This window comes from Camelina sativa, chromosome 17 (assembly GCF_030686135.1).
Source record: "Camelina sativa cultivar CO46 ecotype springtype chromosome 17, ASM3068613v1".
In the NCBI taxonomy this organism is placed as follows: domain Eukaryota; kingdom Viridiplantae; phylum Streptophyta; class Magnoliopsida; order Brassicales; family Brassicaceae; genus Camelina; species Camelina sativa.
Genome location: NC_141896.1, coordinates 16,810,377 through 16,879,456, shown reverse-complemented (window position 1 = coordinate 16,879,456; position 69,080 = coordinate 16,810,377). Strand labels below are relative to the sequence as shown.

Genomic DNA, 69,080 nt, shown 5'->3' with positions numbered 1-69,080 from the left:
AGAAGATCTTGAGAGGGTTCTTCACTTTCGGAAACCATATCTATCTCTTGTTGACTCTAGATTCTTATAAATTGCTGTAATATATGTTAGTTAGATTGAGCAAATCAGAATCTTCTTCTTCTTCTTTTGTTGATAATGTGTTGACTTACTCAATTTTGGGAAACATTGATGAACACTTACAGGTCTATGATGTATCCTCGTATATGGATGATCATCCTGGAGGAGATGATGTGCTTCTTGCTGTCACCGGTAAGCTTCTTCTTCTTCTTCTTCTTCTTTTTTTCACCATCTTTGCTTATGACTGATCTGTTTGTTGTCTCTAATGTAATAAGTAAAATGTGATGTTGTTGTTGTTGTTGAAGGGAAAGATGCAACGGATGAATTTGAAGATGCAGGGCACAGCAAAGATGCTAGGGAACTCATGGAGAAGTATTTTATTGGCGAGTTAGACGAGTCTTCTGTACCTGAAATGCCAGAGCTTAAGATCTACAAGAAAGAACAGCCAACAGACTCTGTTCAGAAGCTTGTTGATTTCACAATGCAGTATTGGCTTGTTCCTGTCTCCATTATCACCATCTCTGTTGCGGTTCGCGTCTTGCTCTCTCGCAAGAGATAAGTAGTCTCTCTTTCTTGTTTTGAGTTACTGGGGATTCAACTTTACACGAGAACTCCCCCATTATAGATTTTTGTATCACAGATATGATGATAGATCATTATTATTATTTTTTCACTCTCATCAGACTTTTTAGTTTGGATCATGTTTCGATACACATTTAATGATATGATTAATGGATGATGGTTTGGTTTGCTGGTATCAATCTCCTTATAACAAGTCTGCCTCACAAAGTCGACATTATATACTTCTATAGCATTGTGAACCTCTGATATTATGTAGGATCTGTCGATTTGATTTTAGAAAGGTCATAACCATCTACCAAAATATCTTCCTTGTCAATTCAGTATATGTGACTGAGACACTGGTGGATCTATGATATAGCCATGAGAATATCTTAGCTATGATCCGTTTCATTGGAACCCCAATTCCTGAAAGTTGGGTAGCACTATCCCTAAGTTACAGTTGAGAAAGCCACATCATTGGAGAATTTCTTTGCTTTGCATTGTACATGGATCTCCTCTCAAGTTCATGCAAGTATAGGAACTGATGTATCGCTTATTGCTTCTGAACTGAAATCGTCCACGTTCTATAAGACCAACCAGTAAAAAAAAGGGAATCCCATAGGTTAAATCTTGTTCTGACTTCTGTTGATGATAATGCTCTGGTGGTGGTATTATGGTCTGCGTTCACTTTGTCTTCATATTTGACAAATACGATCAAATATGCTGTTGTGAGAAAGTTCTACGAAAATTTCCACTAATCTAAAAACCAGATCGAGAAAATGAACAATGTGGTTGAAAAAGATGAGACCTTTCTTAGCCAGCAGTATCCCAAATCTGATTTGAAAACAAAAATACCATCCAACATAGTAAGTGGCTAAGCACATGTATATTAGGAGACCCAAGTTTCCCATGTCCTTTCTTTTACAAAGTTAAGAAAGAAGATGAGAGACATATTTTCCGACGGGACAAAGACAAGTTGTTAATTGCTTCCACCACCACCGAAGAGGTAATTCAGAGATGAGCCGCCTCCAGGGGCCGCATGTACCTTGGTCGATGGCCGGTCCTGCATTAAGCCAAAATTGTTTTAGTTAAACTGTGCGGTTCACCAATGCATAGATGTTTAGATAATTAAATGTTAACTCATTCAAAAACTTGAGTGAAGTTGTGGTTTGTTCATATCATGCAAACAAAACTCAAGGATGCTTTTTTTTCTGCAAAAATATTTGCTACTTGTGGGTGAGAAGGTTTTGCTTTTGGTAAATGACATAGCCAAGTGATTACACAACACAACAATGTCAATCACTTTATCTATAGGAAATCAAAATTTTACAGCGATAAAAAGAGATAATACCGTAAGGAAGTTGCCTGTGTTCTGTCCATCTGTTCGAGTGTAGTTGTTTGTAGAGGAGTTACTGATACCAGCAGGTATTTGCTTGGTAACATTAGCCGGCTGAGCAACAACGGGTTTAGGTGAAGGATCAGCATTCACAGGCAGAGTATCAGACTGAGGAGCTGGATCATTGCTAACGGCTGGCTTTGGAGCCTCTTCTCCAGTACCAAAAAGATATCCCAAAGAACTTTGCCCACCACCAGCACTAACTCCACGACCCATTTGATCTCCTTTTCCTGGTAAGTACACTTATTAAGGCCTTGGATTCAGAACATTGATGTATATACAAGATTCTGGTCTGCTAATAACAATCATTGCACATCACACACCACTTAGGCAACAAAACAAAAGATCTTCATCTAACATTTACACTCATTGTTTCAATTATTTTATCAAAGAACAAACGCAAGCATGCTTCTCTGGTTCAAGAAGCCAAACCAACCACTAAATTTTGCAAACCAAACCTAAAAGAGTCTCACACTGTTAAACGCTATAACATAAGACTGATTCTTTCAGAGCCAACATACAACGATTAAGCAACGCCCACAACAACAACAACTGAATACACATCACAGAGATCTCAACATAAAGCCACAAAACATCAATTTCTCGATGAGAAACAACACTAAGAGATACCGAGATTCGAAACACCACGACAAACAATTTTGCAATTCCAGAGAACAACAACAACAAGAAGAAGAACACGCACGAAATAAATATCGGTGCAGAAGAGAAAAATGCTAAGGAGTATAGAATTCACCTGAAAGCTTAACACTGACGGCAGATCTGGTGATCGGAAATGGAGCAACGACGAGCTGGCCTAGTGAGGACGATGATATGAAAGCAAAATCCAATTTTAAGAGACGAGAGAGAGGAGGATGTGATATTTTGGAGGGTGTAAATCGTAATTTTCGCACCTATCCGAATTAAAAGGCCAAAACGGATTTTTCAAAACAGAAACGTTACTAATCGCTATTTGTCATAACGTTCCATTGAATTTTTTTTGGGCAAATTACTGCTGGTTAATCCAATGTTTGAACAGTTAAAAAAATGTGAATAAATGACAAAATAATAAGAAATTTAAGAACAAGGTCCCAAATTTGGGTTTTGTTTCGTTCTCACTTGTTCAGAGCAATTTCAAAAAAATAAAAACAATCTCTATAAAGGTAGGTAGGTAAAGGGAATCCTATAACCGGTTTTGGTTTTACTTGTATCCGGTTTTTGAAAAAAATTATGATGATTTCTTGAACGGTATTTGAGATATCTCGACGAGGATTCGGTTCAATGACTGAGGCCGAGAGAAGAAGGGTGCGTGATCAGAGCCTTTGAGCTGAAAAACTTGTTCCGGTGGGTTCAATTTGATCATTGCTTCCTGGAGAGTAACCGGTACAGCGTAATCCTCCATGGTTTTGATGTAGAACCGTCGGATTGAACCATAATTTTTATCCGACACGTGAAGCTTTTCACTGACCGGTGCGAATGGGATCGGTCTAATGGCTACCGAGGCCAATGCCAGGTCCTATATTTAAATTGGTTACAAAAAAAGTTCGGTTCAGTAATTAAATCGATCTGTACCGGTTTAAGATTGATTGGTTCGGTTTTCATTTTACCTTTGGTGGGCTCTGGTTTAAGAGAAAGTCTCTAAGCAAAGATCTGTCGAAATCAACGGCAGTTGGTGGGTTCTTTTTGCCGTTGGCGTACAGAAAGATCTGTGCTTGTTGCATCAGATCATTTGACCCCAGCTGAATAAAAATTAAATAATTCAAATTAATACAGTTAAAAAGGAATTATAAGCATAATATATACAGTATTGTTTTTAATATTTTAATTTGATACTTATTTTGCAAAATATATGAAATTTGATCGAGTATCATTTTTGCAAATAGCATAATATTTAAAAATAATTTAACAAATACAAGATTATTTTATCCGATGACAATGTTACTTGATTAAAAAAAACGTTAAATCTCAAATTTATATCTTTCAATTTTATAAAAAAATTTCAGGGTGTCATTTTCACAAATATATACCAAAATTAAGCTATTTTCCTGATTAAAAAGTACCTGTTGATTAAAGAGATCAAGAGTGCTCTGGCCATTAGCCAACATAGCAGCAGAGATAAAGACAGCTTTGGAGATCTTAGTAGGAAACATCTCCATCGCGTAGGACATACAAGCTCCTCCAAAGTCGTGTCCCACCAGTATCACCTGTTATTAACGTTAATGTCTTAAAACATGACCCAACAGTTGTAATTTTCATCATTTGCACTAATAATGACTAGTTTATTTATAAGGTTAATTATGAACCTTCTCGGTGGGTTTGAGGGATTCAAAGAAGTGGAGGAGAGGCTTGGAGTAGTGAGCGAGGCTTGTGATGTTGTTAGTATCAATAGAGCTCACGCCTGAACCGGTCAAGTCAATAGCATCGACTTGGAAACCATGATTCTCTAAGAGAGTTATGGTTTTGTACCAACACCAAGCCCCGAATCCACCACCATGAACCAACACGAACCGCTTCGTCTCTGAGTCTGCTTCCACCTTATTTAGCTCCTGTTAGACATACACATACGTCATATGTCACAATATAGATAAGCTGTGATTTCTCAATGGCCAGTTTTTGCTTTGAGTTTACATAAAGGCTAACGATTAACTAACTAATTTGTTTAAGTTGTAGTTAGTTTTGGAAAATAAATATCATATTTTATCGTATAAATGCAAAGAAACAATCTTTAACGTATGGTTAGGCTAATTCATTAGTTTTCTATTGAGCCAAGTGCTTGCCTTGTCAACGAGCTGGTTAGGCTTGATCATGGGATCGGTACTGGACCTTTGTCTAGAGCTAGAGCTTCTTACGAATCCCGAGGTTGACTTCTTGGGAGTCTGGACGGCGGAAACAGGTCCTGAGCTGGTGCCAGAGGGCTGAGACGAGGGATAGACAACGGAGGTGGAGCGTCTGAAACTAGGAGGAACAACAGAGTTGCTGTTACGAGGGGTTTGGTTGAAGAGGAGATTAGTCGCTGCTAAGGTTTGCTCCTGAATTACATGAGAGTCTTTGTCATGGCCGTGGTGGTCTTGATGATGTCTCTCTCTTATCTTCTTTGTCTTCGCTTTGATACCACCTTTCTTAGAAGACGAAGTGGATGATGATCCAGAGCAGGAGAGCGAAGGAAGTAGTGTCCGTCTTCTAAATGAAGGCATCAACGACAGACGACGCACGTATTTGTATTTCCCGGAGTTACCTCCTCCTCCGCCGGAGGATTTCTTGGGACGTTGTTCCTGTTCGTGAGATATACATGTGAACGAGTTCCCCATTTTCTAGAATTTGCTGTGTTAGTTCCTCCACAAAACAAAAAGAGATGTTTATAGATACTACATGTTCCCATGTTCGTGCTCGCCTCTGTTAGTTGTTGATAACAGTTGAGACCTTCACGTCGGGACAAAAGATATCTGCATTGGACTTTGAGGTTACAAGTACTCCAAAGCATTGATTGCTTTGACTAAATCTGACTGGTATTGAGGAATATATATGAGAATAACTGTGTTCAGAGTTGGAATGTTTGTACATTATAAGATGATACTTTATTATAAATGATTAAAAAATGTAAACAAAATTTGGTTGCCAAGATGGAGAGACAGATGTATAGTGGAGGAACATGGAGGGCACATTGTTTTGACTTTTCAAGATGAGTCGAGTGCAGGCGAAAGCCAAAAAGGTATAAATCTATTACAAGATACAATAATAAACACACCTTACTTCCCTGAAACGTTAGGTGTCTCCAGCTCTATAAATGAACATAGATTAAGCTTCTTGTTTCCTAATAATTAATGCTAAGCTCAGCCACAGTCATCTTCTTTCAACCGAACGCATCTCCTTTAAATGTTCAGCATCAGTCTCCAGTGGTATCAGTGTTCGACCTCCCATCAGAATATAAATAGTTTTATCTGCATCAAACAGAGAAATGATGATTACAAAAAGAACCAGGGATTTTGCTTTCTTGTTCATCAGATGCTTTGGTCTGCAACTTGTAAACTCTAGGAACGGAGGAATAAAGATGTAAATCTTCTCTCTATGCCATGTTAAAATTTCAAAAACTGATGAGAGATATTGTTGTGTTTTACCTTGAAATAAGCAAAGGGGACAAGTTAAATTCACTCTGCTGTTTTGTAATGATGAGGAGCTAACTCAGCCAACCATAAGGGATCAATTCTTGTGAGGTTCTTGATGTACTTCTTGCTGGTTTGCATGAGCTCGTCGAATATAACACATTCAGGTTTCGCACGGAATAAAACAGAAGTTGGGTGGATGTGGACAATCTCACCACTTTCCAAAGCCCTATCAAGTCATTAGATGACAATGGAAGTTTTGTTAAGATGAAAAGAGCAGAGCATAATAGGAGTATTTACACATGTTACAAAAATTAAACGAACCACCATAGGTAACCTACCTGTATGTACCGTCCAATTGTCTCTGTGCTGCTTTAAGGAAAAACGATGCAGCAAGACATCTACGAAACTCAAGCATGTCATTACCGCATGAAGACACATTAAACCCCATCTGTTCAACATGTTCACGAATTTGCCTGCAACAATCCTTTTGTGTCATTATCATAATTCATCATAAGGCATAACTATCAACTGTAATTATCTACAAAGAAGGCATAACCTACCTATATATGTCACGAGCATGCTTCAAGGAACGGCTATTCACAAAGTTCTCCTTACACCATTTTTTCATAATTTTATCAAGATTGTTTCCACTGCCGGCTACTTTTTTCTTTTCCAAGAACTCATCTGACTCCCGGTAAACACTAAGATAAGTTAGGTGATCCCCTTCAACGCTAGCGAAGTGGTTTCTTGCTGTTCTTGCCTGCGAAACAAAGAATAGAAGTGGCTGCTTTAATCAACTATTAATATAAAGGAAAATAAAACTATCTCCTGGTCTTTTGGTATGCTCACCTCTTCTCTCTTCTCACGCGGATCATAAAATATGGACTCCACAGTGAGCACGGCAACAGTGATCAGCATTTCCTCAAGACAGTTGAATTGATTGGCCAAAATTAGAGCTTTGGAGTAAATAGGTTCCAGTGGGAGCCGTGACATTTGGTAGCCAGCGGGATCTTCTAGTTTACCATCATCCGTCAAGGCACCAAGCGAGTGCAACTCTGCCAATGCTTTTACAATCGCACCACTGTTTAAAATCAGATGAAAATCTAGATCAACAAAGTGTTTATGAAAAACCATTAGAGAATAAATGCTTCAGCTATGAGAGTCACACTTCCCTAAACTACTTTAGTTATAGCAACCATTAAACCAAACCACCGATATTCTCAGTATAAGAGAATATACACGACAAAAGGAAATACCTTGAAGGTTTATCTATAAAATCAAATCCAATTATATCCTCAATTCCCAGAGCCTTCAGCTGCAAAATGATATTTGAGAGGTTGCATCTCTTGATCTCTGGTTTAGTTGAGTCTTCCAGTTTCTCAAATTCCCTCTCCGGATAAAGACGAAAGCACTTCCCAGGAACCTCACGTCCTGCGCGTCCACTAAAGTAAAAGCCAAAAATAAACAAGAAAGCATATATATAATTGTAGATAAAACTCAACTTTTGCCATCTATAACCATCTTGAATGGAAAGAAAAAACGAATATAGAATAAGGTACCTTCTTTGAAGCGTCTGTGCTTTTGATGCTGGAACAACATCAAGTGATTCCATGCCTTTCCTTGGATCATAGGTTCGTGCCTTAACAAACCCAGGGTCTATAACGTATCTTATTCCAGGAATTGTAATTGATGTCTCTGCTATATTCGTGGCCAAAATCACCTAAAATGTACAAATAAAAATAACTCAGACTGGTTTTATTATCACCACAACACAACTGACAACCAAATCTCCAAAATAAGCAGATGATAGCTAAACTTCTCTAACCTTGCGAAAACCAGGCGGAGCTACAGCAAAAGCTTTCATTTGCTGCTCTGATGGAAGAGCAGAAAAGATAGGAATTGGCAGTAGCTTTCGTTTGTCTTCAGGTAAATGCTGAAGTCTTTCTTGGACAAGTCTCTCAACAGATTCGATTTCATCTTGCCCAGTGAGGAAAACAAGTATGTCACCTGGCTTCTCCTCCATATGAATCTAAGATAATTAGACGCAGAATTAGTATTACTATGACTACAAATTTCCATTCCTCAAATGCTGGTAGAGGCAGGAGAGAGATATTAAGGTCACAAAATCAATAACCTGAAATATGGTGACCAAGGCAGCATCTATATAATCAGATTCAGGATGAACAGTGTAAAGAATGTCAACAGGAAATTGTCGCCCTTGCACATGAACAGCTTTGGCACCACCGTAATACTCAGAGAAAACACGCGCATCCAAACTAGCAGACATAATGATCAGCTTCAACGGAGATAATTTCCTACCTTGACAACCTCTTAATACACCATTCTGCTGAGGACCATTCTCATCCCTTGTTTTTGTCTGCCCTTGTAATGCCATATTACCAATCTCAGTTTTCTCACCAACAGGCTTCAACCGAGCCCGCTGTATTTTTTTCAGCAAGGCCAGCAGAACATCAGTATGAACACTCCTGTCATGAGCTTCATCGACAATAATAACTGAATATCTAGAAAGATGAGGATCCAACAGCGCTTCCCTGCAGAGATTTTGACAAAAGGTTTTTAATGTTTGTTAGAACAGAGAGAGATCACCAATAATAAAACTAGTCTACAATAAAGTTCTGGTTTTGTTTACCTCAGCAACAATCCATCTGTCATGTATTTCAACCTAGTAACATTAGAAGTAGTATCATCAAACCTAATGGAATAGCCAACCTTTTGGCCTAACTGAACATCACATTCTTCAGCTACCCTTTTAGCAACAGTCACAGCAGCGATACGTCTCGGTTGTGTTATCCCTATCATCTTTCCCTCTCGACAGAATCCAGCATTGTATAGGAACTGAGGCAATTCTTCATAACGAGAAATATAAACAAAGATCAATTAAAATACTTGGTGTTTCACTTTATATATATTCCAAGCAAAAACACACTAGAGATTGAACTTACGAGTAGTTTTCCCACTACCGGTTTCACCAACAATAATCAAAATATCATTCTTTCGAACCTCCTCAATCAAACGTTTCTCCACTGGATTAAGACATACAAAACACACCAACAGAGTTAGCCATGAAACAAAAAAAAAGCACAAAAATTTGGCAAAAGAAAGACAGAACCAAGTTTGTAATAACACGCACCTGAAGCAATAGGAAGAGACTTTCTATGTTCTGCTATTTTTTGCCTCATGCTGTGATAAGTTTCAATCGCAAAATCATTATGCAAAAAAATTCAATTTTCTTTTCTGGGTAATCATATCAGAACACTATGGTTGATAGTATAGAGTAAGAGAGACTAACCTGAAGTTCGGTTTGCTGTTTTGTACAGAGCTCCGAGGTTCTCCTTGCGCCATTGATGGCATCCCCCAAAATAAAATTCACCGAGGTTTCTTCACAGTAATACGAAGAGATTTCAGAGTCGGACAAGAAATTCAACAACAGGAGTGATTAAAATCGAGCTCGATTGATTAGAACAGCAAGTTGAAAGAGACGATGTGTATGGCCTTTACTCTCGCTCGTGCGTCTTGTTTGATTCTCTATGTCAGGGAGAAACAAAAATTAGGTTATTTGGTTGGTTCGATTCAGATACCGGACGGTTGAACCGGTTTAAGATGGTTTTGATTTTTTTTTTTTTTTGTAGTGTGTGGATTATTACAATGTTTGGGATCGAATCTAGCTAGTGCATGTTTTCTAAAAATATTTATGATTTGTTATTTAGGGTTTAGGTTTGGGATTTTGTGTATATATTATGTTTTGAATTTGCTATATTTATTTATTTTGGGTTAGGGTTAATTAATCAATCCTCATACATAAATGGTTTCACAATCACAAAGCACCATGGTCAATGGTCATGGTTCAAAAGCCAAAAGTCATATTGCTTACAACGTATAAGATTTATCTATCATTAAGTGTTTTGTTAAAATATGATTTCATAAAAAAAATTATTGAGTAATGATGAATACAACAAAGAGATCCTAAGAGCATGTGCAATGCACATAGACTCTCGTAGTTTCTTATATTATACTAGATTAGACCCGCGTATTAACGCGGATATAAAAAAAATATTTGAAATTTTAAGTTGTATTTAAAATATTACTTTTATTTCATTTGATTTTTTTAAAACTTGATTTAAAGTTTACACGTTCCATCTTGCAATACAATTTTTTTGTATATTATTACATGATAATATAATTAGATTTTAATTATATGCACTCAATCAATCAACATTTATGATTTTCATATCAAAAAAATGTGCTTTGTACCAAATTTATACCTTACTTAATATTTTATAAAAACTAAAAATTAATAAAATATAATTATCAAAAAAAAACTGAAAGCTAATTTTATCTCAAATTTGAAAAAGTAACAATATTTTAAGGGGCATTCTCAAAAATGCCCCTTTTTCCATATCTCTTTTTAAAAATACCTCTTCATGTTGACCATTTTTAAAACTACCCCTCTTTATATACAAAATGACCAAATTACCCTTTTTGAGTGACAGCAAGAATGTACAGTCATCAAAATCTAAAATATTTTCCCGCCAAAAAAATTTCCCGCCAAAATTTTTTTTCCCGCCAAAATCGAAAAATTTTCCCGAAAACATTATTTTTTCCCGCCAAAAAAAAAAAAATTTCCCGCCAAAATCGAAAAATTTTCCCGCCAAAAATATTAAAATTTATACCTTTTAAAAACCTTGTAAATGCTTTTAAAAAACTTTTAAAAGCGTTTACAAGGTTTTTAAAAGGTTTTTAAACACATTGTAAACGCTTTTAAAAACCTTGTAAATGCTTTTAAAAAGCTTGTAAAAGCGTTTACAAGTTGTTTAAAAAACATTTTAAAACTCTTTAAAAAATCTTGTAAAAGCCTTTACAAGGTGTTTATAAGGCTTTTATAAGGTAGAAACCTTATAAAACCTTTTAAAAACCTTGTAAATTTTTTTTGGCGGGAAAAATTTTGGCGGGAAAATTTTTTTTTTTGAAATTTTTTATCAATAGTTTTTTGACAAAAAAATTTTTGGCGGGAAATTTTTTTTGAAAAAAATTTGGCGGGAAAATATGTCAGAAATTTTTTGGCGGGAAAATTTTGTTTTTCTTTTTATTGAATAAAATAATTTTCATCTAAGGGTAAAATGGTCATTTTTGAAAAGGGGTATATCAAAAGGGGCATTTTTAACAAATTCTCATATTTTAAATATATTTGTTTCATATTTTGTAATCTCATAAGTAATAGTTTTACTACTTGTCCAACAATATCATAAATTAATCAAAAATTCAAAGATGTTATTATGAGAAAATTATTTGTTTATGTAAAGGTGAGTATCTACAATCATTTTTCTTTTAGGATTAATAATTAACAGTACAATTTATTTAATTATGGTATTATAGTAATTAATTGTATAATTTTCTCAATTCTTTTTCTTATAGAATTAGTAAATTTAAAATTAAAATTAGTATTATTTTTATATACATATATGAACTATCTTTTCATATTTATTAAATTGTTTAAATTTTTAATTTCTTATAATTTACAAATATGTTGAAACAAAGTTTTTGTCTAATACATGATAAAATCTTTAATTGTTAAATTGATATGTCGTGACATGAGTTACTAACTTTGAAAACCAAGGTTTATATAATAACATATTAATATTGAATACGTTATTTAATCATTCACTGATTGAAAAACTTAAGAAAATTACATTGATTTCTTATTTTGATTATCTTATTTTTCTTACATTATGTTAATCACTAATTTTCACACATTAAATCTTTTCATACTTTAATCACTTTTCTGTATAACATTATTTTTACTATATGATTATAATAAATAATAATTGCAATTAAATTGGAAATATTTTCCTTATTAATTGCACATATTTTCCTGTTGAAATTAGTAATTTAATAGATAACTTTCCTATTAGAATTAGTGATATAATAGATTACTTTTGGTTCTATATACTTTCAAAAATATTAATTGTAATCTTTTTATTTTTATTATTTTTAATTTTCTTATAATTATTAGATATTTTTTTTTCACACATATCGAAATATTATCGATATAATTGACATATGTCGCGATTATATAAATTACTAACTTTGAAAACTAAGGTTTATATAATAATATTTTAATAGTTATAATTTAATTAGTTAATTATTTAAATTTTAAATAAAAAAATTCTTCAATTTGGGAGAATAATGATTACATAAGGTTATAATCTGACTTATAGACCTTCTTAGAGAAAGAAGAGAGGGGATTATTTGTTTTTATACTCACCAGTATCTCTCCTCTTAATTATACTTTTTTTTCCTCCCAATTCTACTTTTAATGAAAGAGTTAACATTACTACATTACTCGTACAGGAGGAATACTCTGCTCATTCTTGAAGAAATTAACAGGATCATACTTAGCTTTAACTTGCATCAATCTCTTCAAATTCCCCAAGAAGTACTTGTAACCATAGATCTTAGCCTCATCCACGTCTGTCTCGCCACTTGGATTGCTTCCAATATCGATGTCTCTGTAATTAAAGAAGGCCTCTCTCGGGTTACTTGACACGTACGGTTCCGCAACCTCGTAAAGCTCCTTCATCGTACTCAGGCTAGCCTCTGTGGCGTTTGCGTCCTCCCATGTCGTATAGTATTGAACCTTGAACAAGTTTCCTTCCCGGTGAGGAAACGCTGTGGCGTTCGCCGGAATCCGGTCCATCATTCCACCGTAAGGGTTGAAGTGCAGCCACACAATATCGCTGAATTTCAACATTGTCTTCCAAATCTTCTCTATTCCTTCTTTGGGGATTGGCTTTTTCACGTAATCAGATTTACTCTTAAAGAATACTGGATCCGTTGGCCTATCTAGAAGGACTGTCTTCGGTGTACCGGCTGGATGCATGGCCCAAAACAATATCGTGTTAAGCCAACTCATTTCTTGACAATCTTCACGTGTCAGCCCTAATTCAGGAAAGCTCTGGTTCATTATCTCCATCAGCTCATCGGTCCGCCCCAAGAACTGAGCATAGAATACAACCGCGATGGTTCTCTCGCCGTGTTTTGTTCCATTTACGACCTGAGGCATTGCTCTCAAGAAAAGACTATCAGGGAATTTGTTAGCGACAAGCTGCCATTTATAGAGAACATCAGTGCCTCCTTGTTCCAATGTTTTGTTAACCTTAAACACTGTCAAGATCTTTGGAACTTTAACGAGCTTGATTTTCCAAGAGAGGATAACTCCAAAACTTGCACCACCACCACCGCGAATGGCCCAAAATAGATCTTCTCCCATAGTAGTTCGATTCAAGAGCTTACCGTTGGCATCAATTAATTGAGCATCAATAACATGATCCACTGTGAGTCCGAATTTTCTTATCATATTTCCGTACCCTCCACCGCTTATGTGTCCTCCAGCTCCTACCGTAGCGCAAATGCCACCCGGGAACGCTAGCGTTTGGCTTGCCTCATTGATCTTTACGTAGAGCTCTCCCAAAGTCGCACCAGCTTCAACCCATGCTTTCTTGCTTGACACGTCAACAGTAATAGACCTCAGATTGTTCATATCGAGAATGACAAATGGCACAGACGACGTGTAAGAAAGGCCCTCGTTGTCATGACCACCGCTTCGGATACGGATCTGGACACCATTGGACTTTGCGCAGACCACCGTGACTTGAACATGAGAGACATGTTTCGCCACTACGATGGCTAGTAGTTTTTTGTGGATAGGGCTCGGGAATCTCTTGTTTTTGGTGTATGACACGTAAGAAGACAAGAAGGTGGTGGTGTTATCGGCGGTGAAGATGGCGTCGGTGATTGGATTCTCCGGACCGGTCCGAGAGCGAAGGCATTCAATGAAGCCTTCAGAATTTGGTTTCGCTGCTGCTGCTTCTAGAGCCGAAACCAAAAGAACGAGACACAAAACAGAAAGTGCTTCTTTCATTTTGTTGTTGTTTATGTTATTCTCATACGTCGCTCTACCAGGATTTTAATTGATAGAAATGCCAACACAGAGACAAAATCATATTTAAATTGTCTATCTCGTCCAAATAGGCGTACTTTGAAATATAATTTTTTGACTTTTCGTAACTTGTAGGTGTTTGTTTTGAACAATTTAACTGGTGGAAATTTACAACAATGTATATTACTGGGGGCACTTCTTTACTGTCACTATCTTAGGTATGTAGATTACAACGATTTTGTAAATGGAAATTACAACAACCTAAGGTGAGACTTTATTTTTTTATTGTCGACAGGTTTTGAAACTTTATTTGTATAGTAATATAAAAAAGAAAACCTATCTATAACTTAAAAAATAAATCGCGATTAGTTTTTGTTGATTATATTATGCTGAATCTTCCTCTTCTTTTCTCATTCAATTCCTGTTGACTTTATTTTTTATTTTTTTTGGGGTCAAGAAGTGTGGGAGAAATCTTGATATAATAGACTTCTTAAGTTATTTTAAAAGTGCAACTGACTTTTCTTATAGCAGAGCCAGAAAAGTCGATGCTTTTTCCAAAACGTTAAAATGATTTTTTTTTCTTTGAAACGTTATCTGCTGAAGTGGTACTGGCGTAATATTAATGTTAAGAGTTTGAATCCGTATGCATTTAACTGTATTTGTTGTTTGGATGTTTTTCATATTAGTTTTTTTTTTTTTTTGTGACGCTTCACTACTTTAACTTTTTTTTTTTTTTTTATTCACTTATTTGCGAAAGATTCGTATACTGAAAATTTATATGATTTGCAATGTTTCTAATCTAGTATGATACTATTGACTTCCCAATTTAAAGATGTGATAAATTGGGAAGTCAATAGTATCATACTAGAAATGACTTCATGCTGATGCCGCCTTCTATACGATTTTAATTTACTTCTGATATTTGATAATTAATCTGTTGGTAATTCCTTTTACACCTAATTGTACTGCTTCTTTATTGCTTACGTTGTTTGTTCAGTAACGTCAAGTATGTACTGTAATAAATATCTAAATAATATTTTCAGCTCATTTTTGCTATACTGTACATACAAAAACACTTGGGTTCGCCTTGCATTGAAGTAAAATAGCCTTGATGGTTTTTTAATTTGCAACCTCAAATCCATATAAAAAAAACAAGGAAACATTTAATACTAAATGAAAGTAATTAATGAGCATGCTTAAGAACGTACCCACGTATTCTGAATATAATCTCATGGCGAAAGCCATTGTTCAAATAACTAATCTAATAATCTATCCATTTCGATCGTATTCATGAAAAGCTTTATTGACAATAGTAAAAAAACTACATAAGCTATAAACAACATCATGCCCACATAACGTAACTAGCTCATTAAGCCATCTTTATAGGGAGAATATGAGGGGTGTTCTTAGTCCATTAAAATTATAAATATAAGGAATAGTGGCAGAAGAACACCAATATCAGTTCTTGATGTAGAACTGATCTTGGCTCAGTTCTAAACTGACGTGGCAATCTGTGAATGGATACAATCTTTTGCAAACAATTTTTCACAAATTAAAATTTAGACTTTAAACTATGTATTAATTAAATAAAATGTTTGTGTGCTTTAATTACGTAATATGTTTGTTTGTTTTTTTTTTATCTTTAATGTTTTTTTTGTTTCATAAAATTTAGTATTGTATTTTGAATTTTAGTAAAAGTTTTATAAGTTTGCAATTTAAATGTTATTTTATATTTTTTTATAACTGTAATATGTTTAAGAATATTATATTATTAAATCTTATGATCTTAAACTTGTTCTTCCAATAACTAACTTTTTAACAAAAGATCTTAACTACCGATCTTATATTATTTTCATAATATATTTACTCTAAGAATACCCAAAATAATTTCCTCTATAAAGATGCCCTTACACTGATAGAACATCTACCCAAAAGAGAGACGTTATACTACAACAAAAAACAACAACAACAACAACAACAAAAGACGTACGTTACTACAATATACTAAAGGAGGTATACTTTGCTCTTTCTTGAAGAAATTCTCAGGATTATACTTAGTGTTAACTTGCATCAATCTCTTCAAATTCTCCAAAAAATACTTGTTTCTGTAAATCTCAGCTTTATCTACGTTTGTCGCGATTGCTTCCAGTATCGATGTCTTTAAAATTAACGAACGCCTCTCTAGGGTTACTTGACACTTACGGTAGACTACAAAATATGTGTAGTATGTCTTCAATCTGTTTCGAGTTCAGTGTTCATATGTCTATGGTTCTCTTGATACTTGACATTGCTATGTGTTTTTGATTACACAAATCGACATTTTAGAAGATTCAATGTATGTGTCAGTAGGGGTAGGCGTAGGAGGGCACATAACATCTAGGCAAAGCTGTCTCTTTGTTGGAAGTTGATTTCTTATTGATCATAAGAGAGACCCTTATATATAGGGAAAGTATATAAACTTAAACCGAAAAGTAGAGGAAAAAACAACAAAACCTTAATGCGGAAAAGAAAACACCAAATCTTAATTAGAAACTTCATTAGACAGGGCTGGGGTTTGGCGCGTCGGAGGTTTTACCTAAACCCTTATCTCCTGTCACACCCCTTTCTCGACTAAGAGCTCGAACTACGGGTACGACGGTCCTTTAGTGTTGCCATCACACTTTTTCAAACACTCCATTTTTGATGTTGAAACCACCGTGCACGTGTCTGAGCAGCTGCCTCCAACATTTGCATGTTCTGTGTCATCTCCTCCTTCAGGAATCGAGGTCTTGCCTCCTGTCATAACATCCATGAATGCAGTATCACGGTCATCCTTGGCAACCTCGGCAGCCTCGAGAGCTAAACTTTCTTTAATCTCTAGCTCGTTTTGATCCTTAAAACAAGAATGAAAGAAACATGTAACATATTGTTCGGGTTTTTTAATTTGTTGTTTGTCTGAAATACGATCATATTCAAAATGAAACAGCAGATATATATATATATATATATATATATATATATATATATAAGCGCCGCATCAAAAAAAAAGTTTATTATTGATTAATGATGACTTTTAACAATCGTAAAAGAAGGACAAAAATTGAAACTTAAAAGAAAAAAAACTCTAGGGTAATATGATCGAACATACCTTGCATGAAGGCTCAGTAGCCTTCAACGGTCGTCTTCTTCTGAATTTCGGACGGTATCTCGGGATCTGTATCCAGAAGTAGTAAACCACAAACGAAACGACTCTATTTAGAGAGAACCAAAGAAAACAAAAACTAAGCTAAAAGAGATAAAATCCTGGAAGTAAACAATTGTCATCGAATTGTGAATACAAGAGGCAAAATCGAGACGACGTACCTTGGGGTCGTTGAGCCACCAGAAAGGCTCCTTATCAGCCATGATCACGGCCGTTTCGGATTTGGACACCGTTGACTACGCGTTTCCTAAACACCAATCCCGAAAACACTTCAGATTTCGACTCTATAACATGACCATTAGTGCGGCGCGCATCAGCCTGAAGGCCCTGAACAGAAGGGTTATTCAGGGGCCCTCGTTTAGTTAAAATACAATATGGAATTAGGTCAATCGGACCCAGACCCGGCCCTGAGCTAAAGCCCAATAAGCAACGGCTTTCACTATCAAATATATATATTTATTTTGACCGAACATTTATTAGGAAAACTTGTGGTAGTGCAGTGGTTAATTCTCCTCCATATGCCCAAATTTTGGTGTCGGTTCGAACTGTGGTGTGCGTCTTTTTAGTTTTATTTGTGTCACAGCGAATACGTTTTTCCTTTCTTTCCCTAAATGCTTTTTTTTTTGTTTTCTTTCTTTTACCAGAGTTTTGGGTTAATAGACAGTACTTATTAGTTATTACACCTAAAGAACGCCTCTCTAGGGTTACTTGACACGTAGGGTTCCGCAACATCGTAAAGCTCCTTGATCATACTCAGCTTGATAGTTGATTGCATCTCCACTTAGTCACGTATCTTAACTGTAGATTTAGTGGTTAGTTTATGTTGTAGAATTAGATATCGAATCAACTTAACTTTATTAATTCTCAAACAAAAGTATTTATACAAGAAACTCTATACAAACGATAGACTCTAGACCCTAAAATACAGGACGATAAGTCCTTATCAACTAGAAGAAGATAAACACAACACATGCCTACCAAAAAAAATAAACACAACACATGATACGAGTCTATCCGCAATATATGTCTTCTATTTTGTGTATTTAAACATCATTTGCTTAGCAAATGAAGGATAGACTTGCTTTGCCAAAAGAAACGTTTATTTGTTATGTGTGTTACACATTCTCTTCGTGTGTAGGAGGGACCTCTCTTATCAGTGGTATCAGAGCATTTCTATCTTTATGTTTCTTTCTGTTTTTGATCCAGACCACATTGTGGTATCAAAAACATCTCTGTTTTGATCTATCAAAACATTTATCCAAAAAAAACCAAGAATCCATGGATCTCTACGACGAGATCTATGGAGCCCCTATCTTTGATGTCTACGATGATGATGACGAGCAAATATTCCATTTCTACGGTGAGCCGGAACCAGTCTCCAATGGTATGAGAAGCAACATGGGACACATTGAAGATGTGGAGGCCAGCCTTTGTAAAATCCAAGATGAGTTTCAAAAGTTGAAGTTCTCTGTGGTCGATAAATTTAAAGTTATTGAAGAGACAATGAATCATTTGATGGAGGCAGCAACTCGTAACATTTACAGTGGAAGAAGAACTGGTGGTGGTAACGCTCAACGAACCGCACGATTTTTTTTCATATTCTCCCTTTGGTTTAAATCTTTTTTTTTTTTTTGTGCACTGGTTTACATCGACAATAAGAGAAAAATACAATAAGAGATTTGTATCTATCTAGAACAAGGAATAATACCCAAAAATATACACCAAAAGATATTTGAGAATATCCTAACTGTAAACAAAAACCAAAAGCATCACACCAAAGCCGAAGCCAAAACCGTGATGCTATATGGATGGGCCGTCTGTGATCTTCGAGCCAATCATGCTGGAAAGTGGAAGCGGCGGACAATTGTTTCTTGCTTAAATTTGTGGTTGCCACTTGCCAGAGTTATGCTTTAGGGTTCAAAACGTGTCTTTGTTTTGATACATGTTATACCTTTTTGAATGGTTTTCTAATTAGTTTTAGGGCTTTCATATTGGATTATTAGCGGCCGCGTTGTGAGGGGGGTTTGGGTTTGCGTGGTGCACGGGACATGAACAGGGCTCTCCTCGCGAAAGTCGGGTGGCGTCTCTTGCATGATCAGACGAGTTTTTGGGCTCGTGTTTTGCGGAGTAAATATAAAGTTGGGGATGTGCAGGATGGATCGTGGGTTGTGCCGAAGGGAACTTGGTCTTCGACTTGGAGGAGTGTGGGGGTGGGTCTTAGAGAGGTTGTATCGTTGGGACTCGGTTGGGTGCCAGGCGATGGTCGTTCGATTCGGTTCTGGTTGGACAGGTGGATGGGGTCGGACGCGTTGGTACGATGGGCGGTAGTAAGGGTTCCGGAGGATGAATTGTATAAGAGGGTTGAGGAGTATTGGATAGAGGGTGTGGGTTGGGATATGTCGCGCCTGGAGCAGTACCTGCCGGTGGATATACGGCTGCAACTGTTTGCGGTGGTGATTAAGGGAGTCCCAGGGCGAAAGGATACTTTGTCTTGGAGAGGTACCGCGAGTGGTGGTTTTACGGTGAGTTCAGCCTATGCTGTGTTGCGCCGAGATATAGAGCCGAGACCATGCATGGCAAAGTTCTATGATCGGATTTGGAAGGTGGTGGTGCCAGAACGAGTTCGAGTGTTCTTATGGTTGGTTAGTCAACAAGTTTTGATGACGAATGTGGAGCAAGTGCGTCGGCATATGGGTGAAAATGCGGTGTGTCTTGTTTGTCAGGGAGCTATGGAGTCGATATTACATGTGTTGAGGGACTGCCCGGCAATGTACGGGGTTTGGGTGAGGCTGGTTCCGCGGGGTAAGCAACAAGAATTCTTCTCAAAGTCTTTGTTTGAGTGGTTATTTGGCAATTTGCAAGAGGGGCAGGTTGTAGGTGGATCTGCCTGGTCGACTTTGTTTAGTGTGGCAGCTTGGTGGGGTTGGAAATGGAGGTGTGAGAATGTGTTTGGTGAATATCGTGTGTGCCGGGATAGGGTGAGATTTTTGAGGGAACTTGCTGTTGAAGTTACAAGGGCTCATGATCTCGTTGCCGGCGGACATGCTCGGGCGGAATCGGTGGAGCGACTGATCGGTTGGAAACCTCCAACGGTTGGTTGGTTTAAGGTTTCGACGGATGGGGCGTCACGGGGAAACCCGGGTCTTGCTACGGCTGGTGGAGCCCTTCGAGATGAGAGGGGTGCGTGGGTGTGTGGTTTTGCACTCAATATAGGCAGGTGTACGGCTCCGATGGCGGAGTTGTGGGGCGTGTATTATGGGCTGGCCATAGCTTGGGAGCGTGGGATTCGACGTGTGGAATTGGAGGTGGATTCGGAGTTGGTAGTAGGTTTCATTCAGGCAGGGATAAGCGAGGCTCATCCGCTCTCTTTCCTGGTACAATTGTGCCATGCCTTTATCGCAAGGGACTGGTTAGTTCGGGTTACTCATGTGTATAGGGAGGCTAATCGTCTGGCAGATGGGTTAGCGAACTATGCGTTTGCTTTAGTTTTGGGTTTTCATTTTTTGGTGTCTTGTCCTGACTCTATCCGAGCAGTTTTGTTGGATGATGAGAATGGGGCTGTTTTGCCACGTAATGTTTGGTTGTAAGCTTAGTTTATATTGAATAAATCAGGGGAGGTTTTCTCCCTCTCTTCTACCAAAAAAAAATTATATCTCTAACTATATCTTGTAATCCTAGAATTGCGTTGTAGCAGTTATGCTTTGGGAATCTAGGTTTGGCTTACTGTCTTGTACAGATCCTCTCGAGTTCTCCTTGCGCCATTGATGGCATCCTCAAAAATTCACCGAGATTTCTTCAAAGCTGCAAGAAATTCAACAGCAGAAGTACATAGCTAAAAGGGAAAAAAAAGAAAGATGGAGCTCGATTTTGGAATAGATAGCAACTTGAAGAAATGATGTGCTCCTCATAATTGATATCAGTAGCAAAAAAACTCAAAAGAATTTCTTACAAACGAATCATATCAGAATATTACGGCTTACCCCTATAGCTATATATGGCTATAATAATTAATAACGCGTTGGAGAAAGCAACCCTCATGGTCATGGTTTCTACTTTCTTGTATAGCGTAAACAGAAAAAGGATATATCAAAATATGTTCAAAGATAATGTCTTTCGTAAAAGTCTTTATTGAGTAATGATAGAAATATATGACACAATGATCGTAAGGTTAAATGGGACAATAATGAAAGCTACATTATAGGCTATAAGCCAATAATAACACATGCCCACATAACTTATTCACTTGATAAAAGAGTAATATCAATGCAATACACGAACAGGAGGAATGCTCTGCTCGTTCTTGAAGAAATTATCAGGATCATACTTAGCTTTAACTTGCATCAATCTCTTCAAATTACCCAAGAAATACTTGGATCCATAGATCTTAGCTTCATCCACGTTTGTGTTGCCACTCGGATTGCTTCCAACATCGATGTCTCTGTAATTAAAGAAGGCCTCTCTCGGGTTACTTGACACGTACGGTTCCGCAACCTCATAAAACCCCTTCATTTCTTTCAGGCTACTCTCCGTGGCATTTGCATTCAACCATGTCGTAAAGTACTGAATCTTGAACAAGTTTCCTTTCCGGTGAGGAAACGCTGTGGCGGTTGCCGGAATCCGGTCCATCACTCCACCGTAAGGGTTAAATTGCATCCACACAAAATTGTTGAATTTCAACATTGTCTTCCAAAGCTTCTCTAATCCTTCCTTAGGGATTGGTTTTTTGACGTAATCCGATTTGCTCTTAAAGAAATCTCCTGGACTCGTAGGTCTATCTAGAAGAATGCTTGTTGGAGTACCGGCCGGGTAATCGGCCCAAAACAACGTCGTGTTAAGCCAGCTCATTTCTTGGCAATCTTTACGTTTTAGCCCTAATTCAGGGAAACTCTGGTTCATTATAGCCATCAGCTTATCGGTTGGACCCAAGAACTGAGCATAGAATACAACTGCGATAGTTTTCCCGCCGCGTTTTGTTCTGTTTGCGACCTGAGGCATTGCTCTAATGAAAAGATCTTCAGGGAATTTAGTAGCGACAAGCTGCCACTTGTAGAGAACATCAGTGCCTCCTTGTTCCAATGTTTTGTTAACCTTAAACACTGTCAGGATCTTTGGAACCTCGACAAGGTTGATTTTCCAAGAGAGGATAACTCCGAAACTCCCACCACCACCACCTCGAATGGCCCAAAAGAGATCTTCTCCCATGGTAGCTCGATTCAAGAGCTTGCCGTTGACATCAATTAACTGAGCATCAATGACGTGATCCACAGTGATTCCGTATTTTCTCATTAGATTTCCGTAACCTCCACCACTTATGTGCCCACCAGCTCCTACGGTAGCGCAAACGCCAGCTGGAAACGCTAACGTTTGGGTCGCGTCACTGATCTTTGTGTAGAGTTCTCCCAAAGTTGCACCAGCTTGAATCCATGATTTCTTGTTTGACACGTCAATAGTAATTGATCTGAGATTGTACATATCAAGAATGACGAATGGTACAGACGACATGTAAGAAAGGCCCTCATAGTCATGACCACCGCTTCGGATACGGATCTGGATGCCATTGGACTTTGCGCAGATCACCGTGGCCTGAATATGAGATACGTGTTTCGCCGCTACGATGGCTAGTAGTTTTGTGTAGTTAGGGCTCAAGAACCTCTTGTTTTTCGTGTATGACAAGTAAGAAGACAAGAAGGTGGTGGTCTTATTGGCGGTGAAGATGGCATCGGTTATTGGATTCTCCGGACTGGTCCGGTAACGAAGGCATTCGAAGAAGTTTTCAGAAATCGGTTTCGTTACTGCTGCTTCTAAAACTGAAACAAAAAGAACAAGACATAAAACTGAAAGTGCTTCTTTCATTTTGTTGTTGTTTATTTTTATTTTTCGTTTTATCGTAATTATGTCTTACGCTTCTATATCGGATTTTAATTTATAGCAAAATCTACAGAAATGTGTCATGTTAAAAAAAACATTGACTTTTCAGTTTTCACATAGGTGTACTTTGAATTTGTTATATAAAAATGTAGGTATTTTGAATTTCTTCTGTGAACATGTAGGTTTATTTTGAACAAGCTTATGGATATTACATAGTATATTACAGAGGAATCGCTTTCGTGATTAGCATCAGACATTTGAGTCGCGTCAATTGAACATTCCATCTCACATGTTTTGGGATTATTAGTTTTGGACCTTTTGGTAATTGAAACTTGTATACAAGTTTTTAAATGGAATCGTAAGGTGAGACTTCTTTCATATAGACAACATAGTGAAGATACCAATCCATTTATTAAAACAATTACGATCGAATTTCTTTGATTTTTCTGTCAAAAATATATCTAGAATGCACTGAATTTTCCTTTCTCTTCTATCCCAAGTTCCAATTCCTGCTTTTTTTTTTCTTTTTTTTTGTTCTCCCTCGTTGAATTCAAATTTACGTTTGTATTGTTGTAAAATACTAATTAATGTTTTTCCATAATTAATGTGATGACCGTAATTTTTTATATAACGTCCAATTGACTTTTCTTATGGCATAAACGTTGATTGTTTGTATTTTATTATAGGCTTGTATGTACCACAAAATTGAATCCTTTGTACGTTGAAAAATATATGCGCATGTATACTATATCTACTTTCTTTTGTTATAACTTAATGCTTTCAAATTAATTTAGTCTTTGTGATGCTTCTAAATTATATATAACTTATTTATGAAACATTTGTATGTTGAAAATTTTATATGAAATGTGATATTCGGTAAAGTATGATATATAGTATTGATTTTATTGTTTATAACTTTTTCAAGAAAATAGGGGATTCGTCAAGTTCATTAGATAACTCACTTTATTTGTTGGTACATAAATTGGCCAATTTATCATTTTCCTAAAGTCTCGTTGATTTTCTCAATATAAATTATTTTTTATTAATAGACCACCTTGTTCCCGGTTAAGAATTACAAGATTGAGTTTTAGATTTATAAAAAAAACGATTCAACAATATAATTTTTTTTTATATAATGTTTATAGACGAAGAGATTGTGTACCTAGTAGAAGTCTCAAGAAATTCATATCAGTGTTCTCCATATGAATCTTAAAAAAAGCTTTATAAAATAAATTGAAAATTAAAAATGCACACAAAAGATATACTATAACTTAAGAATACTTATGATTAAAAATAACGGAGTCTGAATATTGATTACATGCTTACCTGTTTGTTGTTTAATGCCAATAATTTATAATCATTTATATTATGCGCCATATAATGAGAAAGATATACAAATATATATATATATATATATATATATATATATTTGACGATGTTTATGTAATAATTTGTTTGTAGAAAAAAAATTATAATAGTTTAAATGTTTTTGTCGTCCTACCCTGATGAGAGAGCAGTGAGCTAATTTTTATTTTTCAATTACAGATTTTTGTCAAGAGTCATGCATGGCTAAATAAGACATTTTAGAGTCAAATTTAATTTTATTTTTCTAGAATGTGTCATATGTCTCAGACTTATTGAAAAGTCGGATTTTATGATGAGTCTTATACTCTTATTCTTTGTGTTTGTGGTTCTTTTTCATGTTTTCATAACAACTAATCCCCCTAAAATGTAGTTTAAAAACTGTAAAATTCTTAGCATAGTTCAATTATAGTTGCAAAAGATGTATAAGCCCATAAACTTGTTAGAATAGACGTGTTCGATTACATAGCATTGGACCAGGGACATGGGCTAAAAGTTTTAGAAGCAAAAAGCCTTTAAAAACTAGTGTTTTCAAACATTAACATTAAAAAAAATTGTGATTATAAACTTTTTTATATACGTGTTTGTTAATGGATAAAAAAGGATATGGATTTCCCGAAAATACTTCGGGTCGGCCACGCATTGAAGTTAAATTGTAGAGGTTTTAGTAAGAGTGGATTGTAGTATATTTGCAACATCAATCCACTATCCATAAAATAAAATAGAAACATGTACATTCCTACAATTTAAAATGAGAGTGATGAGCATGCATGAGGATACCTACGTATACTAAATCAATTTCTTTATTGAGTTATTAATTATTATTAAACATAACAACTACATATAGATATAAAGCCTATACCACATGCCCACGTAACTTGATAAAAGACTAGTAATCACTACATTACACGAACAGGAGGAATACTCTGCTCATTCTTGAAAAAATTCTCAGGATCATACTTAGCTTTGACTTGCATCAATCTCTTCAAATTACCCAAAAAATACTTGTATCCGTAGATCTTAGCCTTATCGACATTTGTCTCACCACTCGGATTGCTTCCAATATCAATGTCTCTGAAATTAAAGAACGCCTCTCTCGGATTACTTGACACGTACGGTTCCGCAACCTCGAAAAGCTCCTGCATCATAGCTAGGCTACTCTCTGTGGCGTTTGCGTCCAACCACATCGTAGAGTATTGAATCTTGAACAAGTTTCCTTTCCGGTGAGGAAAAGCTGTGGCCGTCGCTGGAATACGGTCCATCACTCCACCGTAAGGGTTTAATTGTAACGAGACACTATTGTTGAATTTAAACATTGTCTTCCAAAGCTTCTCCAGTCCTTCTTTGGGGATTGGTTTTTTAACAAAATCCGATTTGCTCTTAAACGATATTGAATTCGTCATAGGCCTATCAAGAAGGACGCTCTTGGGTGTACCCGCGGGGAAATTGGCCCAAAACAACGTCGTGTTAAGCCAGCTCATTTCGTGACATTCTTCACGTCTTAGCCCTAATTCAGGGAAGCTCTTGTTCATTATCTCTATCAGCATATCTGTTGGACCCAAGAACTGAGCATAGAATACAACCGCGATGGTTCTCTCGCCAGGTTTTGTTCCACTTACGGTTCGAGGCCATGCTGTTATGAAAAGACTATCAGGAAATTTGTTAGCGACGAGCTGCCACTTGTAGAGAACATCAGTGCCTCCTTGTTCCAATGTTTTGTTAACTCTAAACACTGTCAGGATCTTTGGAACCTCGACGAGGTTGATTTTCCAAGAAAGGATAACTCCAAAACTTGAACCACCGCCGCGAATCGCCCAAAATAGATCTTCTTCCATGGTAGTTCGATTCAAGAGCTTGCCGTTGACATCAATTAATTTAGCATCAATGACATGATCCACTGTAACTCCGAATTTTCTCATCAGATTTCCAAACCCTCCACCGCTTATGTGTCCACCTGCTCCTACCGTAGGGCAAACGCCAGCCGGGAACGCTAGGGTTTGGCTTGCCTCATTGATCTTTACGTAGAGCTCTCCCAAGGTCGCACCAGCTTCAACCCATGCTTTCTTGCTAGACAAGTCAACACTAATAGACCTTAAATTGTGCATGTCGAGAATGACAAATGGCACAGACGACATGTAAGAAGAACCCTCGTTGTCATGACCACCGCTTCGTATACGTATCTGGATACCATTGGACTTTGCGCAGACCACCGTGGCTTGAACATGAGATACGTGTTTCGCCGCTACGATTGCTAGTAGTTTTTTAAAGTTAGGGCTCGAGAACCTCTTGTTTTTCGTGTATGACTCGTAAGAAGATAAGAAGGTGGTGGTGTTATCGGCAATGAAGATGGCATCGGTTATTGGATTCTCCGGACTATTCCGGTTTCGTAGGCATTCGACGAAGTTTTCAAAATTTGGTTTTGTTACTGGTGCTTCTAAAACCGAAATAAGAAGAACAACACACAAAACACAAAATGCTCCTAATTTCTTTTTTGAGCAACTATTGAACTTCTTTGAAATCTTGTTGGTTAAAAAAAGAAGGAAAAAAAGTGCTTCTCTCATTTTTAATCTATTGTGTAGTAGTATGTCCTACGACTCTACTAGGATTTAACTTTATAGGATCAAAGTGTAGAGTGAAAACTTATTTAAAAGTGACCTCTGTTTCGTGACTTTCGTCATATAGGTTTACTTTATAAATTTTCTTTTGTCCACTTGTAGGTGTTTATTTTGACGAAAGCTAATGACATTTTAACGTATATGACTGGGAATGGTTTTCATGATTATATTTCACAATTGTTGTGACTAACTGTAGTTTGTATTATCTCAAGTATTACATATTGCAAATTTCATTAGTGGAAGAAGGTTGAATACAAAGACCGGTAACGATACTATATAAATGGACACGTAAGGTGAGTGAGACTTCATTCGTTGAATATGATGTAGAATATACTATTTTATGATGCACTAAATTTTCCTCTAGACTTAAATATTAGTGGATAATGATTGAAAATTACAAATGATTTCATACATGGGCCGTAAATTTTGAAATAGACATTTTTTATATATATAATAACTACATGCAATAGACTTTTCAAATAGCTGAAACGTTGATTATATTGTTTGTTCTCTCAGTAGTACCAAATACATAAATCTAATTAATTATATTTTTTTTCCCAACGACGACACTATGTATTGTCAGGTTAAATCTAAATAAAAAAACATAGACATTGTCATAAACCTACTAAACTATAAGTCATGGTAAAGTGGTAATTACTAATTAGTACGTTTATACGTCATATGTATCCGTTTCTTACGTTTATACACGCAAAATGTATTTACAATTGTATGTGGGGGGTTATTTAGATTGAATTCAAAGCATTAAGAAAAAGTCGATTCAAGAACAAGTCAAATCAAAGACTTGTTCTAAGAAGAAGACTTCAACTGAGCATAGAAATGCTGAAACGGAGGGTTCCAAGGATAAGATTTGAAAACCCACCTAATTCCATGTGCTTTCTTTGAAACAGTTTTAGGTTTGTACACTGAACAAAACGGTGAGTTTATCGACGAGCAGAGCCGGTCCAACGTTTTGGGAGGTCGTATTCGAAAGTAAAAAACTGTGTCCTGTTTTATATATTATCCAAACTCATAAATTATTCTTTGTGGTGTTGGATTTTTCATGATTTTAATTTGTTCGCAACAACTACTTCCTGTAAAGTGTAGTTTAAGATGACTTCGAGACAGAGTTTCGTTTTTGTTTTTAATTCTTAATTCAATGTAGTTGCAAAAGAGCGCTCTTTACTTCCAAGAGATTACTATGATAACAGCTCTGTTTTCTCATTGTAGAACTTCGACCGTGATGCATTTCTCCAATATGTGTCACAACAGTTTACTAGCTCAACACCAGAGTTTCACAATTTTTATAGGCCTTTCGTAATTGAAGATCCGGGATGTAGTATTACAGATTCTGAAATCAATGTTCCTCCTGCAGCCGCTGCAAGCAGTTCTGTTCCACCAGCTTCGGTGGAGGACCTTTTCATTGCTCCAGGACGTGAAACTCTAAAGTATCTTCATCCCAAAGTGGAGCGAGGAGCTATTTGGTAAATTAAAAGTTAAACCTATATTCTAGATTTCTTAGTTAAGATTAGGTTAGTTATTGATGTTATTAACTGGTTTTGTGTAGGTTTAAGCGTGATCCATATGGTGTAATTACAAAGTCTATCTTGAGAATGCAAAAAACAGATGTCAAACCTGCTTGCTTGACATATCGTTCTCTTCCCCCTGATACTAAAAAACGGTGGTTTCAAGCTTTTGCGGTAAGATTCCTTCTATAATATATGCTTGATTCACATCATGTTTTTCTCTTGTTATTTACTTCATGTATTTTTTTTTTGTTCAGCAAGAGTTTAACTGGGATCCCAGCATAACAAAAATAGTTGAGAAAGAGTTTGAGAAACAAGCTGCCTATTCCTTCTCTAAGAACTTAGCTGAGTGGAAACAAAAATGGAAATGCAAGAAAGAGAAACCTATACATATGACAGATGATTTATGGAAGGAGTACATTAATCTTTGGTGTGATGAGAAAGTTGCAGAATTGGCAGCAACAAACTCACAAAAAAGGAAAAGCAACCCAGATGGTGAAGGAATTCCAGTGCACTTCAATGGAGCTAAATCATTCTATAGACGTAAAGATGAAATGGTAATTTTTGAATTTCTTTACATCATATTAATCATGTTCTTTTTCCATGTATATAAGACTGTTGAAAATGGTGGAGTCGAGCCTAATATGCTGGCTTTCATTGAGGATGTTTATAAAAGTAAGAAAACTGGCAAGATTGTCTACAAGAAGGCTAAGCAGATTGTGGAGACTTTAAAAGAACAGGTGAATGACCTCCAATCTAAAGAGCCACTTGAAGATGGATTGGTTCAGCCTCTCTCTTGTCCTGAGATAAACGATTTGGTTCGCAAGGTGCGGGGATTCCTTTTTTTCTCTTAACATGCTTTTTACCATACCAAATCAAGTTGACACTTCTTAACTATTTGATTTTTAACATGATGTTTCCATATTTTTTACATTATGCTTGGTTGATTCTCAGGCAATACCCAAAAAAAAGGGTAACCGATTTGGATTTGGATCTCTCCCAGATCATGAAGAGTTAGATGCTCCCTTCTTACCCAGCTTGGACCATGAAAAGAAGTTAGAAGAAGCATACAACAAGATTTCTGAGTTAGTTAAGGAGAAAGAGGAAGATACCAAGACAATCCAGTACTTGAAGGATGTTACTGAGAAGCTTCTCAACAAATTTCCAGACTGTCGTCCAGCTGAAGAAGAAGAAGATGATGATGAAACTCAAAATTAAAGTGTTTTAGTTTGGCTAGTTTTTTGGTTGTATTAGTTACGGTTAATATAAGAATCTATTAATGTGGTTTAATTGACAATAACTTCTATTTATATATTTTTGGTATTTTCTGATTTTTAATTAATTTAGCATTTTTTATTTTTTATTAATTTTTATTTTCGATATTTTACATTAAATTGACAATATTTTGGTCGGAAAATAATTGGTCGGAATATCGGTTGGAAATTAAAACGGTTGATTAACAGTCGGTAATATAGTCTCGACCGATTTACGCCGTCAGTAATTAGTCGGTATTTTCTAACCGAAATCCGACCGATTTTATCCAACAGAATTCCAACTAACATTTCGGTCGAAAATTTCCGACCGATTTCTAACTAAAAAAATTTCCGACCAGCGATTTCCAACCGATTTACAGTGGTCGGTTAATGGTCGGAAATGCCTCTTTCCGATTGATTTTCGACTGATTTCACCGTCGGAAACGGCTATGTTTTCTTGTAGTGAGCATACTAATTAATATAAACCCTTCTTGATATCTATAAAACTAAAGCCTAGTTTTTTAGTCTTGTGATTTTCTTATAGTTGTATTTTTTAGATAATTAAAAAAGAAGTAAACTAATAATCCCTATACTTCACGAGTTTTAGAAATCAACTCTTATGGGTCATGGCCATGGTTGAAAAACGTCTAGACGTTTAAGTTAAACTGATCTATCCTAATATGTGTGTTAGGAAAATCGATTACATGAAATTTCTTTATTGAGCAATGATTAATTATAAATTTATAACAAGACTGTCAATGTCATAATGCAAATGTGACAATAGTTAAAACTACGTAAGCTTTGACAAGCCCACATAACTTTTCACTACTACGTAATAAATCTTATCAAAGAGTAACGTTACTACATTACACGAACAGGAGGAATACTCTGCTCGTTCTTGAAGAAATTCTCAGGATCATACTTAGCTTTGACTTGCATCAATCTCTTAAAATTACCCAAGAAATACTTGTATCCGTAGATCTTAGCCTCATCCACGTCTGTCTCACCACTTGGATTGCTTCCAATATCGATGTCTCTGTAATTAAAGAAGGCCTCTCTCGGGTTACTTGACACGTACGGTTCCGCAACCTCGTAAAGCTCCTTCATCATACTTAGGTTAGTCTCTGTGCCATTTGCGTCCAACCATGTCGTAGAGTATTGGACCTTGAACAAATTTCCTTTCCGATGAGGAAATGCTGCTGCGGTCGATGGAATCCGGTCCATCACTCCACCGTAAGGGTTGAATTGCATCCACACAACATTGTTGAATGTAAACATTTTCTTCCAAAGCTTCTCTAATCCTTCTTTTGGGATTGGCTTTTTGAGATAATCTGATTTGCTCTTAAAGAATCCTGGATTAGTCGGCCTTTCTAGAAGAACGCTCTTTGGTGTACCGGCCGGGTAATCAGCCCAAAACAACGTGGTGTTAAACCAGCTCATTTCATGACAATCTTCACGTCTTAGCTCTAGTTCAGGCAACCTCTGGTTCAATATCTCCATCAGCTTATCTGCTGGACCCAAGAACTGAGCATATAGTACAACCGCGATGGTTCTCTCGCCGCGTTTTGTTCCATTTACGATCTGAGGCCATGCTCTCATAAAAAGATCTTCAGGGAATTTGGTAGCGACAAACTGCCAATTGTAGAGAAGATCAGTGCCTCCTTGTTCCAATGTTTTGTTAACTCTAAATACTGTCAAGATCTTTGGAACCTCGACGAGGTTGATTTTCCAAGAGAGGATAACTCCAAAACTCGCACCGCCGCCACCACGAATGGCCCAAAAGAGATCTTCTCCCATGGTAGCTCGGTTCAAAAGGTTGCCGTTGACATCAACTAATTGAGCATCACTAACATGATCCACTGTGATTCCGAATTTTCTTATCAGATTTCCATACCCTCCACCGCTTATGTGTCCTCCTACTCCTACCGTTGGGCAAACACCAGCTGGGAACGCTAGCGTTTGGCTAGCCTCATTGATCTTTACATAGAGCTCTCCCAAGGTCGCACCAGTTTGAACCCATGCTTTCTTGCTGGATACGTCAACAGTAATAGATCTGAGATTGAACATATCAAGAATGACAAACGGCACAGACGACTTGTAGGAAAGGCCTTCGAGGTCATGACCGCCGCTTCGGATACGGAGTTGTATACCGTTGGTCTTTGCGCAAACCACCGTGGCCTGAATATGAGATACATGTTTTGCCGCTACGATGGCTAGTAGTTTTTTGAAGTTAGGGCTCGCGTACCTCTTGTTTTTCGTGTAGGACAAGTAAGTAGATAAGAATGTGGTGGTGTTATCGGCGATGAAGACAGCGTCGGTGATTGGATTCTCCCGACTAGTCCGATAGCGAAGGCATTCAATGAAGTTTTCAGAAATAGGCTTCGTTACTGCTGCTTCTAAAACCGAGACCAAAATAACAAGACACAAAACAGAAAATGCTTCTTTCATTTTTTTATTTTGGTCTTATGTAATATTGTCTTACTCTATTAGGATTTTAGTTTATAGAATAAATATCTAGAGAGAAACTGAATTTCAAATTGACTTCTGTATATCGTCTGTCATCTATAGGTTTACTTTGAATATGTTTTCCCCGAAATTAAATGTAGGTAGACTTTGAATTTCTTTAGTCAACATGTAGGTGTTTAGTTTGAACAAGCAAATGTCTAATATAGAGAGCAATCGTTTTCATGATTGGGATAAGGGGGATTGACTCGCTTACTCGATCGCATCTATTGAACTTCTTTATTTGACGACTTGCATGTTTTTGGATTATATGTAGGTAGTGTATAAAGAGATTTTATAAATGGAAGAAAAACTGGATAGAGATATTTCATAAGTGGAAGAAAACTGGATAGAGAGTTTTTATAAATGGACATGTAAGGTGAGATTTCCAATCATATTTTACTAATGATTTTTGAAAGGCCGAAAATTTTGAAACAGACATTTTGTTTTCTTTAGATATATAATTACGTGCATGAGACTTTTCAGAGAGGAGACACGTTGATTTTTTTTTTTTTTTTTCCCTCAATAGCAAATACATAAATGACTATTAAATTTTTGCAAAAAGCTTGTAGTATATGAGTTTTGCACATCTAACCGTGACTATTTTTCTTTTGTTTACTTTTTTCAAATTATTTTTGTTCTTTGTAATGTTTTACTATTGAGCTGTTTTATTTTTCTTATTTATGAAATATTCGTATATACTTTACCGAAAGATTTAAATGACTTGCGTCGATGGTCTATGAGCACCAGTGGTTTGAGCTTGAGTTTCTGATGATGGCTGGTTTGTACTTTGTAAAAAAGATAGTTTTCTTAAATATATTAATATAAATTAATAAAAAAGAACAAAAGCTGGAATAGCTCAGTTGGTTAGAGCGTGTGGCTGTTAACCACAAGGTCGGAGGTTCGACCCCTCCTTCTAGCGGATTATTTTTATGATATTATTTATTAGTCATATCCAATGTTTCATTTTCGCTGGAATAAAACTCATATATACTGCAATCATTGGGGTTTTTACTACAAATCCAAGGAGATATTATTTATTTGAGATAATAACATAATTTTAGTAAATTTGATCCAAAAATGTACCACTTCTTACCATATATTCCATTTGTCTTCATTAGCTTGTATAGTCTGCATATATATTCATTCAAAATTAAAAAGGCATCTTCTAAGAGAGGCAAATCTTTGTCTAAGTGCCTGACCAGGCCAAGGATACCAGCTGCTTACTACTCTTCCTCAACAGTTTTATGTTCATTTTATCTTGAGCTTAATTTTTTTTAGTACAAACTTGTGTGAAATGAGATTTACTCTACCCTTATGATATGATATATTTATGTAGGAAGGATTTTCTTAGGCAGTACAAGAAGCAGCACAACAAGAACAAGACTACTCTGGTTCTTGTGAGTGATCAAAAATCTAGTCTATATTTTTGGTTTTTGTTTTATATATATTGTCAAGCTTTTATGTGATTGAATCCATATCAAGTCTGTTAGAGCTACTAAAGTTGGGTGGAATATGTTGCGGAGAGAAGAATTCGAGTGTAAAAACTGACAATTAGAAAATTCAAAACAATATAAACATTACCCAATTTTTTCAAGCCATGTGGAACATTGTATATTAATATTTCTATTTAGTAATAGAGTAATATAAGTCTGTTTAAAAAAAAATTACCTCATATATAGAAAAAAATCACAAATTTAATTAAATAAATGTATTATAGAATAATTTAAATATATTACTAGACAAATGAGAATTATATAATTATGTTTGAATTAGGTAGAGAGATTTTCTTATCTTGTTATATAAAGTTTAGTTTTCAAAGTTAGTAATTTATATAATCGCGACATGTGTCAAGTTTATTGAGAATATTTTGACATATGTGAAAAGAAAATTTATTTAGTAATTATAGAAAAAAAATCCAAAAAATAAAAAGATTACAGTTCATATTTTTGAAAATATATAAAACCAAAAGTAATCTATTACTCCCTCTGTATCAGAATACTTGATTTTTTAAGATTTTCACTAGGATTAAGAAAATAATTAATGTCATCCAAACACTACAAATGATTAACCCAAAACAATAAATGATGTATATAACCGTGTGCTTTTTTTTATGCTTAGAACAAATGGATTGATTTAATAGTTTATTTATAGTAAAAGCAAAATCATTAAATAGTTAGTTGATTTTGAAAATAAGAATGCATTAAATACTCTAGAAAATCAAGTATTCTGATACAAGAAAAAATCCTAGAACATCAAGTATTCTGATACAGAGGGAGTATATCACTAACTATAATAGAAAACTTATCTATTAAGTTACTAATTTCAATAGGAAATTATGTGCAATTAACAAGAAAAATATTTGTAATTTAATTGCAATTATTATTTATTATAATCATATAGCAAGAAGAAATTTATAATAAAAGTGATTAAAGTGTACAAAGTTTAATACGTTAAAATTAGTGATTAGCATAAAATAAGAAAATTAAGAAAATCAAAATAAGAAATTAAACTTTCTTAAATTCTTTAATCAATAAATGATTTGATAGAGTATTTAATATTTTATTAATATTTGGATAAAGTAAAACTAATCATAAAAGTAAAACTGATCTATCATTATATATGTGTTAGGTAAAATGATTACATGAATTTTTTTTATTGAGAAATGATTAATTATAACAAGACTGTCATAATGTAAATGTGACAATAGTGAAAACTACGTGAGCTTTAACAAGCTCACATAACTTATTACTTCTACTTAATAAATCTTATCAAAGAGTAGCGTTACTACATTACACGAACAAGGGGAATGGGTGTCAAAATGGATAACCCGATCCAAACTCACATGGGTTCGAGATTTTATTAGGCGGGTTTGACCCGAACCATTTATTATAGGGGTTCAATTTATATACCCAAATCCGATAAAAAAAAGTTCTTTGGCTAAATGGGTTTAATTGGTTACCCATATACAAATTAAAAATCATAATGAAAAAAATAAAAAAATTAGAATCTTTAATATTATTATTAATCCAACAAAGTTTTTTTAAATTTTAAATAACATAGAAAACAAATAACAAATCCATGCAAATAACAAATTAAACAAGTAAAAAATTCATGATAAAATAAAGTATTGTCGTGTTAGGAGATGTGATTGGACTAGGATGAGACACAAACATAAACAAATAAAAGGATAGACAAAACTAAGAAGAATAATCTTATTTATGAAAGTAATATAAAACTTTAATTTCTTATTTACCAATGAAAAACTCTAATTTTCTCTAATTTCTTAGAGTAATTTACATATATATATATTTTTTATATTTATACGACAACCCATGGGTAACCCGTAACTCTAATGGATTAACCCACTAAACCCGTAAACCCATTTGAGGTAACCCATTCAAACCCATTTATTTTTATGGGTAGAAAAATCCAACTCTTACCCACTAATATTATGGGCGGGTTCGGATTACCCATGGGTATTAACCCATTTTAACACCTAAGGGGAATATTAACCCATTCTGACACCTAAGGGGAATACTCTGCTCGTTCTTGAAGAAATTTTCAGGATCATACCACTACAAGAAAACAGGTAATTTACGACTGCATTTATAGTCGTTTAGTAGTCGCTATTTCATAAATTACGACTATGTTACGACTAATCACTGTTGTCGTAAAACGTTAGTCCGTAAGAAATTCAGTCGTAATTTAGTCGGTAAATAGCGACTACTTTACGACTAATCAACATAGTCGTAAATTTTTACGACTGTTTTGTGACTAAGTTACGATTAATAAAAATGTGAACAGTCATTGTGTACAGATAGTCGTAAAGTAGTCAGTAAACATTTACGACTATTTACTCACAGTTTAACGATTAATGCGATATGAAGGAGATTAGTTTGAGAATAGTTGTGATATAGTCGTTAAATGTAGCGACTACATGGCTACTACGAGATGACTATTTGACGGCTGTGTTGCGACTATGTAATCTAGATTTAATGACTATTTGAAGACTATAGGGATTAAAAACCAGAATCGCAACAAAACAAAGCTTACCAACCCCACAAACGAATAAAACGTGTTTCTTTTTGGCCGACATGTTTGCGACTCACCTCAATAGTCGCTTAGTAGTCGCCAAATGGCTGACTAACAAATGTAGTCGTATTTTAGTAGCCAAGTTAACGACTCGCCGCAGTAGTCACCATGTAGTCGCCAAATTAGCTACTGTTTGCTGACAAATTTACTTTCTTGTCTTTCAGTCGTAAAGTAGTCGCTAATTAATGACTACTGAACCAACTACTCATTTCAGTCAGTAAAAAGCGACTAACTTACGACTACATTTTAGCAGTTGTAAAGTAGTAGTTAAACAGTCGTTATATAGTCACTAAATTTGGCGACTACGAGTTTAGTCGCCAATCGTAGTCGTAAATTGCCTGTTTTCTTGTAGTGTACTTAGCTTTGACTTGCATCAATCACTTAAAATTACCCAAGAAATACTTGTATCCGTAGATCTTAGTCTCATCCACGTTTGTCTCACCACTCGGATTTCTTCTGATATCGATGTCTTTGTAATTAAAGAAGGCCTCTCTCTGGTTACTTGACACGTACGGTTTCGCAACCTCGTAAAGCTCCTTCATCATAATTAGGTTAGTCTCTGTGGCGTTTGCGTCTAACCATGTCGTAGAGTATTGAACCTTGAACAAATTTCCTTTCCGATGAGGAAATGGTGCTGCCGTCGACGGAATCTGGTCCTAAACCCTAAATTACAAGACACAAAACAGGAAATCCTTCTTTCATTTTTTGTTTTGTTTTGGTCTTATACCCAGTTTTAAAAATCTCCGCCTAGCACCGATTACACCCCGTAAAATCGCTAGGCCCACCCTTTCCGTCTCTATTAATGACTAATCTCCACTTAGCATCAATTATTTAATTATATCTGTCTAATTTGATTATAATCCGTCTAATTTGATTATAACCCATTTAATTCGATTATTTTCCGTTTATTTTTTTGTATACCGATTATCTTTGGAGCCAAATATAAATCATTTACTTTTTTCTGTTATTTAGACATTTAAATTAAGAGTTTGTGAGGTTTTACAATAACTAATATACAAACTTATAACGAAGATCATAAAATTTTATTTTAAAATTATGTTTATATATATTTACCTTAACTTTAAAGACAACACTATAGTTTTATATTTTTGTTAATATTTTACTATTAACATAAATATAATTATACATATATTTAATAATATATATTTTTATTTTATTATTAATTTAATAAATAATCCTAAAACTAATTCCGATTAATTAATTCCCGTTTAATCTCCGATTTTCTCATAGTCACTACGCCTACACTAACCGTCTGACTAGCACCTAGCGATTTCTAAAACATGGGTGTTATGTAATATTGTCTTACACTATTAGGATTTTAGTTTATAGAATACAAATCTAGAGAGAAACTGAATCTTAAATTGATTTCTGTATATCGCCTGTCATATAGGTCTACTTTCAATATGTATTCCCCGAAATTAAATGTAGGTAGACTTTGAAATTTTGTTTAATATGAACTATAAGAGTGTAGAATGTGTGTTTTTATAATAATAATTGTACATATGACAAGTATTTATACAAGGACCAAACTGTTCTAGGGTATTACAGAGAGTTAAGTGAGAATATATATATACTATATACATAATTAGATCTGTAATAGTAGCAATCAGTGATATGATTTATCGTTATATGCCCCCTCAAGACGGAGGGACTGGCGTCACACTGGTCTTGGAACAAGCCCGCTGAAAAGGACCTCTATAAAGAGATTTTGTGAGAGTATGAGCGAGCTGATCGTGGGTGGAAACTATAGCTGTCAATTGGGCGGGCCGCCCATGGACATGCCCATGTCCATATACATATGGGCGGACCATGGTCGGACCAAAAAATAAATGGTCTATTTGGGCATTTGACCATTTTTGTCCATAGATCATATGGGCTTAACTAGATGGACAATGGGCATGCCCAACTAACAAAATTAACATGTTTTTATTTTTTTTATTTTTATGAGAAATTCCTTTTACAACTAAATAATTTTAAATTATTATATTTTACATTTATAAATTTTTATTTTCATTAAACACATTTATAATTTTTTATTTTCATGAAACAGACAAATTATTGTATTGGCGGAAAAATAATTTTACGGTTTTGTCGGGAAAACGCAATTTTACGGTTTTGGCGGGAAAACACAATTTTACGGATTTGACGGGAAAACGTAATTTTACGATTTTGGTGAGAAAACGCAGTTTTACGGTTTTGGCGGGAAAACATAATTTACGGTTTTGGCAAGAAAACACAATTTTACGGTTTTGGCAGGAAACATAATTTTACGATTTTGACGGGAAAACATAATTTTACGGTTTTGGCGGGAAAACGCAATTTTACGGTTTTGGTGGGAAAACGCAATTTTACGATTTTGGCGGGAAAACGCAATTTTAAGGTTTTGGCGGGAAAACATAATTTACGGTTTTGGCGGGAAAACACAATTTTACGGTTTTGGCGGGAAACATAATTTTATGGTTTTGGTGAGAAAACATAATTTTACGGTTTTGACGGAAAAATGCAATTTTACGGTTTTGACGAAAAATGTGGATTCTCTAATAATTTTATAAGAGAAATAACAAAAAGAAATCAGGTTTTCTAAAAGAAACAACAAAATTAAATTCAGATTTTATAAAAGAAAATAACAAAAATAAAACTCAGATTTTATAAGTGAATAACAACAAAAATAAACTCATATTTTATAAAAGAAAATAACAACAACAAAACTCAGATTTTATAAATGAATAACAACAAAAATAAATTCAGATTTTATAAAAAAAAATAACATAAAAAAAATTCAGATTTTATAAGTGAATAACAATAGGAAAAAAAAATGGGCTGTCCATGGTCATGACCATCTGGAAATGGTCTTAATGGGCATGGACACTTTTTGGACCATTGTCCCATTTGGTCATGACCATCTTCCCCCCATATAAAAAACTGTCCAAACGGACACGCCCATTGGTCGCTGGACGGACCATTTGACAGCTCTAGTGGAAACATAAGAGACACAAAAATCACCAGCTTGGATTACGTTTCGGATAAAGTGATAGGTGTGCTTCATCTGCGAGTGAAAAACGGGAGTATATGTTTCACCAATGTTATCACAGTAAATAACGGGAGTTGTTGTGAGCTTGACGTGTAGTTCGGAAAGTAATGAACACAACCATCGTACTTCTGGCGCCGTATATGCAACAGACCTATTTTCAGCTTCCGTCGAAGAGCGTGAGACCCCACGTTGTTTGTTAGATGACCAAGAAACCGAATTACGACCCATGTAGATGAGATAAGCATTGGTGGAGACATAGTAATCCATGTCACCGGCCCAGTCCACATCAGAATAGGCATGTAGCGTGAATGGTGAATTCTTGTGGAGAAAGATACCATGGCTCTGAGTTCCCGCAAGATAGCGGAGAACTTGCTTAGTCGCTTGCCAATGCTCGGTGTTAGGGTGGTGCATAAATTGCGACAGACGATTCACCGCAAAAAGAGATATCAGGCCTGGTGAAGGCTATGTATTGAAGACCCCCGACGACGGAACTGTATTGAGAACAATCTTCGAGTACAACACCACTGGTCAGCATTAGTTTTGGGGACTTCGCAAGAGGCGTAGAGACTGGTTTAGCGTCAACCATGAAATTTTTGGTGAGGTGATCCTTATTATAATACATAGGACAAGTGTAATACATAGGACAAGTATAATACATAGGACAAGTATTTATACAAGGACCAGACTGTACAGAGAGTTAAATGAGAGTATATACTATACATAATTAGATCCACAATAGTAGCAATCAGTGATATGATTGTATCCTTTATATGAACTAGCTAACGTCTAATATGGAGATTGACTCGCATATATATTGACATGCATGTTTTTGGGATTATTGTGTGTACGTAGTGTATTGCAAATTGAATAGTGGTAGAAAATTGGATAAAGAGAACTTAGGGCAAGTCCAATGGTGGATCAAATTTTGTTTCAATCATATTTTCAAGAAACATATCTTTTGTTGAAATCAAATTTCAAGAAACTTATCTTTCTTGTATTACTAAATGATTTTAAATGGCCGAAATTTTTGAAAGAGACTTTTTTGTTTTCGTAGATAATTATTACGTGCATTAGACTTTTCAAAGGGGAGAAATGTTGATTTTTTTTTTTTTTTTTTTTTGTCTCAATGGCAGATACATAAATGGTTATTAAGATTTCGAAAACAGCTTGTAGTATATGAGTTTGAATCAAGATAGTAACATTAAAACTATAAAGTATAAAAATATCTATGATGATTGCTGGTGTATAGAGATACTATTGTTTATATGTATATATAGTAATCAGCTTTTATTAAAAAACAAAAGGTGGTATAGCTCTGTTGGTTAGAGCGTGTTGCGCCGAAGTAGAACTCATATTTTCTGCAATGGAACCTTAGCCAACCTCTGCTAATGTGTTCTCTGTACTCATTTATTTCTTCAGTGACGTTGACGAATTATCAAACAGCGATCAAATACATTTGCTTTCAATTTGAGTATGAAACCACACTGTAATGAAATGTACAAACACCTCCAAGATACACTGTCTATGAATTTGGTCCATATTGATCAACTCTTTAGGTAAACCGCGTCTCTCTTTCCCCAGCCGAGGCCATTAGAAGCCCCACAGCAACAGTGAACATCACCAGCATTCCAACAAGTAGAGCGTATGTCCGCGGAGATGATCTCCTATACTCCCCAAACAGATATATCCCCCAAAATGTAGATACCAACGGAAGTGCCTGCTCATGATCATCAATCAAGATTTCACCAAAACAAAAACTAAAGATAACAACTTTATTGTCTTTAAGTTAACAATATGTGTGTGTTGTAAGTGACCTGAACAGCATCTGAGGCTGCATATCCTGCAGCTTGTCCACCCATGAACTGAAGACCGTTACCAAACCCACAAATTAATCCAGCCATAAGAGCCAAACCTCTTCCGTTCCAGTCACTCAAGTATTCCCTAAAGGAAGATCTTGGTGAACCGAGCACAGGGTTGTACAGGAAAGTGATGTTTAGAGCGATGGCGATAACAAAACAAGAAAGTGAGAAGTAGAAGAACGCAGTGTAGACAATCAGCTTGGGAACGTCTTGTTTTAGAGTGTGCCATTGATCATTTGTTGCAAGGTTGAATAGTGGTGAGAACAATGAGAAAGAAAGACCTGCAAAAAAGGTTATGCCCAGACCAACAACCATGCTCTTTCCAAACACCTGAATCCAAGAGAAATGCATAAAGATTGGTTTACTTTGTTTCCTCCAAATTCATGATCAACACATAACAAAAGAGTAAGATCCTACTTTAATTGCTCTTGTGTTTTCGAGTGCTACAAGAAAAGCTGCAGTCCCTTCCTTTACATTCTCCATCTCTTTTTCTTCTTCTTCTTCTACTATAAAACTAAAGAAGTGATGAGTGATCTTCCTAACACTATCACACAATCACACAATCAAAAGCCACACTGTATGTGAAACTTCACCTCCAAGTAGTCTCTGGCACTCTTCCACAGTTTCACAATCCCTCGAGACTTTTCCGAGTTTCGCCTCTATATCAGCAGAATTGGAAGAGTGAACAGCAGAACCAAGACAAACAGCTACCAAGAAGCAACCGACACCAGAGAACAGCACATCTGCTCGGTTCAATCTGTTATCCAAAAAGTAATTGACAGTGGTGCCTACAACAACAGTGATGCTCGCAGCTGTCACTTCTGTAACAGACAGACCAACAAAAGCTAAAGCATACTGAGTAGCAAGGTTCCCAATACTCAAACCCACCCCACCCGCCATAGCAAACAACACAGATGGCCAATTATCCTGAATCTGTGTAGCAGCAACAGGGGAGATTTATATATATAAACCACCCATCAATGCAATGCAAAAATCTCCATTATAGGTGCAGAATCCTTCAATAATCCTAACCTGAGTGAGCTGGGCAAGAAAACTTGGTGCCTCCTGTATACTTTCACCAATCCCACCAAACACAAAGGCTATAAAGACTGCAGCCAAGAAGTTAGTGATGGAATAATCAAGATAGGTATGTTGTGGGAGACGACCACGTCGTTCAAGAAGAGCCATAAGAGCAGGCCAAGTGCCTAAACAGAGCAGAGAAAGCAATATACATAATATTGCTCCTCCTTTGCTCTCCACCACATAAATTCTCAATCCTTGAGATACCAATATCATCATCGACCTATGACTGCAAAAGAAACATCAAGTTAAAACCTTAGTTAGCTATAGAATCATGGGCATGCCTACGTTCTTTTCTACAGCGATAATTTCAGGATCGAGAACAAATTGACTTTTATCATACATATGAACAAACTACAGAAAGCAGAAAAGAAGATGCAGAAGAACCCAGAGATTGATTACAAAGCTCACAGTTAAAGATTCCTTCTTACCTTGCTACAGAATAGAACAGAGCTCTAGATGAACGATCTGTAGAAGACAAGGCCAACGAAGACCGAACATTAAAAATGCAAATATCAGACTATATATATTTTATTGGGAACCGGCAACGAACCTATCTGTCTTATTGTTGGCAATTAATTAAACTAATATTTTATTCTTACCCCATTGGTTGGATTGGATATTTTGGCATAGTTTTTGTTTTTGTTTTTGTAATAAAAAAGGTGTATATTCACAAATGCGGCACAAAAGAACTATACAGTATATCAATAAATAATATCAAAAACTTGAAAATTTATTAATCTATAAAAAAATCGAACATGGTAAATCTTTTTCAAAAATACATTCTAATAAACTTTCATCATTATAATTTTTTTATTATAAATAATTATAAAAAATAATAATTATAAAAAATATAATATTATCATGTTTTAAAGATAACATCAAATGTTTTTAAAAATACATTAATTCAGGAGAAAGGTGAACGGTCCTTATTTTTTGAAGGCCGGAAGTCTCATGCAGACATATGAGAAGGATCCTATGGAGAACTTTACTGAATTTGTGAGTGTGATAAATTTATAATATATTAAACCAAAACAATGTCTATAAATATGTGTATCACCGCGGGAAAAAATATATATATATGTGTATCACCACAACACAAATAAAAAATGTGGGTTAATTAATAAAATGACTTAACCTGATTGCTAATTTTTTTTAAAAAGTTAATTAATTAATTTAAAAAAGAGAGCCATGAGATTTTATTTTATTTTTTTAATTATTATTTTTTTTTTATCAAAATCATGAGTTTTAATCTTAAAATGAGAAATATCTTGTTGTAGAAGTCTAAAATCTTCATCTCATATTTACACATACACTTCTTAGCCTCAGTGATGTAAGGAGCTTTTTAGAAATATCTTAAACCTATTTTCAAATAAAAAAAAAGAATTGTCAGTATAAGATTAAGCGCAATACAAAACATAATTTGATTTTAAGATGACACAACCATATTTATTCACAATCTTGACAGATTAGTTCTTGGATGTTTTCACCTTACTCAAAATAAACTTCCAAATTTAATTACGTTGATTTTGATAATAAGACAATTACTCTCAAATGAACTCCTAAATTATTTTTATTCACAAGTTAGTTATACTTGCTGAAAAACTTGACATTTGAGATAATAAGACTATTTTTTAATTAAATTTGTTCTTAAAACGTACTTCTAATAATTTGTTCCACTCGACTTCGGTAATTTGTACAGTATGCATATCCATTCAAATATTCAAAACAAATACAAATCACTCACAACCATCTTGTCAATTAAAAAAAAAAAAAAAAGAGACAATCGAAGACTCAAAACAAGTAGCTTGTTCTTTTTCTTGTTTAAAATCATATTGAAGTTTCTACCTTCAAATCATAAGAAGAGTGGATATATATATATTGTCTTCTCCCATTCAGTAGATTCATAGGACTTGGATTCAATAGATTCATATTTTAATGTAGATTCAAAAATGTTGTATGGAGGGAAACCGTTCATCTAGGGAGGCTCTCACCCTATGGTCCACCACTAGAATCTAACTAATGTATGCTTTTCAACAAAGCTTAAACCCAGCTTACATTTGATGTAAAGAGAAAACGGTTTTTTTTTATGAATAAAATTTTACATTCATTCAAAAAAAAAAAAAAAAAAAAAAATGTTGTAAATAAATAAAAGAAAACGATTATATATCCTTAATGTATATGATTACTAGTTTTTATATTTGAATATATTCATAATACAACGGATAAAGTTGATGAATCGAAGAGCTTCCAAATAGCGACCCAAGCAGAATATCAATAAACCAGGATCGAACCTTGTATTTTGGCTACAAAATTATATTTTATTGATAATTATAATAGGGTAAAATTAAACCAAAAAAAGGCTATAAATGTTATAAATGTGTGTGTGCTAGCGATCTAGAGCTTAATTGTAGAAAGATTAGATAAAAAGTTGTCTTCTATAGTTCATAAAAGACCCTAATATAGAAAAAGTACAATAAGTCATAAAATCTAAAGCCAAAACTAGTTTAAACCTAAAAAAACAAAGAAGCACCAAAACTTTAAAGGTTGTTCTACTGAGGTCTTGTTCCCATAACAAACATGAACGCATCATCTTGGTCGTCCTTGGAGGCCTCGAGAGCTAATAGTTCTTTAATCACTCGCTTCTCTTGTTCCTTTCACAAGAATGAAAAACCATATAAATCTTTGACATATCTTATTCGTTTATTTGTTCTTTTCTCTGAAATACAATCAAAGCATGTACCAGATGTTCAATCTGAAATAGCCAGTTAAACCTAAAAGGCTAAAACCAAAGCTGCTAATTGGACAATATATATATATATATATATATATTTGTTATGCATAATTTTTTTATTAATTTAGTATGACTCAATAATCATCGTAATTAAATTATCTGAGATAATGAAGAAAAGTTAAACCTAAAAGACTAGGAACTGAGCATAGTAAGTAGGAAACAACATTAGAAGACAAGAAGAAGAACAAAATTGAAACTTTAGAGAGACGAAAAAGAAAACTCTAAGGTGGCATGATCAAACATACCTCGAGTGAAGGTCAGCCTTCATCTTATCCAGGCTCCTATAGAGTTGGATGTCAATGTCACTGATTCTTTGAGAGAAATTCTTGAACTATGTCAACAAGTAAGAAGCCACAAACGACCATTAATTATTAAGGAGTTCCAAAGAAAACAAAAACTAAGTCAAAAGGGATGGAACCCTACAATAAAAAACTTGTTATGTAATAATTTTTAAAGAATTAGAAGCAAATCGAGGAAGACGAACCACAAACTTCTTCTTTCCCTTGGAGTTGTTGAGAGACTTGACAGCCTCAGAATCAGCCGGAGTCGCCATGATCACGCGTTTCGTAAACACCAATATCCAAATCAGTAAAGATTTTGACTCCAAAACTTGGCAAGTACAAATTCAGACAAAACAAATTAACCTTAGATAAAGCTGGTTTTTCTTTTCTTGCCTTAATTAGTTGAGTTTAAGAGAACGCCGCGCAGAAGCTTGAGAGGAATAGGGTTACTACTTATACACATCTCTATAAAGCTATACCAAATATAATTAGGTCAATCGGACCGGTACGTTGATAATCCGGTTCGGTTTTACTTCCATTCCAACAAGTAGAGCGTATGTCCGCGGGGATGATCTTCCTATAATCCCCAAACAGTTATATCCCCCAAAATGTAGATACCAACGGAAGTGCCTGCTCATGATCATCAATCAAGATTTCACCAAAACAAAAACTAAAGGTAACAACTTTCTTGTGTTTAAGTTAATAAGTGTATTTAAGTTAACAACCTGAACAGCATCTGAGGCTGCATATCCTGCAGCTTGTCCACCCATGAACTGAAGACCGTTACCAAACCCACAAATTAATCCAGCCATAAGAGCCAAACCTCTTCCGTTCCAGTCACTCAAGTATTCCCTAAAGGAAGATCTTGGTGAACCGAGCACAGGGTTGTACAGGAAAGTGATGTTTAGAGCGATGGCGATAACAAAACAAGAAAGTGAGAAGTAGAAGAACGCAGTGTAGACAATCAGCTTGGGAACGTCTTGTTTTAGAGTGTGCCATTGATCATTTGTTGCAAGGTTGAATAGTGGTGAGAACAATGAGAAAGAAAGACCTGCAAAAAAGGTTATGCCCAGACCAACAACCATGCTCTTTCCAAACACCTGAATCCAAGAGAAATGCATAAAGATTGGTTTACTTTGTTTCCTCCAAATTCATGATCAACACATAACAAAAGAGTAAGATCCTACTTTAATTGCTCTTGTGTTTTCGAGTGCTACAAGAAAAGCTGCAGTCCCTTCCTTTACATTCTCCATCTCTTCTTCTTCTACTATAAAACTAAAGAAGTGATGAGTGATCTTCCTAACACTATCACACAATCACACAATCAAAAGCCACACTGTATGTGAAACTTCACCTCCAAATAGTCTCTGGCACTCTTCCACAGTTTCACAAACTCATCAACGTACGCAACAATCACCATTATAGGTCCAGCCTAACCTGAGGGAGCTTGGCAAGAAAACTTGGTGCCTCCTGTGTTGTGTACTTTCACCAATCCCACCAAACACAAAGGCTATAAAGATTGCAGCCAAGAAGTTAGTGATGGAATAATCAAGATAGGTATGTTGTGGGAGACGACCACGTCGTTCAAGAAGTGCCATAAGAGCAGGCCATGTGCCTAAACAGAGCAGATAAAGCAATATACATAATATTGCTCCTCCTTTGCTCTCCACCACATAAATTCCCAATCCTTGAGATACCAATATCATCATCGACCTATGACTGCAAAGAAAACATCAAATTACCATAGAATCTCACCATATTCCCAAATTAGAACCTTGGTCAGCTATAGAATCAGGAAGCGAATAATTTAAGGATCGAGAACAGTTAACTTTTAGCATTCACAGCAACAAACTACAGAAAGCAAAAAGAAGATGCAGACGAATCCAGATTTTGACTAGAAATCACCCCAAAACCAGAGTTGAAGTTTCTTTTTTTACCTTGCTACAGAACAGAACAGAACAGAGCTCCACATGAACGATCTGTAGAGGAGGAGGAGCTTGTAGAGAATCCAAATAGCGACTGAAAGACCAGGAACGAGCCTCGTAATTTGGTTATAAAAAAAATACTTTTATTATTGGTTATTATGAACTTATTATTAATCATATAGTTTGGCGTAGGTATGAAATTAAACCAAACAAATGGCCTAACTCTAGAGCTTAATTGTGTTGTGAAACTAGAGAGTTAGGGAAATCTCTTGTTCTTATTATTGATATTCGAATGAGGTTACAACATATATATATAGGTTCCCATAGGAATAAGTACATGACCGACTAAGTAATAAGCTATGGCCGAATGGGCCTAAGTACAATGGACCGTAACAAGGACTAGTGATGGGCCGGTCAGGTCGAGTCCATCAAGTGTTTTACAACACTCCCCCTTGGATGAGACGACCGTGCCTATGCGAGGATAGGATCACTGCAATGTGCTAAGGGGATGCTGCCTCATTAAAACCTTACCAGGAAAACCCATTGGGACAAAACCTTAGTGAAGGAAAAAGAGTACAGCACACATTGCTCCCCCTGTTCCAAGCATCACTCTAAGTCCTTGAGTCTCCGCATTCCAATCTGGTGCGTGAGCTTCCTGAATGTTGTTGTCGGTAATGCCTTTGTGAAGAGATCGGCTGAGTTGTCGCATGATTGAACTTGCACCACTTGAACTTCTCCGGCCTTTTGTAGTTCATGTGTGTGGAAGAACTTTGGCAGTATGTGCTTCGTCCGATCTCCCTTGATGTAACCGTCTTTGAGTTGTGCGATACAGGCTGAATTATCTTCGTAGATGACCGTCGCTTCCTTGTTGTCTTCTAAACCGCTATCCGTCCGTATATGCTGAGTCATAGACCGCAACCAAACACACTCACGGCCGGCTTCATGTATGGCTAGGATCTCCGCGTGATTTGAGGATGTGGCCACCAAAGTCTGCTTCATGGAACGCCAAGAGATCGCTGTACCGCCGTGTGTAAACGCATAACCTGTTTGTGACTTACCATTGTGTGGATCGGATAGATAACCTGCATCGGCAAAACCAACTAAACCATCTTTGTTATAGTTAGTATAGTAAAGACCAAAGTCTGTCGTTCCCTGAAGGTAACGCAGTACATGTTTAATACCATTCCAGTGCCTTTTGGTCGGACAAGAACTATATCTTGCTAGGAGGTTCACGGCAAAGCTGATATCTGGCCTAGTGTGACTAGCCAAGAACATTAACGCTCCTATAGCACTGAGGTAAGGCACTTCAGGTCCGAGAATTTCTTCATCGGCCTTCTTAGGAGCGAATGGATCTTTATCCACCTCTACACTTCTCACAACCATTGGGCTAGTCAATGAGTGAGCTTGCTCCATGTTAAATCTCTTGAGTACCTTTTCTGTATATGCCTTTTGATGCACAAGGATCCCATTGTTTATGTACTCAAGTTGCAATCCCAAACAAAATTTTGTTTTACCTAGGTCTTTCATCTCAAATTCTTTCTTAAGATATTCTACAGTTTGGGCAATTTCCCCAGAGGTTCCAAGGATGTTTAAATCATCCACATAGACTGCTATTATCACAAATCCTTTGTTTGCAAACTTTCTTATGAATATACATGGGCTGATTGGGTCATTCTTATAGCCTTCCTTGACTAGATAGTCACTTAACCGATTATACCACATTCGACCACTTTGTTTCAGTCCATATAGGGATTTGTCTAGCCTTATGCAGTACTGTTCTCGAGAACCACCTTTCTTGTGTTCTATACCCTCTGGTAATCTCATATAAATTTCATTTTCCAGTGGACCATACAAATATGCAGTTACAACATCCATTAACCGCAAATCTAAATTTTCTCTTACTGCCAGACTTATTAGATACCTAAAAGTCGTTGCATCCATCACAGGGGAGTATGTCTCCTCATAATCTATTCCTGGTCTTTGAGAGAATCCTTGTGCTACAAGCCGTGCTTTGTATCTTACAATTTCATTCTTCTCATTTCTCTTTCTTACAAAGACCCACTTATGTCCAACTGGTTTAATTTCAGGTGTTGTCCTCACTATTGGACCAAACACACTTCTCTTCCTTAAAGAGTTTAACTCCACATCAATGGCTTATTTCCATTTATGCCAATCTTTACTTTGTGTACACTCTAATATAGATGTGGGTTCTACATCCTCATTTATCTCAAGTGCTACCTTATATGCAAATATATCATCAATGTCGACATCTTTTCGATTCCATTGTACACCAGACATAATGTAGTTTATCGAGATCTCATTGTTGTCAACTCCTTCAGGTTCTAGAGTCTCAGCGTCCTGAGCCTCCTTTGATACCTTAGGAATTTCTGTGACAATGTCTGGTTGTACCGTATTCCCTATAGTCTCGGTTTGATTTGCACCTCTTTTATTTTTCCGAGGATTCTTATCTTTGGATCCTATTGGTCTACCTCTCTTTGCACGAGGTTTAGACTCTGTAGCAACTTGATTATTGTGTTCCTTGTGAACATCAATTCGTACTGGTGCATTGCAAGCGGGTATGTACGATTTTGTTACTCTCTTTGGGTCAGCAAAGGAATCTGGCAATTGTATAGCTAGCTGCTGTAAATGAATTATCTTTTGAACTTCTGCATCACATGCTAGAGTTCGAGGATCTTGCCAATTTAAGGATGTTTGATTCCATGTTAATTCCTTGACCGGCTTGCTAGTCTCTCCACCTATCTTAGGGAATTCGGACTCAACGAATTGACAATCCGCGTATCTGGCCTTAAATAAATCTCCTGTCAATGGCTCAAGATACTTTATAATTGTGGGAGACTCATATCCAACATATATTCCCATCCTCCTTTGAGGTCCCATTTTTGTTCTCTGTGGTGGAGCAATTGGTATGTATACGGCACAACCAAATGTTTTGATATGGGACAAGTCTGGCATTTGACCCGTTAACAGTTGGGATGGTGAATATTTATGTTTACTAGATGGCCTGATGCGAATAAGTTCTGATGCATGTAAGACTGCGTGTCCCCATGCTGACACAGGAAGCTGCGATCGCATTAACAATGGTCGAGCAATCATTTGTATACGTTTAATGAAGGATTCAGCTAATCCGTTTTGTGTATGGACATGTGCCACGGGATGTTCCACACTCACCCCCATGGACATACAATAATCATTAAACGCTTGGGATGTAAACTCACCAGCATTATCTAGACGTATAGTCTTAAGTGGAAAGTCCGGAAAATGTGCTCTTAATCGAATGATTTGAGCCAAGAGCTTAGCAAATGCTAAGTTTCTCGTGGATAACAAGCATACGTGGGACCATCTTGTCGAGGCATCTATCATTACCATGAAATACCTGAATGTCCCACTAGGTGGGTGTATTGGTCCACATATGTCACCTTGTATCCTTTCCAGAAAATTCAAAGTTTCTTTTGTGACTTTTACTGGTGAGGGTCTTACAATAAGTTTCCCTTGAGCACATGCTACACAAGTTGCATTTTTAGGGAAAACTTTTCTTTCTGTGAGGTTGTGCCCTTTTGAACTCTTAATTAATTTTCGCATCATGTTCGAACCCGGGTGGCCAAGCCGGTCATGCCATAGAGTGAATTGTTCATTGAACAGTTTGTGCTTTGCTAAGTTAGCTTCTATCATATTTATTTTAGCATGGTATAAACCAGTAGCTAGGGCAGGTATAGTCTCTAGGACTTTCTTTTGTCCTTGTACATTCTCTGTAATGTATAGGAACTCTTTAGATCCTTCACCCTTGGTTTCAACATGAAAACCATTTAATCTTATATCTTTAAAACTCAATAGATTTCTCTTAGAGTTGGGTGAATATAAGGCATCACTTATCTCAATATGTGTACCCTTAGGCAACAAGATGTGAGCCTGGCCGTAGCCTTCAATCATATTTGCTATACCCGCAATTGTACTAACATTTGCACTTTTCATTTGGAGATTAATAAAATATCTTTTGTCTCTTAATATAGTGTGGCTGGAACCACTGTCCACCACTAGTTCACTCAAGTCCTCGGCCATTTCTATAAAGAGGACAATAATTTTGGATTTTAATAACACAAATTTTATAAAATAAAATCCATTGAAATTAAATTAAATAAATTATCCATTACATAGAAACTAAATCATAAAAGCATAGAAATTAAACCAAAATAAAACCAAAATTTATTCTAAATCTTTAAGGCAATCGGGAGTCTCATCATCTAGTAAGTCATCCTTCTCATGATCAAAGTCTCCTTCGTCATCGAGGTACACAAGGTTAGCTTCAGGATTCTTCTTCTTTTGAATTTCTTGGTATGCCTCAACGAGGTGTTTGGGAGTTCTGCAGTTCTTATACCAATGGTTTGTCATACCACATCGATGGCATGTCGATTTAGCCTTGGTGTGTGGTTTAAAGGACCCACGGCCCATACCACCACGTCCGCGGCCTCCTCGGCCACCGCGACCACCACGTCCTCTGCCACCACGACCGCGACTAGCTTGGCCGTAGTTTCTTTCTCTGTGGACGTAGTTAGTCTCAGTTGGCTCCTTAGGCCCTTTAGGCTCTATTGCAGCTTTCTTTCCCAAATCAACCTTATTGGCCTCTGGTAATGGGGCTGTACCAGGAGGTCTCATCGCACTGTTCATCATCAGCAACTCAACATTTTGCTCAGCGAGCAGTAATGCTTCAATGAGTGCCCCATAGTCGACAAACTTTTCATGTCGATATTGTTGCTGAAGGACTCTGTTATTAGGGCTCATAGTAGACAATGTCTTTTCTATCAGCTCTTGTTCAGTCACTTCCCTTCCACATAACCTAAGGATTGAGACAATCCTAAAAAGCTCAGAGTTATACTCTTCCACGGATTTGAAATCCTGGATCCTTAGGTTCTTCCAGTCAAATTCTGCCTTTGGAAGGAGCACCGTCTTTTGGTGCCCATAACGGCGTTTAAGCTGTGTCCAAAGGGCAAGAGGGTCTCTTATAAAGAGATACTGGCTTTTGAGGGATTCAGCAATGTGATGATGTAGGTGCTGGAGGCACTTACTCTTTTTCTTGTTAGTGCTCTCAAATTCCTCGCTGATGCACTCATGCAAGCCGTTCGACTCAAGATTGATCTCGGTGTCGAATGCCCATTGCAAGTAGTTATTTCCCGAAGCTTGCAAGACTGGGTAGTCAAGGCTCTTGAGGTTTGCCATCTGCAAAGAGAGACAACCGAAGGTTAGCATGCGATTTTTAAGATCGAACCATGCAACAATTATTTAGGTCATGCGGTATTTGAGACCGAACCATGCCTTAGGTCATGTGGTATTTGAGACCAAACATGCCATGCCTTTATGTATATTTTCGTGGTTTAATTTCCTATGCATGCAAGACAACAAAATTAAATGCATGCAACAATCCTAGATAGTATTTCCTTTTTCTAGGTTTTCCTTTTCATTCTAGGTTTGTGATTTAAGAGTTTTAGGAAACAATCCTAATTAAATTTTAATCCGAAATTCTAATGTTTTAATTTATAGAATATTAACATAATTTTATTCTTAATCGGATTTACTCTTAAATATTTATATAAATTCTTAGGATAATTACTATATTTAATTAGGGACTTATCCTAATTAAGTTTTAATTCCAATTTTAATGTTTTAATTTATGGAAATTTTACAAATTTTTTCTTTTGATCATAATCGAATTTTTCAATCCTAAGAACAATCCTATGAATTTTTGATCCGAAATTTTAATTTGGTTTCTTAAGTTTCTTATCTAAAGTTTTAATTCAAGGATTTTTTCAATCCTAGAACACAAGGTTTAATTTTCGGATTCAACCCTAGAATTCTTAATTCATGCAGCCAAATTTACATGATTCAATTTCTATATGATGCATGATTAGTTTAATATCCTAGAACAATTTAATCAACAATATCTCTAGGTTCTTATGCATCACACAAGCAATCAACCAAATTTTAATCTTTGAATATAATTGGTTTTAATTCTCAAGAAATCTAACAACCTAAAACATGATCTGATTTTAAAGTTTTAGGATTTAGAGATCTTAATCTATGTTGGTTGTTTACTTGTTTATCTTTTAGGGTTCAATAGTTTTTATGTTTAAATTCGATCCATAGGGTTTTAGAGAAGGTTTTCGAATTTCTTTACCTTCACCGTTTGGATTCTGATTGGTATGGACCGGGAGCTAAAGACCTCGGTAATTCTCTCCTCCTTGCTCACGAACTGCTTCCCTCGAACTGCTTCCCACGAACAGCTCCTCACGAACAGCTCCTCACGAACTCACCCCCGAGACCACGAACTAAGAACCTCGATCAGGTTTGTTTAAGAACTTGATCACGAGCTAAGGATGCTCGTGAATCAGTAGGAGATCTTCGAGATTAAGAGGATAGGTCTCGAAGAAGAAGAAGGTGGTTTCGGGTTTAGGGAAGAAGAGAGAAAGTGGCGGCTGCCTTTAGGGTTTTAGGGTTTTGAGACTATCGTGCTGATAACGTGTTGTGAAACTAGAGAGTTAGGGAAATCTCTTGTTCTTATTATTGATATTCGAATGAGGTTACAACATATATATATAGGTTCCCATAGGAATAAGTACATGACCGACTAAGTAATAAGCTATGGCCGAATGGGCCTAAGTACAATGGACCGTAACAAGGACTAGTGATGGGCCGGTCAGGTCGAGTCCATCAAGTGTTTTACAACAAATTGTTGAAAGTTTTATCTTTTTATTGATCATAAGAAACCTTTTTTAGGCAAAGTATACAATCAATCATAAACCTAAAGCGTGCGGAAAAAAAAAAGCACCTGAATCTTTTGGCTAAACTCGGGTGTGGTACCTAAACCCATATTATCTCGTATCACTCTTCTCCTTCACTGAAGACTGAGACGTGGCCTCCAACAGTTGCATGTACTGTGTCTTCTCCTCCTTCAAGTGCCAAGGTTTTTGATAGGATCTCCCTAGGATAGAAACTCTGATGAAGGCTGTAGACTGATGAATGATGATGAGACTTGATGGTGATGATGCGGAAAATGCAAATATGGTGGCGATGATGTTGTGAGATCGAGAATGTAGAGGGATATGGTGATGATCAGATGTTAGAACAATGATTCGATGGAGATAGATTGTTTAGGTGGCGATATGGATTGTAACAAGTGAAGAGTTTCTGAATCACAAAGTGTATAGAAACCCAGAAATCAAGAACGCATTCAAGAATTCAAATTGAGAGAAGAAAGTTCACAAAACGTGTTTACAACATACTTCTTCGCTAAAGAACAAGGAGGCGTGGCTATGGGCTTTATAATCAACCCTAGGCTCGACACTCCAAACAACAGGAAGTTCAAAATAAAACAACAAGACATTTTAAGGAAAACAAGAAAAACAGCAAATCATCAGGTACTGAAGTCTGGCAAAAGTCTAGTGACTTAATTCTGAAGTCTGGTGACTAAAGTCTGAAGTCTGGTGACTAAAGTCTGAAGTCTGGTGACTAAAGTCTGAAGTCTGGTGACTAAAGTCTGAAGTCTGGGGACTTGTACATTATTTCCCATTGGCAATGACTTCTAGATAACTCGACGTAGTGATCCATTTGCCTCATTAAAAACCATGCCAAGAAAACCCAGTGGGACAAAACTCAGCTATGGGAAAAAGAGTACAAACTTCACACCTAAGTTATCTAGTTATCATTACCGGGTGAAGTCTTCAAGGTGGAGATGTTAAAGACCTGGATCCTCGGTAGGTTGAATGACCCGTCAGCTATGAGTGAATGAGCTTCCTTAGCCATCTCCTTAGCTCTTGAGCGAGTGATCCTTCCCACAATCTCCGGTTCCTCTGCAGCTTCTGACTCCTTGCTAGCCATGATCATATCATCCTCCCCCTCTTCAAAAGGATTTGTCCTCAAATCGGAATTTGCATAATAAGGAAGCAAGTCAGAAACATTGAATGTGGAAGATATCTTATACTTACCGTGAAGATCAATCTCGTAGGCATTGTTGTTGATCTTCTTGATGACTTCAAATGGTCCATCAGCTCGCGGTAGAAGCTTGCTTTTCCTCTCTTCTGGGAACCTATCCTTGCGTAAATGAACCCACACCAAGTCTCCTTCTTCGAAAATGAGCTCCTTTCTACCCTTGTTCGCATGCTTCTCATATTGCTTGGTTCTTTTCTCTATGTTCTCCTTAGCTTTAGCATGTATCCTCCTCACCTGTTCAGCCTTTTCTTTGCCATCAAAGCTACACTTCACACTTAAAGGTAAAGGGATCAAGTCTAGAGGTGATTGTGGGTTAAAACCATAAACAATTTCAAAAGGAGAAAAGAGGGTAGCAGAATGCTTAGCGTGATTGTATGTGAACTCCACATGTGGTAGACATTCTTCCCATGATTTGAGATTGCTTCCCACTAAGGCTCTGAGGAGTGTCGATAGCGTCCTGTTCACCACTTCGGTTTGTCCATCTGTTTGCGGGTGACATGTGGTTGAGAATGAAAGCTTGGTTCCTAGTTTAGCCCATAACGTCCTCCAGAAGTGTCCTAGAAACTTGGTATCTCGGTCTGAAACAATCACTTGAGGCATTCCATGTAGGCGTACTACTTCCCTGAAAAACAAGTTAGCTACAATAACAGCATCGTCCGTCTGGTGACTTGCAATGAAGTGAGCCATCTTGCTAAACCTGTCAACCACAACAAAAATAGAATCTCTACCATTTCTGGTTCGAGGTAAGCCAAGAACGAAGTCCATAGAAATATGAGTCCAAGGTTGAGAAGGAATCGGTAGAGGAGTGTACAAGCCGTGAGGCTGTACCTTACCCTTCGCCATTTTGCAGATATGGCACCTAGAACAAACCTTCTCAACGTCTTTCTTCATTTGAGGCCAATAGAAGTGTTCTTGCAGTCCAAGTAGAGTCTTTGATACTCCGAAATGCCCAGCTAATCCACCTCCGTGAGCTTCTCTGATCAGCAGCTCTCTCATGGATCCTCTTGGTATGCACAATCTATCCTTAAAGAACAGATATCCATCCTGCCTATAATAGTTCTCAAAAGCAAACTTATGGCATTTGCCATAGCTCTCAGCAAAATCGATGTCAGTCTTATAAAGTTCTACTATCTCATCAAAACCCTCAAGCTTAGAAGACAAAGTAGAAATGAGAGTGTACCTCCTGGATAATGCATCTGCAACTACATTATCTTTACCTTTCTTGTACTAAACCGTGTAGGGAAAAGTCTCTATGAACTCCATCCATCTGGCATGTCTCTTGTTGAGCTTATGTTGTCCTTTGAGATGTTTCAGGGACTCATGATCAGTGTGAATAACGAATTCCTTGGGCCACAGGTAATGCTGCCACGTTTGAAGAGCTCTAACCAAAGCATACAGCTCCTTATCATATGTAGGATAGTTCAACGTTGATCCTCCTAGCTTTTCACTGAAGTAAGCTATTGGCTTCCTATCCTGCATCAAAACAGCACCTATACCCACTCCGGAAGCATCACATTCAATCTCAAAAGTTTTCATGAAATCAGGAAGTAAGAGAATAGGGGCAGAAATAAGCTTCTCTTTTAAGGTTGAAAACGCCTTCTCTTGTGCTTCCTCCCATCTGAATCCTACATCCTTCTTGACAACTTCTGTAAGTGGCGCTGCAATAGTACTGAAGTCTTGCACAAATCGCCTGTAGAAGCCTGCTAGTCCATGAAAGCTCCTGACTTCTACCATGTTTTTGGGTGTTGGCCACTCCTTGATAGCCCTGACCTTCTCATCGTCCACTCTAACTCCTTCTGCACTGACAACAAAGCCTAAAAAAACAACCTCAGTAGTACAGAATGAACATTTAGAAAAATTAGCAAAGAGGGATTGAGAACAAAGAACATTTAGAACTTGGCGGATGTGTTCTAAGTGTTCTTCTAAACCTTTACTGTAGATGAGTATGTCGTCGAAGTACACAACCACGAAGATGCCTATGAAAGGTCTGAGAGCATGATTCATTAAACGCATGAAGGTGCTAGGAGCATTGGTGAGACCAAACGGCATGACTAGCCATTCGTAGAGCCCTTGCTTGGTCTTGAAAGCTGTTTTCCATTCATCTCCTTCCTTCATTCTGATCTGATGATACCCACTCTTTAACTCGATCTTGGAAAAGATTGTTGAACCACATAACTCGTCCAGCATGTCATCTAATCTCGGAATTGGATGTCTGTACTTCACTGTAATGTTATTAATAGCTCTGCAGTCAACACACATCCTCCATGAACCATCTTTCTTGGGTACAGGCAAAACTGGTACTGCACATGGACTGAGACTCTCTCTGATGTGTCCCTTGCTCATCAGCTCCTCTACTTGCTTCTGAAGCTCTTTAGTCTTTACTGGATTAGTTCGGTAAGCTGGTCTGTTCGGTAGAGCTGAACCTGGTACCAAATCAATCTGATGCTCTATCCCACGGATTGGAGGTAAACCTGGAGGTATCTCTTCTGGAAACACATCCTTGTACTCCTCTATAATTTCTATCATCTCGCGTGGAAGCTCTCCTGCGGACTTAGTACTGGTGAGTGTTTCCTTGTACACAAACATGAATGTGGTCATCTCTGGATCAAATAGCTTGTTGAACTCGCTGAGATTGATGTACAGGCTGTGAGACACTTTTTCTGTATCCTTGCGGTTCATGTGAAGCTGGTCCTTGTAGATTTCGCTGGGTGTAAGTGGTAGAAGGGTGACCTTGCGTCCTTTGAACTCAAATGTTTGCTTGTTGGTGTAACCATCATGGAACACTCTTCTGTCGAACTGCCATGGTCTTCCCAAAAGAATATGACTTGACTTCATGGGAATAACATCACAAAGCAGCTCATCCTCGTACTTCCCAATCGCTAGTTTCACCATCACTTGCTGCGAAACTGTCAAAGCACCCTTGTTGTTCAACCACTGTAGCTGATAAGGTCTTGGATGTGAAGTAGTCTTGAGATTAAGCTTCTGTACCATCTCTTCACTAGCTGCATTAGTACAGCTTCCACCATCAACGATCAAGGTACATACCTTGTCTTGAACCATACACCGTGTGTGAAATAGGTTCTCACGCTGTCCTCTATCATCTGGATGAATCTGAACACTTAAAGCTCTGCGTGCTACCAACATTTCTCCCATTACGGCTGGTTCACCTTCTTCACCGAAATCTGACTCTAGTTCACTCTCTGAACTGTCTACTGGCACAATCTCTCCTCCTTCTTGAAGAAGAAACATCTTCTTATTAGGACAGTCTCTGGAATAATGCCCCATTCCTTGGCATTTGAAACACCTGATATAACTTGTAGAAGTGCTACTCTTGGGCTTGAAATCAATCTTAACCTCCTCTTTGACTGTAGCTGTCGCAGTTTGCTGTCCTTGGTGAAGGCGGGTTTACTGAACTCTCTTGGCTTGGAGATGTTAGGCGTAAAAGCTGACCTCACTCCCTTTCTCTTGATCTGCGATTCAATTAACTCTGCCTTATGTACCATTTCTTGCACATCTTCATAATTCTGCAGCTCTATCTTGTCTTGAATCTCTCTGTTTAAACCCCCGAGAAATCTAGACATAACCATGTCTTCACTTTCTCTTAGATCAGCCCTGATCATAAGTGTTTCCAGCTCTTGATAGTAGTCTCTAACAGACTTGGTACCTTGAATGAGACGCCTAAGCTTGTTAAGGATCTCTCGCTGGTAGTGTGTAGGAACAAACTTCTTTCTCATCTGCGTGACTAACTGTTCCCATGTAGTGATAGCAGGCTCTCTCTGTCGATGTCTAGTGAGCCCCAACTGCTCCCACCATAACAAAGCATAACCATTGAATTCAGATATGGCTATCTTCACCTTGTTCAACTCATAGGTTCCTTGAACCTGAAAATTCGACTCCATCTTCCTTTCCCAGTCTAGATAAGTCTCTGGGTCATTGGTACCATGGAAAGAAGGATACTGAATCTTGAGATGACTCAACTGCTGCCTCAAAGGATCATAATCCCTGCCATGATCTCTGTTTCTGTTTCTCCGCATTGTCTCTTGACTATGATCTGAAACTTCTTCTTCTTCAGAATACTCTCTATCTGACTCAATGTAGATTCGATGCCCAGCTACTTGTTCAGTGCGTCTTGGACGAATGTGATCTCTACTAGTTCTGCGCGGCTCTCTTTCTGTACCTTGAGTGTTTCTCCTCTGATTGAAACAAGTCTCTCTCCCCCCAGTAGGTGACTTAGCTGTTCTGATCCGTGTAGGCTTTGAAGAAGCTCTCACATGAGCCTTTCCTTTGGCTAAACGAAGGGCCTCATTGGGACTAGGCGGTTCTGTAGAACTCTGTTCTGAAGCACTAGATGCGTGAGCTATGTCCTTGAACTGTTTCTCAAACTTGTTACTGAGCTGCTCCATCTGTTGCTGAAACTGAGTAGACATTAACTTGTTTGCTTCTGCTATTTGCTTGGACATGGCTTGGTTCAAAGCTTCCATAGCCTCTGGAGAAAGCTCCATTGTACCTGCAAATTAAATAAGAAACTCGCAGTAAATTGTTCTTGGAATAAAAAAAACGAAAATAAACTCTAAGACTCAGAATTTTAAGCAATAGACTCACGGATATAGACTTAATATCGAACAAAACTACAAGAGAATCGATCAATACCAACCCTATAATGAACAATTTCGAAATAAACAAACCCTAATTTGCAGTCTAATTTCGAACAACACAAAACTAAATCCTAAACTCCCAAAACTTGACCTAAACTCAAACGAATCAACAATAACTAAACCCTATTAGACCTAGACTCAAACGAATTAAGCAAAACACAAGAGATTAGGGTTCTTAGAATCGCTTAGCCTTGGCACAGAGTTGGCTCTGATACCACATGATAGGATCTCCCTAGGATAGAAACTCTGATGAAGGCTGTAGACTGATGAATGATGATGAGACTCGATGGTGATGATGCGGAAAATGCAAATATGGTGGCGATGATGTTGTGAGATCGAGAATGTAGAAGGATATGGTGATGATCAGAAGTTAGAACAATGATTCGATGGAGATAGATTGTTTAGGTGGCGATATGGATTGTAACAAGTGAAGAGTTTCTGAATCACAAAGTGTATAGAAACCCAGAAATCAAGAACGCATTCAAGAATTCAAATTGAGAGAAGAAAGTTCACAAAACATGTTTACAACATACTTCTTCGCTAAAGAACAAGGAGGCGTGGCTATGGGCTTTATAATCAACCCTAGGCTCGACACTCCAAACAACAGGAAGTTCAAAATAAAACAACAAGACATTTTAAGGAAAACAAGAAAAACAGCAAATCATCAGGTACTGAAGTCTGGCAAAAGTCTGGTGACTTAATTCTGAAGTCTGGTGACTAAAGTCTGAAGTCTGGTGACTAAAGTCTGAAGTCTGGTGACTAAAGTCTGAAGTCTGATGACTAAAGTCTGAAGTCTGGGGACTTGTACATTATTTCCCATTGGCAATGACTTCTAGATAACTCGACGTAGTGATCCATTTGCCTCATTAAAAACCATGCCAAGAAAACCCAGTGGGACAAAACTCAGCTATGGGAAAAAGAGTACAAACTTCACACCTAAGTTATCTAGTTATCATTACCGGGTGAAGTCTTCAAGGTGGAGATGTTAAAGACCTGGATCCTCGGTAGGTTGAATGACCCGTCAGCTATGAGTGAATGAGCTTCCTTAGCCATCTCCTTAGCTCTTGAGCGAGTGATCCTTCCCACAATCTCCGGTTCCTCTGCAGCTTCTGACTCCTTGCTAGCCATGATCATATCAGTTTTGGTTCCCATAACAACCATGAATTCATCATCGTGGTCGTGCTTCAAGGACTCGAGAGCTAATATTTCTAACATATTTTTGGTTATTTTTTTTCTTTCTGAAATACAATCAATATAAAACTAGATGTTCAATCTAAAATACAGCCAGTTTAAGCTGCTAGACAATTTACATACATGGTTCTGCATCAAAAAGGATTCATTAATTCATTATGTCTGACTCAATCATCGTAAATTCTTGCAGATGATGAAGAAAACTTAAACCAAAAGACTAATAACTGATTTGTGACACGTTTCTAATACATGTTATTAAGCCCGTATGACCAAATATATTGTTTGTTCACATGCTTCTACTCCGCGGATTTCATTCTCAATCTTCACTCCCAATGTTATTAAAAGACTAACATATTTCTCACATTAGATAACACAGTAACTAAAATTTAAACACCGAGAGAAAGTTGTAAAAAAGTGAAACGAAAGTAACCAACTCATCACGATGGTGGTCACCGGAACATCAGCTAATTTTAACTACAAGCATAAAGTAAAAATCGCATTATTACTCGTCGTCAGATTCATTGGACAATAACTTGTCAGACGTGTCAGATTCCTTGGACACTATATTGTCAGATTTATCATCCTCAACTAGCCATTCCTTTTGAACACAAAACAACATATGATTAGTATTAAGTACAAACATAAGCACAAATATATATATATATATACAGTAATGTGCAAATAACCAATTTACCAGCGACTTCTTGTAGTAGGCCATCATTGTTTTCTCATAAGCATCCATGCGGATGCCAGCCTTCACAACGTAAGATTCCTTTATCTAAAACACCAAACCCACATGTTAATACAAACATACCTGCAGAAACAATTTAATAACTTAGATATATTTACAGATTAATCCAAGAGTTCCCACGATCCAGCAAGGTTTCTAATAATATTTTCCGAGACAAATCAAAGACCTGCCTCAAGAGATATGTTCTCGATCGTTGTCAGCCTCAGTCCTTAAGATCATAAAATGAACAATAGTTTTAAGAAAACTTGGTTAGAAATAATCAATGTGATCAAACTTTGCAAGGATACTATTTGAACAAGACATTTGAGATAATAACATAATTTTAGTAATTTTGTTCAAATAATGTACCGCTTCAGACAATATATTCCATTTGTCTTCATTAGCTTGTATAGTCTGCATATATATCCATTCAAAATTCAGAACAAATACAAATCACATGCAAACAACTTGTCAATTACAAAATAAGATATAAACAAAATTTTAAATCACTCATAACAAGTAGCTTATTCTTTTTCTTGATGAGTTGCTCCTTATAGATCTTAATGAAGTTCTTCCTAAAAATCATAAGGGTATATATTTTCATTTGGGGTCTCTTTTTGAGAAATTCTCATTAAAAATAAATCAAAATTAGAAAAATATATAATTTTAAAGCTATAATGTTTGGAATCGTTTCTCATTTGATTTGAGAGACCCTCTAGAGATATCTGTCTCATACACATGTCATAGTAGAACACATACGATGAAAAATCCTTGAAGAGATCTATAGAATGTTAATTTGAATAGTTTACAGTGAGACATATGTTTTAGATTTCGAATAATTTTTTTGGATCGTAACTATTACTAAGTATTGATGTATATATCTTTTATTAAAAAGTATTCATAATTTCTAGTATAGACTTGCCTCTACAAGCCTTTCCGTAAAAAAGCCTAGCTTGTGTTGATTATTAGTCTATTGTGTAATGAACATTCGCAGTTCTTTTATTTTTGATACATCAATTAGTTCTGTTTTTTTTTTTTTGTTAATTGGACCAACAATAAACATTTACTTTAAGACCTGGCTAACTTGGTTAGATTAAGTTGCCTTCTCCATAATTTTTTACGGTAAAGGAGAACATGAGAATATATCTTTATTAAGCAAACAAGTTACACAAGCCGCCAATTAGATCCCCCAGTTGTGAAAAATTATAATCATCCGGTCCAACAATAATCTGCCAATAGATATTTATTATAATATAGCTATACGATCGAGTCATACATCCCCAAAATACCAAACGTTTATTGCAATAAATATATAGATATGTATGTATGCCAATTTATTTAGACGACGTTTTGCAATGTAGACGAACCTTCAAGTTAGGACATATTTATTTAAGGACTTTGGCATCGATCATCCTGATGAGATAAGCAGCTGTGTTGATGGCTAGATATGGGTCGTCGATGTCATCAGAAATCTTTTCGAACACTACGGTCCATTTCACGTGGCTACCATCACCATCTTCCGAAGGCGTAACGACGATGGTTATTTTGAGCGTCTTGTAGTTCCTCAAGATATAACTGGAGATCAGTTTTACCGTGGTTTTCCTATTCGTCCAATCCTCAGCCTCGATCTCCACCTCATCTTTTATAGTGAAAAAATAGTGATTAGGGATTTAATCGAGAGAAATGATGAATCAATGAGATATATCATATATGTAATGTAGAAGAGTTACCATCATCTTTTACTGCTTCCATGAAAGATTTAAACAACTCTTCTGCTGGAGACTTACGATAAAACTCAACAGTTCTTGAATTTATGTTGATGGAGATGTGTGGGCCGACGTGGATGTCTTCGGGAATCTTCTCGACCTTGACGGTCCATTTCACACGGCTACCATCACCGTCATCCCTAGGAGTAATGGTGGCGGTTACTTTGTACGTCTTGTACTTCCTCAAAAAATCAGAGCTGATCACATTTATCGTAATTTCTCTTTTCTCCCAATCCTCAGCCTCGATCTCCACCTCATCTTCTGTTGAAACAATGAAACATAGAAATTAAAGGTTTAGTCGAAAAAATAGTTAGCAGATTAATCAATATGATGTATGCAATACTGTTGAAGACTTACCATTGTCTTTTAATGCTTTCATGAAATCTTTAAACAGGTCGTCCGCCTGAGACTTCACGTCAAACTCATGAGTAGATTCGTTTAGTGCCATTCTCTATTTTTTTTTGTTTTTGAAGTCTATGTTATGTGTGGGTTTGATAATAACCTTCTCAGTATAATGAATGTGGTTATATAGAAAGACAGAGGTTTATGACAATTACATTAAATAAAATCACCTAACCCCACCCATCTAACTTTTTCACTCTGTGGAATCTTTTTAAAACTAACCTAAAGCTTCAGTATTTGAATTGCAGACCACATTGATTTGCAGACGAATGTGGTATATACATGGGAGTAAATAAAATTTGCAGACCACATTGATTTCAACAGCCTAATTTGTGTATCGATTAACTCAATCTAGCAAGTGCTTTACGTAAATTATTTTGTTTTGAGATACATTTTTAGAAATATATGATCACTAGTAAAATTCTTCTTAAATGACTCTTTCTCTATGAGCTTCATGTAACACAAAACGCGTTTTATTTTTTTGTCTAGTATACGATTATCAACCCATTTTAACGTTATGAACTTAGACATGACTAGTGAATGTTGTGGAATAAATACAAAATATATAGGCAGACGTCACTCAACTTACATAAATTGAGTCACATATTATTTAGCAACCCGATTTCGTACTTGTTTAGTTATTTTATCTTATAGCGATTAACTGGAATAATAATAAAAAATAAAACCTCAATGGTATAAATAGTGAATTAATAATAAAACAATACATGCAGTATATTGTTAACTCGAACTAAGCAAAGTATGTTACTGAATCTTCAATCTCCTTCAAAACCTTTTTTAAAAAAAAGTATAAGTATGAGGAAACTGATGAGTGAGTAAAAGCGATTGTTCTGTAAGGTGAGGGTTTGTGTAATTGTGTTCATCAGTCTCTTAACTAAAAATGACAATACATGAGGGTGTGATCACGTGTTCATGACTCTCACCAACTGTTCGTAGCTTAGTATGTTGAAAAAGTGAATCTACATGGAAGAATATTTGTGCATGACCAAATTATTTTATCGGCTTATTTTAGCTATTAACTTAAACCATAAGCAATTAATTTACATTTCTTCTGCTAAGAAGAAAAAACAAAATACTTTATATATATATAAAAAAAAAGTAACATCTTTGGCGAGCTGAAAAAACCTTTAATATGCATTTGACGGTAGTAGCTTAGATATGTATATAACTAGATAGATGAGTTCCCACTTAAAAAATAGATCCAGAAATAAGTCCAATATAGGTCTTCAGATGATTCAGACACCCCAGGATAAGATCTAAGAATAAATTTAAAAAGTTTCTCGGACATCTCCTTAACAATTTTCTCATCCATCTCCTTAACAAGAATTGCATCGATCCCCTGGAAGTACTTGACAGAAGTGTCGATGATGGAGTGTGGGTCTTCGATCTCAGGACGGGTCTTCTCGTTCTGGACGTTCAATCGTGAGTATATTTTATATATTAATTCTTTTTTGATAATTATTTTCTTCAAACAAACTAACACAACCAAATTGGATAGTTAATTATATATGCGTTCTCTGTCCTTGTGCTTTTAAAGTAGTGGTGGCGAATCGCATTTTCGTACTAAAACAATGAGTTGTTACATAATTGATAATCCGTAACAATAGACATGGATAAACTTAATTAACCATAATATTAAAAATCGTCGATACAACAATAATATGCATGCAAATCGATATATTATTATGTATTTTAAAGCTTTATGAATTATGAGTAAATACATTCTAAATGTCCAACCATTATTAACGATAACTAGTCCATATATACCGCAATAAGCGTACGTAGAGATATAGATAGCGACAGGGCCGGTCCAAGGGTTAAGGAGGCCTAAAGCATTTTTTAATATGGTATTTTATAAATATACATTAATCATCTGTATATGATACATACAATATAAAAAAAAATACAAAAGTTGCCAATGAGGGGATTCGAACCCACGAGTAGATGTTTAATCTAAGTACCAGATACCAACTCAGCTAAGAAATATTTTGTCAAATAGTCCAAATATTTTGTATTTATTAGGTTTCCGAAAGCAGATGCTTTAGCTGCTTGTGGGGTGGGCCAGGCCTGGATAGCGATATAAACGGGGTTCTACCCTGTTAACACATAATTAAGATAATTCTAATTAATAGCTTCAAGAAGATACGCATCCATCTCTCTGTAAAGAAATCAACAAACGTGTTCACGATAGATTTTGGATCTTCGATGTTAGAGCTGATCTTCTCGTACTCTACAGTGAATATACCACGGTCACGGCTATTGTCTTCCACATGAATGATGGTCATGGTTCCTTCGAGCTTCTTGTACCCATCCAGGTTTTGCCACATAGACACGCCTTGGCTGATTTTTCCTTTGAGCGACTCGTACCACTCCGAGACTTGAAAGCCCTCGATTCTAAACGTAGTTTTTTTCTTCTCCGAAGGTATAGCCTCAATCTCCATCGTGACTATATATAGTGAAACATAGCAACTAGAGTTTTAATCAAGATATATATATGAATCAATGAGAAGTGTACGTATAAGTAATGGAGAAGATCGTTACCGTTGCCTTTAGGGAGATCTAGTATGTAAATGCATGTTTGAAAGAATTTGTTTGCTGGAGACTTTATGTCAAAATCAGTAGAAAAATATCCATTTAATGTCATTTTCTCTGTCCTCGCTCTTTTTTGTTTTGTTTTTTTTATGGAGTATATGTTGTGTGGGTTTGATAAGAAACTTATCAATGAATGTGTTTGTTTATATAGAAAAAGTTTATTTTTACCTAACCCCACCATCTAACATTTTCACCATATCGAATGTTCATAAATTTAAACGAAAGCTTAACAGACTTGTGACAGCTATAATATATATGCAATCAGCTTGATTAATTCACCCAATTAATTAGTTAATATGGTATATGAGAGCTTTCATTTACCTTGTGAACATTTTTAAAGTGGGATATTCTTTCGAAAAGTAAAATGGAGATCTTTAAGCATAACACGTTTTTAGTTGTTTTTTTAATGTATAATCTTAAATAGTTTCATATGCTAAATTTTAAGTGACTAATGACTAAAATAAAATAAATAACCAAAAAAAAAAATTAAACACAAGATAAAAATAAATGTAGAATACTAAGGGGTTTTCAAAAGTTTATCCAGAGTAACCAAAATGATTAAGGTATGAGTCTAAACAAATGTGATTGCTTCGTTCTTAACTCAGAAAAAGACAATATATCATTTTGGTATTTGTTTAGACTCATACAAATATCAATTAGTGAGTAATAAAGTTGAAATAGATGATTACCACACGCTCAAGCGACTAATGAGTCTGTTAAAGTATAATGGATATCTGTGGTGCTAATTGATTTCATCTGCTTAATTTAGCAAGTAACTAAAATCATCCCAGAAGCAAAAGAAAGTGACTAATTTTTGACTAACGAATATCGTCAAATAAATGTCACTAAACACTCAAGTCACTCAACAATTTTAAATTACTATATTGAATTTTGAGAGAAAAAACCTAAAAATTGAGTCCCATGTTTAAGTTATAATGTGCTTGACTATTGTTTGAACAAAAAAAAAGAAAAATGTGCTTGATTATTTAAATATATATTCAAGACTTTAAGTATTAATATCATTTATCATTTTAATAAACTATGATAAATTGATCGAATATTTTTTTTTTTAACACCTTACTTTATTAACTTGAATCAAAGATTACATAAGTTATCAATGAACATACAAATACAACCAATCCTTAAATAAGAGGAAGTAATCGAAAAAGTGAAACTAGATATGGCTTCCTTTTGTAAGTAAGTCTTACACACTAACAGATTAACAACTCTGTTATTTTCCTTCATCGTCTTCATCTTTATATAATCTTCTTTTTGCTTGGCTAACATCTTTTTGATGAGACTCCAATATGCTTTTTGAAAATCATTGGTTACGATCCATCTGTTATATCGTGAACCATACAAATATCTCCATTTCCCGCTGCAGGGAATTGGTATCTTTCTCGGTTGTAGTTGATACTCTTGATTGATCCATAGTCTTGATTTTTTATTTGCATTCATCGTATTCACCCATGGTTTAAGACAATGTCCGTCTCTGACTATCTCCCAAACATAGAGTCCAAGTTATCCTTACAATGGAGAGATAAGGATAAGAGAGAGACTCAAGATAAGTTCAAATAGAATTAGGATTTATCTAGTTCTATGTTCTAATAGGAAAAGGAATAAGAAATCCTCTATATATATCAAGTGTTGAGTTGTGACATTGATATGAAATTAAGAGAGAGCTTAAGAAGGGTTTAGTTTTGAGAGGAGATTTTCTAAACATAAATAAAGAGAGTTATTCTTTATAATCAAATTCTATTTTTAATCTTTTATTTGGTATCAGAGCAAGGTTTAATCAATCCAAAGGAGCGGATTTGATTCTAAACAATGAGCGAACTAGCAACTGGATCACGTCCAAAGGACATGGACAAATCAGTATCGATCCAATGCCCTCAACTTACCTCTACAAACTATACGGTATGGTCTATGAAGATGAAGGTTATACTGCGGATCAAAAGGTTTGGGAGACAATAGAACCAGGTTCAACCGATGAAGACAAGAATGATGTTGCAATAGCATTATTGTTCCAATCAATCCTAGAATCTCTTATACTACAAGTAGGTGATCTACTTTCACCTAAAGATATTTGGAATTCGATCAAGTCAAGAAACATGGGAGCTGATCGTGTCAAGGAGGCACGCTTGCAGACTCTAATGTCTGATTTCGAGAAGTTAAGGATGGCGGATTCAGACAGGGTTTATAGCTTTGCAGGAAAGCTATCAGAAATCGCAACTCAGGCAACATCACTTGGACAAATGATCGACGAG

General features: G+C 36.2%; 9 protein-coding genes, 1 non-coding gene and 5 pseudogenes across 16 annotated transcripts in view; 2 read left to right on the top strand and 13 right to left on the bottom strand.

Annotated features, from left to right (window-relative positions):
• Nucleotides 1-814, top strand: part of LOC147923893 (cytochrome b5-like) — a 1,138-nt gene extending 324 nt beyond the window's left edge. The window contains exons 2-3 of the mRNA XM_087497298.1: nucleotides 183-249; nucleotides 363-814. Coding sequence (XP_087353424.1) covers nucleotides 183-249; nucleotides 363-616 — 321 coding nt within the window. The 3' untranslated portion in view covers nucleotides 617-814. The remainder of the gene's footprint in view (nucleotides 1-182; nucleotides 250-362) is intronic.
• Nucleotides 815-1,410: 596 nt separating this feature from the next.
• LOC104756907 (protein SPIRAL1-like 1) lies at nucleotides 1,411-3,141 on the bottom strand. 2 transcript variants are annotated; one of them, XM_010479562.2, is made up of 3 exons: nucleotides 2,769-3,141; nucleotides 1,970-2,244; nucleotides 1,411-1,681 (listed from the first exon to the last, which is right to left on the bottom strand). In XM_010479562.2, exons 2-3 carry the CDS (start codon nucleotides 2,228-2,230, stop codon nucleotides 1,598-1,600), a joined length of 345 nt encoding a protein of 114 aa, XP_010477864.1. In that variant the 5' UTR covers nucleotides 2,231-2,244; nucleotides 2,769-3,141; the 3' UTR covers nucleotides 1,411-1,597. The 2 variants fall into 2 exon arrangements, with proteins under 2 accessions (XP_010477864.1, XP_010477865.1); XM_010479563.3 differs by having other exon boundaries at nucleotides 1,970-2,256; nucleotides 2,769-2,921.
• Nucleotides 3,083-5,397, bottom strand: LOC104756906 (putative methylesterase 13, chloroplastic). The gene is made up of 5 exons (XM_010479561.2): nucleotides 4,789-5,397; nucleotides 4,315-4,557; nucleotides 4,072-4,215; nucleotides 3,619-3,750; nucleotides 3,083-3,527 (listed from the first exon to the last, which is right to left on the bottom strand). The coding sequence occupies exons 1-5, from the start codon at nucleotides 5,317-5,319 to the stop codon at nucleotides 3,240-3,242; spliced, it is 1,338 nt and encodes a 445-aa protein (XP_010477863.1). The 5' UTR covers nucleotides 5,320-5,397; the 3' UTR covers nucleotides 3,083-3,239.
• A 166-nt stretch (nucleotides 5,398-5,563) lies between these two features.
• On the bottom strand, nucleotides 5,564-9,840 carry LOC104756905 (pre-mRNA-splicing factor ATP-dependent RNA helicase DEAH10). Its single transcript, XM_010479560.3, has 13 exons — nucleotides 9,425-9,840; nucleotides 9,266-9,315; nucleotides 9,078-9,158; nucleotides 8,765-8,981; nucleotides 8,249-8,666; nucleotides 7,940-8,143; nucleotides 7,674-7,834; nucleotides 7,371-7,556; nucleotides 6,964-7,195; nucleotides 6,675-6,874; nucleotides 6,453-6,587; nucleotides 6,127-6,340; nucleotides 5,564-5,949 (listed from the first exon to the last, which is right to left on the bottom strand). The coding sequence occupies exons 1-12, from the start codon at nucleotides 9,484-9,486 to the stop codon at nucleotides 6,157-6,159; spliced, it is 2,130 nt and encodes a 709-aa protein (XP_010477862.2). The 5' UTR covers nucleotides 9,487-9,840; the 3' UTR covers nucleotides 5,564-5,949; nucleotides 6,127-6,156.
• A 2,437-nt stretch (nucleotides 9,841-12,277) lies between these two features.
• On the bottom strand, nucleotides 12,278-14,107 carry LOC104756904 (berberine bridge enzyme-like 3 pseudogene; annotated as a pseudogene). The gene has a single exon (XR_015586625.1). The product of XR_015586625.1 is annotated as a berberine bridge enzyme-like 3 pseudogene (transcript).
• A 2,357-nt stretch (nucleotides 14,108-16,464) lies between these two features.
• On the bottom strand, nucleotides 16,465-17,581 carry LOC104756903 (uncharacterized). The gene is made up of 3 exons (XM_010479557.3): nucleotides 17,414-17,581; nucleotides 17,199-17,264; nucleotides 16,465-16,943 (listed from the first exon to the last, which is right to left on the bottom strand). Exons 1-3 carry the CDS (start codon nucleotides 17,453-17,455, stop codon nucleotides 16,695-16,697), a joined length of 357 nt encoding a protein of 118 aa, XP_010477859.2. The 5' UTR covers nucleotides 17,456-17,581; the 3' UTR covers nucleotides 16,465-16,694.
• Nucleotides 17,582-21,363: 3,782 nt separating this feature from the next.
• LOC104756902 (berberine bridge enzyme-like 4) lies at nucleotides 21,364-23,144 on the bottom strand. Its single transcript, XM_010479556.3, has one exon. The coding sequence runs from the start codon at nucleotides 23,103-23,105 to the stop codon at nucleotides 21,513-21,515; it is 1,593 nt and encodes a 530-aa protein (XP_010477858.1). The 5' UTR covers nucleotides 23,106-23,144; the 3' UTR covers nucleotides 21,364-21,512.
• A 2,123-nt stretch (nucleotides 23,145-25,267) lies between these two features.
• Nucleotides 25,268-27,061, bottom strand: LOC104756900 (berberine bridge enzyme-like 6 pseudogene; annotated as a pseudogene). The gene has a single exon (XR_015586249.1). The product of XR_015586249.1 is annotated as a berberine bridge enzyme-like 6 pseudogene (transcript).
• A 3,512-nt stretch (nucleotides 27,062-30,573) lies between these two features.
• Nucleotides 30,574-32,421, bottom strand: LOC104756901 (berberine bridge enzyme-like 7 pseudogene; annotated as a pseudogene). Its single transcript, XR_015585749.1, has one exon. The product of XR_015585749.1 is annotated as a berberine bridge enzyme-like 7 pseudogene (transcript).
• Nucleotides 32,422-33,223: 802 nt separating this feature from the next.
• Nucleotides 33,224-33,297, top strand: TRNAN-GUU (transfer RNA asparagine (anticodon GUU)). Its single transcript has one exon. It is a non-coding gene; the product is annotated as a tRNA-Asn (tRNA).
• Nucleotides 33,298-40,876: 7,579 nt separating this feature from the next.
• Nucleotides 40,877-43,016, bottom strand: LOC104756897 (ureide permease 5). 2 transcript variants are annotated; one of them, XM_087497317.1, is made up of 6 exons: nucleotides 42,893-43,016; nucleotides 42,414-42,690; nucleotides 41,975-42,314; nucleotides 41,799-41,887; nucleotides 41,337-41,711; nucleotides 40,877-41,239 (listed from the first exon to the last, which is right to left on the bottom strand). In XM_087497317.1, the coding sequence occupies exons 2-6, from the start codon at nucleotides 42,678-42,680 to the stop codon at nucleotides 41,075-41,077; spliced, it is 1,236 nt and encodes a 411-aa protein (XP_087353443.1). In that variant the 5' UTR covers nucleotides 42,681-42,690; nucleotides 42,893-43,016; the 3' UTR covers nucleotides 40,877-41,074. The 2 variants fall into 2 exon arrangements, with proteins under 2 accessions (XP_087353443.1, XP_087353442.1); XM_087497316.1 differs by having other exon boundaries at nucleotides 41,799-41,884; nucleotides 42,893-43,015.
• A 2,879-nt stretch (nucleotides 43,017-45,895) lies between these two features.
• Nucleotides 45,896-47,588, bottom strand: LOC147923892 (ureide permease 5-like; annotated as a pseudogene). Its single transcript, XR_015586192.1, has 5 exons — nucleotides 47,474-47,588; nucleotides 46,891-47,255; nucleotides 46,724-46,803; nucleotides 46,262-46,636; nucleotides 45,896-46,166 (listed from the first exon to the last, which is right to left on the bottom strand). The product of XR_015586192.1 is annotated as an ureide permease 5-like (transcript).
• A 4,094-nt stretch (nucleotides 47,589-51,682) lies between these two features.
• On the bottom strand, nucleotides 51,683-52,693 carry LOC147923891 (uncharacterized). Its single transcript, XM_087496565.1, has one exon. The coding sequence runs from the start codon at nucleotides 52,691-52,693 to the stop codon at nucleotides 51,683-51,685; it is 1,011 nt and encodes a 336-aa protein (XP_087352691.1).
• Nucleotides 52,694-63,170: 10,477 nt separating this feature from the next.
• LOC104756896 (uncharacterized protein At1g24000-like) lies at nucleotides 63,171-64,327 on the bottom strand. Its single transcript, XM_010479552.2, has 3 exons — nucleotides 64,159-64,327; nucleotides 63,766-64,062; nucleotides 63,171-63,674 (listed from the first exon to the last, which is right to left on the bottom strand). Exons 1-3 carry the CDS (start codon nucleotides 64,247-64,249, stop codon nucleotides 63,421-63,423), a joined length of 642 nt encoding a protein of 213 aa, XP_010477854.1. The 5' UTR covers nucleotides 64,250-64,327; the 3' UTR covers nucleotides 63,171-63,420.
• A 2,015-nt stretch (nucleotides 64,328-66,342) lies between these two features.
• Nucleotides 66,343-66,900, bottom strand: LOC104759426 (uncharacterized protein At1g24010-like; annotated as a pseudogene).
• Between the last annotated feature and the right edge of the window lie 2,180 nt (nucleotides 66,901-69,080).

Coding starts and splice junctions, on each gene's coding strand:
- LOC104756896 (XM_010479552.2), bottom strand. CDS start 64,249: ATGGCACTAAACGAATCTACTCATGAGTTTGACGTGAAGTCTCAGGCG. Junction 64,063..64,158: donor GAAAGCATTAAAAGACAATG/GTAAGTCTTCAA, acceptor TTGTTTCAACAG/AAGATGAGGTGGAGATCGAG. Junction 63,675..63,765: donor GGAAGCAGTAAAAGATGATG/GTAACTCTTCTA, acceptor TCACTATAAAAG/ATGAGGTGGAGATCGAGGCT.
- LOC104756905 (XM_010479560.3), bottom strand. CDS start 9,486: ATGCCATCAATGGCGCAAGGAGAACCTCGGAGCTCTGTACAAAACAGC. Junction 9,159..9,265: donor GTCTCTTCCTATTGCTTCAG/GTGCGTGTTATT, acceptor GTCTTAATCCAG/TGGAGAAACGTTTGATTGAG. Junction 7,835..7,939: donor CTCCGCCTGGTTTTCGCAAG/GTTAGAGAAGTT, acceptor TGTACATTTTAG/GTGATTTTGGCCACGAATAT.
- LOC104756903 (XM_010479557.3), bottom strand. CDS start 17,455: ATGGCTGATAAGGAGCCTTTCTGGTGGCTCAACGACCCCAAG. Junction 17,265..17,413: donor GGTGGCTCAACGACCCCAAG/GTACGTCGTCTC, acceptor TTCTGGATACAG/ATCCCGAGATACCGTCCGAA. Junction 16,944..17,198: donor CTACTGAGCCTTCATGCAAG/GTATGTTCGATC, acceptor TCTTGTTTTAAG/GATCAAAACGAGCTAGAGAT.
- LOC104756902 (XM_010479556.3), bottom strand. CDS start 23,105: ATGAAAGAAGCACTTTCAGTTTTATGTCTTGTTCTTTTTGTTTCAGTT.
- LOC104756897 (XM_087497317.1), bottom strand. CDS start 42,680: ATGATGATATTGGTATCTCAAGGATTGAGAATTTATGTGGTGGAGAGC. Junction 41,888..41,974: donor GTGCCAGAGACTACTTGGAG/GTGAAGTTTCAC, acceptor TTAGTTTTATAG/TAGAAGAAGAAGAAGAAAAA. Junction 41,712..41,798: donor AAAACACAAGAGCAATTAAA/GTAGGATCTTAC, acceptor TCTTGGATTCAG/GTGTTTGGAAAGAGCATGGT.
- LOC104756907 (XM_010479562.2), bottom strand. CDS start 2,230: ATGGGTCGTGGAGTTAGTGCTGGTGGTGGGCAAAGTTCTTTGGGATAT. Junction 1,682..1,969: donor ACACAGGCAACTTCCTTACG/GTATTATCTCTT, acceptor GGCTTAATGCAG/GACCGGCCATCGACCAAGGT.
- LOC147923891 (XM_087496565.1), bottom strand. CDS start 52,693: ATGGCAAACCTCAAGAGCCTTGACTACCCAGTCTTGCAAGCTTCGGGA.
- LOC104756906 (XM_010479561.2), bottom strand. CDS start 5,319: ATGGGGAACTCGTTCACATGTATATCTCACGAACAGGAACAACGTCCC. Junction 4,216..4,314: donor CCCTCAAACCCACCGAGAAG/GTTCATAATTAA, acceptor CGTTAATAACAG/GTGATACTGGTGGGACACGA. Junction 3,751..4,071: donor TTGATCTCTTTAATCAACAG/GTACTTTTTAAT, acceptor ATTTTTATTCAG/CTGGGGTCAAATGATCTGAT.